The sequence below is a fragment of the Carcharodon carcharias genome, chromosome 22 (genome assembly GCF_017639515.1).
Source record: "Carcharodon carcharias isolate sCarCar2 chromosome 22, sCarCar2.pri, whole genome shotgun sequence".
Taxonomy (NCBI): Eukaryota; Metazoa; Chordata; class Chondrichthyes; order Lamniformes; family Lamnidae; genus Carcharodon; species Carcharodon carcharias.
In genome coordinates, this window is record NC_054488.1 from 8,774,595 (window position 1) to 8,837,651 (window position 63,057).

General features: G+C 44.1%; 1 protein-coding gene across 1 annotated transcript; it reads right to left on the minus strand.

Annotated features, from left to right (window-relative positions):
- Positions 1 to 27,328: 27,328 nt before the first annotated feature.
- LOC121293556 (E3 ubiquitin/ISG15 ligase TRIM25-like) lies at positions 27,329 to 60,198 on the minus strand. Its single transcript, XM_041216586.1, has 12 exons — positions 59,145 to 60,198; positions 54,070 to 54,165; positions 53,738 to 53,968; positions 52,706 to 52,877; positions 51,335 to 51,409; positions 46,888 to 46,992; positions 42,700 to 42,792; positions 41,279 to 41,389; positions 38,121 to 38,212; positions 35,072 to 35,159; positions 31,754 to 31,884; positions 27,329 to 29,551 (listed from the first exon to the last, which is right to left on the minus strand). The coding sequence occupies exons 1-12, from the start codon at positions 59,766 to 59,768 to the stop codon at positions 29,453 to 29,455; spliced, it is 1,917 nt and encodes a 638-aa protein (XP_041072520.1). The 5' UTR covers positions 59,769 to 60,198; the 3' UTR covers positions 27,329 to 29,452.
- Between the last annotated feature and the right edge of the window lie 2,859 nt (positions 60,199 to 63,057).

The following is a 63,057-nucleotide window of genomic DNA, read 5'->3' on the forward strand; positions in this document are numbered from 1 at the left end:
AAATTCTACAAACTGCTATAATGAGATTTGAACCCATGTCCCCAGAGCATTAGCCTGGGACTCAGGATTACCAGTCCAGTGATATTACCACTATGCCACCATCCTCCCTATAATGTTAGAGCATGCTTGGTGCTCAAAGGATCTCATGAATCAGCATTTTCAGGAAAACCGAGGACATGAATTAACAATTAGGAAAAGGTTGAATGACTAAGATATTTTTTAAAAACTTCACTGTAAGATATTCTCAGGATAAAATTCCAGCAGACTGGAAAACATCAGTCACTTTGCTGATTCTACAAATTCTTTTGGGATTTTTGCAGCCCTCCTGTGGATGGGAAGTGGCAATAAAAGATTTCTTTTGGATATAATTTTTTTGGGCAATCATTGTCCAAGAGAATTCAGGACTATAGTGTGTGTGAAATGTCCCACTAGTATAGTGGAGAAAGTTCCCCACATGTTGAGTTCTTGGACACATTGTTAGGGGGAGGTCCTTACATCTCACCTGCACATAGCTGACATCAGCGTGATTGTGAAAAAATATTCAATTACCTAACTTTTATTGTCTTCACTTCAATCACAAGTGAATATTTGTTCCCTTGCTGAAAGGCAGAGAAAGGTCTGCCTGAGCTTCATGAAAAATCTCTTGGATCCCACCTCTCATTGCCACTACCTCTTGCCACAATCACACAAAAGTAAATTTGTGATGGAATTAAGGGGAAAAGACACCACTCCGCAAATAATATATGGAACAAATAGACTATGAGACAGCCCAATCCCTACTATAGTATGTTAAAGATTGGAAATTTAGGGAACTCAACACAACAATATATGATCGGTGGACTTTAATACAAAATGCAGAGTGTGGAGTAGATCTTTCGTTTTTATTCTGTAAATTAAGGAGGCCTACTTTTGACAACAGATTGTAGTTATTCGTATACTGAGATGTTTGTAATTGTGAGATCCTCTTATTATTTTATACTTTATTTTATTTTAATGATTGTCTGCAACTATGTTATGAATTATGGTTCCTGTTTTATTTGAATTGTCATTGCAATTTGGCATCTGCCACAACAATGATTTTTTAATAAGTTAATTATAAATGGGCATATTTACATAGTAAAGAGATTTTAGCAAACATATACATTCGAATAGCTTGCATTGATTTTGCAGCGTTCCAAGCAAAATACTTAAAAAAGTACTTCATGCTTTTATTTCCAGGAGTGAATACATCTGTGTCCAGATCTAATTTCCTGTACATTATTTACCACATGGCTTTGGCTATCATTCTACTGGGATTTGATCCATTCCTAAAAGATTGGAACATTTCTCAAACATTCAGCAAGGCACCAGATCAGCTGATCAGTGAAATCTAACTCCAGACCAAGTGCATCTATATGTTAATGGTATTCTGATTAAGTTGAATAGGTGCTGGGGCCAGGAGCTTGCGGTGAGAGAGAGAGGGTACATCGGCTGTGGAGAGCGGCTGCACAGAGTTGAAACATCAGAGATGTTGGAACGGATGAACTCTCTGTTAGCTTGTTTGATTAGGTTTGGGCATTGGGGAATATTGAGGGAGGGCTATCCTTCGGCAGTGAAATGGATGGGGTGAGATCCATGAGACAGTTTATTGTGCATGGTCTGTGGAAGCTGGAATGGCCGCTTGTTGTCCCAAGCTTCCTGATATCATCAATCTAGGAGGTCCAAGTGGAATACCAGAAGCAAAGCTTTGCATGCTCTCACCTGGAACTCTGCCTCTGCTGCGCAGAAGTTCAAATACAAGGTTAGTCATTACTTGTGGAGCCCTAGCTACTGACATGAGCACTGGATCCATGCAAAGGCTTTACACTTGCTTTTGATATCCCACAACACATTCTCTGGCTCCCTGATGCTCTCAGTAACCACCAGGGTCAACTTTGCAGTTCCGATTCACTGCATTTAGTTTCCGTGTCACATAACCATTTACTAAAAATATATAAAATATGGTATGCGTCTCTTCAGAGGACAAATATCACATTTCTACAAATGGACATCTGGGGCTCATTCCTGGTTTTAGCATTGCTAAGAACACATATTATCCATTTAGAATAAGCTGAGCAATCTTCAGGCTCTAGTTGAATGCTTTTCCTCTTCAAGTCTCTCTACTGTGTTTTATGGTAATTCAGATCACTGCTGTGCCCTCAAATGGTTAGAAAACATTTTGTTATTGTTTAGGATGATAAATTTAAAACTTAAAACTGGTTGGGATGAGGTCAGGTCGGCTACTAAAATAATAATAATCTGAAATCCAAACCCAATCAGCCCACTTCGTGTTTACTGGAGGTGGGACAAGGGGTGGTACAGTCAACTCATGCCCAAGAGTCAGGTTAGCTATTTAAACATTTTTGTGAGGCTGGCGACATCTGATTCACCTTGCTCTGCAGGTTTAACGGTGGTCAGGTGGGTTTCCCAGGCCTTGGTAAGTCCAGCAGCTAAAAGGAGGAGAGGAGAGTTTCAGGGAGAAGGCAAGAACCCTTACATCGCTGCTTGTGGGCCAGGGGGAGCAGGAGTCCAGCCACCCCTCCCAAACCCCTCCCCAAGCTGCCTCTCCCATCAGACCTCACCACCCATATAAGCAGGGATAGGAGCCTTCCTGTCTCGGGGATCTGAACAGCCAGGGATCAATCAGGGATCAGTCCCTCCTACCCCAGGTTCTGAATGAGCAACCGACATACGTTCTCCTGTGGCCAACTCCAGAGCTCCCCCCTCTACTCGTCCAACTAGAAACCAAGCCTGTCAATCAGGTTGATTCTGGCATGTACAAAAAATGCTTGCTGTAGAGTTCAAATACTCCCCAGGTTTCCCATCTGAAACTCTACCCCCTCCCCACCATGAATATCTAAGGAATACTGTGAGTTCATCAACGTTGCATTAATATCACATGGGAGTGTTCAGAGCTGCCATCCTGGTGTCACACAATAAGGCCCTTGATTTTCACTGAGTCAGGTTGACTCAGGAGGCCTTTAAAAGTGGTGGGTGGGCCCCAATTCCAGGATTACCAACTCCACTCCTGGACTGTGCAATTGTTGGGATTGCCCATAAAGGGCATGGCCTGGTTCATGTCAAAGGCCCACATCCAGCACTCCTGACCTGGCCGGCCCCATTGTGGGTATACACATCTCCTATTCCTCCTCAATTTTCATGGGCCGGGTTTTTAAAGAATCATGGTTCACAAGTCAAAGGATTCGTGAACCCTCGTCTACATGAGGGAACCTTTTAAAAGGTAAGTTCAAAAGGTCCCCTTCATACCCACTATGCAAAACTCTGCCATTTCCACCCTCTCCCTATGACCCATCATGCCCCTATGCCAAGCTATGGCAGTTCCATGCCCATTGATCCACTGTTCACTTTCTAGAGGAAAATGGGACGTGTAAAACAAACGCTTGAAAAGAAGTCATTCATTGAGAACTTTTTTCTAAGTTTGAATGTGGTACAAGCTAATAATAGTGTCAATCATCCATGTGTTTTGAAATTTCAAAAACCACAAACTACAAACACTTTAAACCACTTAACTTATGTAAACAAACATTGTGAAATTGACCACAGAGATCATAGAGCCGGAGCTGACAATCAAACAATGTTTCCTCTAGGGAAACAAATGTTCTAGTATTCTAAAAGCTGTCTGAGCTCTCAGCCAAAAATACAAAATAAGGCTTGGCTGAGAGCCCAGACAGCTATGAGAATAATGAAACATCAGCTCCCCAGAGGAAACATGGTTTGATTGACAGCTCAGGCTCTCTGATCCCTGCAGTCAATTTCGCAATGTTTGACTTCCCACTTTACACCATGGGGTTCTAGAAAGTGTATAGTGGGTCAATAGATATGGAAGTGGCATAGCTTGGCATAGGGAGCATAAGGTGACATAGGGGATGGGTGGAAGGGCAGAACTTGCCATGGGGGCATGAGGAGAGATAGGGGGTGGGTAGAAGGGCAGAGTTTGGAATGGTGGCATGAGGGCACAAGGAGGTGGGTGGGGGAAATGAGTTGGCATGGATGGGGCATGGGGGTGTTTGGAGGTTGGAAGGGGTGTGAGGGTTGAGGGATGGAAGGCCTTTGTGTTTTTTTTTACACTGGGACAGAGCCCCACAGCACAAAATAGAACCTTTTAAATAGTTGCCTCAGCACCCAGCAGCCCCTGTGGCTGCCTCCAGACTTCCTCCTGGGTCACCTGACCCAGCTCCAGCCCGCACCTGCCACCCACCCCCCCCACTGCCACCCCACCACCCCCCCACCACCCAGCAATGAAGATCCTGCCTTTGCGTGCACTTTCTCCCTCAGAGGTGGACCAAGCCAGGAATTTTCCCAACTTCCCCTACCAACCTTGAGGATGAAAATCCAGACCGAAATCTGCATTAACATTGATGTTAGCAAAGAACGTCTCCTTCTGGGAAATGGAGAATTTAAATTGTGGATACCTTTGGGTTTCTGATTAGTTATCTTGGTTATCTAGGGGCTCTATTTTAACTCCGGGGGGGGGGGGGGGGAAGGTGGACAAAGGTTGCACGACAAACCAATCTGGCAGTGGTAGCTGGTGGATTTGGCCAATTTTAGCAGCTGGGCCTCAACCACGTGCTATAATAAAAGCAAAATACTACTGGAAATCTGAAATAAAAACAGAAAATGCTGAAAATACTCAGCAGGTCTGACAGCATCTCTGGACGGAGAAATAGAGTTAACATTTCAAGTCCAGTATGACTCTTCTTCGGAACTCACTAACATACTGCTCGCTGACTTCTAACCAAATCAGCCGGTAAGTTGGCAGGAAGTGTTTGCCCAGCTCTTACAATCAGGCAGCTGTAGGCACCATTGGGGACACAGTGGAATGGTCCCCAGCACAAGGTATGGGCACTGGAGGGGAATTGGAATCAGGAGATTGGCAGATGGATGGCAGGTGAAGTTGCAAGGTTTCCCTTGAGTCTCGGAGGTAACTCTTGGCCCACAAGGAAAATAAGAAAAGCAAATCAGCTTGACTCTTCTGACCCTGATTGTTGTAGTGTGCTGAAAATTGCATTGTGCACTTAGTCCACTTGAGTGTATCATACATACATGTACCAGCAGAGAGAGTCTGCTAGGAAGAGATAATAAATTAAAAAAAGGATACAAGTTTAGCAACTCGTGCAGTTGCAATTCTAAATGTCTCTGGATGTGTATAAATGTCTTTGTCTGAAGAACTTCACAATTATTGTTCCCTGATAGGTTTAGCCTTGTGAGGAAACCATCACTGCTCACCCCTCAGGTTAAAATGGCAGATGCACTTATGGCATCATATTTAAAAGGGGAGCCCAAAGGCTTGAGGTGGCTTCCTGCAGGTTAAAATTGCAATCGGCCAGATTGGGGAGGGAATGAGGGGGGGAAGTCCCTGCTCCATTTTAACTGCCCTTTCCCCCGCCCCCACCTGCTTTCTTGGAGTTGGAATTGACCCTTCACTTTTTATTGAGAGAAGATTTCAGTGAACAGGCATGATTCACTATATGCTGAAACTGTTAAAATTTGATTTTCTTTCTCCCCACTTTTTAGACATTCCTGCCTCTTAAGTCCTTCTTGTATTGCTACTATTGATGCATAAGAGTATATAATAGAAAGAATTTTACAATTAATCTGCCCTGGCAGATTTAGCTCTAGTGTTAACAAGCTATTGCTTAATCCTAATACATTTGTCCAATTTTATCTTTTTTTCATTCCTGGCGGTGAGGTCATTCCATTCCATTGTTGGTGCAATGAACCATCTTCGAAAACATTGCACAGACCCACTCCCAACACAAAATTAATCTCGTTAATTGCTCCAGGAAAATGTGCATACCATTTGGGTTTAACAAAGAGCCTCCACTCTCCACAGTACTTCTTGCTGTCAGCAGTGGAAAATTAGAAGCTGCCTATGAAATAAAGTATTATATGCATTTACTGATAAAGGAAGATGCTGGTCTCCCACCTCCTGCCATTGCACAGGTTCCATTAACTCCCCATCAAACACATCACTGGCACTTTAATCGACAATGGATGAGGGAGATGGAACAGTACCTTGAAGTCTGCAAGCTGTGGTTAGATTATCATTAATGCAGTGTACCCTGTTGAACCAGCTGAAGAATGAGTATTTCATATGTGTGAGCTTCAAACTCCCTGCCCAATCCAAAAAGTATGTTAAGCACAAAAAAAACTTGAAAATTATTTTGCCAGCAGTTGGATTTTTTCTTACAAATTATATTTTTTTTGTCGGGCCTGAGAATGCCTCTTGATTCTCTGTAATTTGTGATACTTCATTTAGTAAATAAGGCCATCTAGGTATGAGGGCTCTATAAGGTAAAGTCTCACTAGCCTGTACATTTATGTACGTGTGTATAAAAATTCCTATTAGGACCTCTTCTGAGGCTCCCTGTATTTCTTGGTTTCATTGGAGCAGGTGATGAGAGGAACCTCGACTGCTTCATGATATTCTTTCCTTCATCCATGCCACATTTTAGCTACAGTCGGCCAAAACCTGACAGATCCTGAGGAGAAAAAATGTCAGGACTGAAAACAAAGAAATTGCATTGTACTCAATATTGCAAAATGGTCATCCATTTTGGCAATATCTCTGACATATCCATTCTACAGGAATGCGCTCCTGTAAATCAACATGGTCACACCCAATAATTTCAAAACTGCGGAATATAAAAACTACTAAATCTTTAGAATTTCTTTTACAACTTATCCCTGAAGCAGTCTTCTTACCATTTTGTGCCAAGGCCCAACACAGGAAAAATGCAACAATTTTAGGGGCAGAATTAAAATTACACTTTGTTAATAGGATCCATGCTGGTAGGTGAAGCCGAAACCAAGACTTTTCTTCATTGAGAGAGTTTATTGACTTGTTCGGTCTCATAGTTCTCCTCCCACACAACCCAGTGTCCCAGCTATCCCCTATTTATCTGTGCTCAGAGACCATTAGTAACCATCACCTGTTTCTCTTAACCTTAACAATTTGATTAACAAACCTTAACAATGTAATTTGGCAAGATATTAACAGATGTCGCATGAGTATTTTTGGTATATGAAAATTATGTATTAGACTTGGGTTAAAAATATCTTACAATATTGTATTCTTATTATAATTTCTGGGTCTTCCTCCAATGAGCCCAATTGCTATTTATCAGACTGTCAAAAATGTTCCCTGGAGAAAATATTTGTTCAAATGCTTGTAGATTGATTTAACCATCGTCTTTTTAGAAATATTCAGTGTCTTTATAGTCTTCCCCTTCTGTGCAATCTGAAAATGTAAAATAATTTGACTCAATTTTAGCTTGACTAACACGGTTTGGCAGCATGCGACAGGCAGGGAGTGCATGCTGGGTAGACCAGGCAATTTCTGGCACCATGTGTCTCGGTAAAAAGGGGCATTGTTAGGCTTGTGATATATGACTCTCAATCATGGCACAAAATATTGAGAGTTTTGCATCACTGGGAATGTGAGCTTATTTAGGGAAACTGCAATTTGCTCTGAACACAAATAAAAAGACGTGGAAGAAAGCTCAAGCTGTAACAAGTCAAATAAATAAAATTTGAAGTACTGACTTTTTTACAACATAAGCCATTTGTATTTTTGGCAGTGTCAAATAGATTCTTTCCATGGTAGCATTTGTTAATTATTGAGACAGACATAAACCTGACAGATTTAGATAGGTCTCTGTGGTTATATAGAAATCTCCAATGCCATTTTGGTTAAAAATTCTTGGTTGCAGTTGTAATGAATGCAAGATCTATGTACAATTTGCAGTAATTTACTTACTGGTAACATGGTATATCTTATAGTTTATTGCAACAGTGGTTTTATCAAATAGGATTTATGTCCAACACACACAGACACACATACACACACATTGTTTGTTAGTACAGAACTTGAGTATTGCTGAAAAAAGAGACATGTTGCTGAAGCTTGCATGCATCGGGACAAATGAAAGAATGCCAAATTTCAAAGGGAACAACAATTTCTACTGCATGGGAAAAGGGGTGCTGATTGGTTGGCAAGTCAACTCTAATTGGCTGAGGTGTTGCCATGGAGAGTGTACCATGGAGCTATTGTCTCCAATGTTTCTGTTTAATTCCAAAAAGGTACAATGCCTGGAATCTTGTGTCTGTCCTGATGAGTGCATGATGAAAATCTTTGACGGCATTACTCTTTTTTCAGCAATATTCACAAATTATTAAAATTAAAATCAAATTTTTTAAAAATTGCTATATCTTGAAAACTCATTTAAATTGCTGCAACTGTGAATGGAGCTCTTTCCATTTCTTAGATTTCTTTCCCCATTTATCCTCAAGGTGCAATCTGCTTGCTGGATTAAAGCTCTATGAAGATTGTTTACTGTCTCAAACGTCATCCTAAAGAATCATTTCTAGTCTCTGGGAAGACTCACAATTCTAGCCTCAATTAATGCCCACCTATGTATATTTTCTAGTCAGGGGTCAATGGCTAATGAGCAGGAAGGGAATCTCTGGCTTCCCCTTCCTCATTCAGGGCTCTGAGGCCAATTTTAATGTCTCTGTCAATCTCCTGGACTGAGATTAGTTAACTCAACAAAACAAAAGGCAATCAAACTGAAGACCTTCCCCATAGACAAACACAGGAGCGAGAAAGGAGTAGAGGATTATGACAGATTTAGAAGGGAAAAGATGGCAAAAGGCTTGAGTGGGAAATAAACATTGACATGGACAGGTTGGACCAAATGATCTGTTTCTGTCCATATATCCTCTATGATCCTATGTGTGTATGTTTCAATTCTACACTAGGGGCCACATTCAATAGTTGAGCAAAGTCATGTCCAGTTCAGACTTTGGTGCTGACAAATGCTGCAAAAAGAATCTTAAAAATCTAAGATATCAATCCAGTCTGAAATGTTGCAAAGGAACCTGTCTGTGTTGAATTAAACCCCCCACTTGCTCTATGAACCTGTTTGTAGATACAGTATTGGGTGGGCTGAGTGTACCCTTCCAGCACTCCTTGTCTGTTGATAACAAGGTTACAACTTCACAGACACTTTCATTATGTCAGATTTCTCAGTGTGTATGGATCTCATCATCACAAAGTATAGGTGCCCCTTCCTAATGGAAAATATCAGTCTATTTTCTCTCATACTCTTATCTGCATTCCTGACATAATGAGCTTTAAACCTTTGATTCACTTACTTCAAACTGTTGTATCATTACTGTGCATTACCCCAACAGGGCGCAATTATTTCTCAGGAATCTATGGGGTAGATTCTTTGATGGCTTGATCATTAAGGCATTGTCTTATGGGAAACTGAGACATGAAGGCTCTATACCAACACTTTTCAGCCTAGGCAGTAACGGGGCACTACAATTGACCCCCTCACCACTGAGCCAGGGAGGTTGGGAAGAGGGAGTGGGTGAATGGGAAAGGGTAGAGAAGAGTTTGGAAAATCAGCTAGGTTTCCAACCCTGATTATAATCCATTGATGATTTTCTTGAATTAGACACTTCAGCAAGGTGAGAGCTGGGATGGGCTTGTTGAGGACACTCACTGTTACGCCCATGAAAAATGATCACAGTGAAGGCAATGGTGGAATGGTGGTAGATGTATATGGGACTGTATGTCCTAGATGGGGGTTGGGAGGCGGGGTGGTGGGGCGGTGGGGCGGTGGGGGGAGCATTTTTGTATGAACTGTCTTTACATAAAGTTCAGTCTGCTTCAAAATCAAGGGATTCTGAATTCAAGGCTGTGGTGGCAGCATTATTTTTTATCATATATTGATCAACCTCCTTTTCTTATTTAAACCATTAGTCTCTGCCAACTGTATTCATTCATTCCATAATTTTAAATATGAAAAACCTTTTATTTGGAAAAAAATAAAATGATTAACTCTCAGTTCACACCTACCAGTATCTATTATGCATTTGCCTTTTTTGTTCACACTGTTGTCAGCGATTTCGCATCTTTCTGATAAAAAAAATGTTCCCACCAATCAGTTCCCCCGCTTTTAACAGCAAACATGTCTATAATCTCAGCAAAATCACTTTCACATGGTACAGAAGAACTGGGCTATCATGTGAGAGTGTAGGTTCCATAATTACACATATCCAAAGCCTTTTGTCTACAAGGAGCAGTACAGTCATGCTCCCTGACAACATGTTACATTATTATGACAGTGGGTACCTTGATAAAGATATCGTCCACTTAGGTCAAATTGTACATTGGAGAGATCATTGGAGTACTAGGATCGTACAATACATCCTAACAAAGACATAGACATTTCCTATTTTAGGAAAAGAAACCTTCACATTAAATATGGCACTACTCCTTATTGCTCTTTTGTAATACTGCACCTCCTCCTCCTTCAGTCACCTTGGACCTCCATTGGATTGGTCCATGATTATGCATGGCAAAGTACCGCAGTGGTTTGCCATTGCCTTCTGCTATAAATACACAGTTCATTAATATAAAGTTGTTACATTGCCAATCCAATTAATAACAAACTGGGAGGTCTTGTGGCCCAGTGGGTAGCATCCCTGCTTCTGAGACAGAAGCTCTGGGTTTGAGTTTCCAGGGCCTGAGAGCCATGGAAGGTACCTTTGTGGCATGGACAAACAGGTTGATTGTCAACATGTAAATCTTCCAAAATAACACCCTCCCCACATTAAAACACAAACTCTTGCCACGGGCTCCATGGCAAGCATTCCCCTTGCTTTAAGGCACCGCTAAAGAGAGAGAAACATAAACCATAGCTGACCATATTAGGCTGGGATTTTGCATCCTGAACCACCTTAAATTAACAGAAAGTGTTTTAGAGGCTGCTCATCTGATCCAACCGGTTAGACCTGACTTTCAATCAAACTGTCAAAGACAAAAAATCTAGCTAGCAAACAGGTTCTGACTATTTGCTATGACATTATAAACAAATGGCAATATTTTCCATATCTATTGCTAGGGGCCACATCTCCTCTCTCAGGTGAACATAAAATAACATGTGGCACTACTTGAAGAAGAGCAGGGGAGTTATCCACATTGTACTGGCCAATATTTACCCCTCAAAAACAGCTTATCTTTTCATTATTACATTGACGTATGTGAGAAATTGGTGTGTACAAAATGGCTGCCATGTTTCCTACATTACTGCCGTGACAGCACCTCAAAACAAAAGTGTTTTATTGATTATAAAATGCTTTGGGACATCTTCACATTGTTGCATTCGTTTGTTGACACCGTACCCTCAGTGTGACCGATGGCATCGACTCGCTTCTTCTCTGGTTTTCTTCAAGCCTTCTTCAGTCCACATCTCAATGTTATCCACCCACCTGATTTTTCCTTTTTCTCTCCTGTTTTTATGCTCAATTTCTCCTTTAATTGTTACAGGAAAAGGCTGTTGGACCTTTGTTTCCAATGTGTGTACTTGGCTACCTTTCTCTCTCCAACTGTACTTTGCAACCCTTTTGATTCCTGGATTTCTGCTCTTGATCTAATCCACTCATTTGTCTACCAGTCCATCCAGCTGATTCAGCTTGTTTAAGGAACTGTATAAATGAAAATTCTTTCTTTCTTGCATGTTGCAGTGTAATCCTCGGGACAAACTGATACAAAAGAGCCATTTCCTTTTTAAAATTTTACTGATGCTGCTCAGTGGTTCAATGATGTGATGTGCTGTTGAGCCATACAACTGAGCAGTTCCCAGATTCATCCCTGGTCTGTGCTAAATGAATTGATTTCATTGGAGCTATAACCATATTGCTTATGCTGTCGCTCAATTTAGGCTAGTTCATTTGCCCTAATCCCAAGGAACCAAAATCCTTATCAACTCAAAACTGAGTTAAATAATAAAGGCTTCGCTATCTGGTTTGGGATCCAATTAACAATATAAGTCTATCCAATTGACAATATCCAATTGACAATATAACAATTCCTAGCTTTGTCATTCACTATTTGTATTCAATAATGCATTCTGCCCATTGTGTCTGTACCAACTCTTTGAAAGAGCTATCCAATTAGCTCCACTCTCCTACTCTTCCCCCAAACTCTGCTAATGGCATTTTTCAACCAAACCTGAGATTTGCATTCCAATCCTTCTCTCCCTCCCATTCCCATGTACTTCTACTTAACTTTTAGTTCAGCTGAGCTGGAATCCTGTCTAACCACAAATGTAATAAAAACAAAAATAAAAATAAAAAAACTGCAGATGCTGGAAATCCAAAACAAAAACAGAATTATCTGGAAAAACTCAGCAGGTCTGGCAGCATCGGCGGAGAAGAAAAGAGTTGACGTTTCCGGTCCTCATGACCCTTCGACCTTCCCCTCTCCGATGCTGAACGTTCAGTGCTCAGCTAAGGACTTAATTTCATACCCTTACGCCCTCACCTCAATGAATTTCGGACTCGGCATGATGCTGAACTCTTCTTCCGCCGTCTTCGTCTCCGGGCTCACTTCTTTGGGCAGGAGTCCTCTCCCAGTTCAACGGATCCTTTCATCCACCTCCAATATTCTCCCTCCACCTGGACCCCTCCCTCTGGATTCTTACCTTCTCTTGATCTTTTCATTGAGAACTGTCGGCGCGACATTAGTCGTCTCAATTTCTCTGCTCCTCTCACCCATTCTAATCTCGCTCTCTCTGAACTTACTGCACTCAGTTCGGTCAAAGGGTCATGAGGACTCAAAACGTCAACTCTTTTCTTCTACGCCGATGCTGCCAGACCTGCTGAGTTTTTCCAGGTAATTCTGTTTTTGTTTTAGCCACAAATGTTACCTACTTAACTTGGTGACTTTGTGGTTTCCAGGTCTGAGGAGGTGAAGTAGTTCAATTGAAGCCACTGCAAGTTACTGGATCATACTAGATATAACTATTGGAAAGACTGACGCATTGTTGAGATGATTATTATCATTTGTAACTTCAGTTCTGTGCCATTACACACACACTGGCTTTATTCAAGAGTCACTCCCAGTGCAGAAAACAGGTCATTTTTCATTGAACTTTTTCCGAAGGCTCTATTTTTGGCAAAAAGCATCATGCACATAAATTTTGCCTTGACCTCAATGACTTATAACTGTTAGTACCCAGTGGATATTGATAAAACACAATGGATTGCCAGAAAAAATACTCTGCCGAACAACCTTTAAAGTTAACCTAATTTTACATACAGTAAAATCTAGTCCACCCTTCTCCACGTTGCTTATGTTCAACATCTGTTTATGCGATCCAGAAGGTTCCTTCTTTCAGGCTTTTTATTTAATGCACAATTCCTGAAGCTTAAATTACAGCACAGAGTTACACAATCATTTCACTCTTTAGAAAGAAATCAGCCCAAACTTGAAATTACTAAACAATAACATTTATATAGTGCCTAACTCACAGGAGGGATATCAACAAAACTCAAAACTGAGCCATGCAAAGAGATATTCAGACAGGTAGCCATAAGCTTGGTGAAAGAGTAGCTTTTAAGCAGTGACTGCAAGAAAGAAAAAGAGGTAGACACACTGTGAGGATGGAATTCCAGAGCTTAGGGCTTAGACAGCCAGAAGACACAAACACCAAGGTGTGAAAAAGGACCAATTTGAAGGGGCGCGTAGGTCATGGAGGGCGAAAAGACTGGTGGAGGTTACAAAGATAGGGAAGGATGAAACCATGAGTGGGATATGAACACAGGAATGAGAAGGTTAAAATCGAGATGTTGCTGGAACCTGAAGCCATTGTAGATTAGTGAGAATGGGGTGGAAACGTGTCATTCTCACCACCCCACCCCCCCCAACCCTGACAGACACCTGATCATCCAAAACCGGATACGATGGGATTCACTTTCATGAGCACAGTGGCTAAACTAGAAGTAGCCGTTACAAAGAGGAGCTACAGTCAGGTACATAGTCAATCCTTTCCTCTGACTCCAGTCTCCTTTTCTATGGCGGACAATATTAATCACTCAGCTCCTGTACCTCTGGGTTCCCTATTTCTGCAGTCCTTTTCTATCTCTTCTACTTTTCATATTGATATTCTGCCTAATGTTTGAAGACTGTGCAAGGACCATCAAAGGCTCATTGGGTAAATCCATCATATGGCATGCCATGGATCTGTCTAGATTAAGGGGATCCTGAGTTGGCCCCTGTTCCCTGCTGAGTTTACTGGTCCCTTTGAGAATGTAACAATTACCCTCAGTACTGGCTGGCTAAATGGGCCAGGTGGAAACAAATAGGAAATCCACCAATGGCTTCTCCACATCATTATATAGACTCAACGTGTTCACTAATGTCCTTTAGGGAAGGAAATCTGCCATCCTTACCTGGTTTGGCCTACATGTGACTCCAGACCCATAGCAATGAGGTTGACTCTTAAATATGCCCCCTGAACAAGGGCAATTAGGGATAGGCAATAAATGCTGGCCCAGCCAGCGACGCCTGCATCCCATGTATAAAAAGAACCTCAATGGGAGCACAGCACCAGAATCTCCCAATAGATTACCTTGAAGCACTGTTTATGTTCACATAAGGAATATTAGGTGTAAATGAACTTGCGTTTATATAACACTTACGTCCCAAAGCATTTCTTCGGTGTAGTCACTGCTGTAATGTAGAAAACGCAGCAGCCAATTTGCACACAGCAAGATCCCACAAATAATGAGATAATGGTGATGTTGATTGAGGGTTAAATGTTAGCCAGAGCAACTATTCTTTTTCAGAATAATGTCATGGGATCTTCGGCATCCAGCTTAGAGGGCAGATAAGGCTTCAGTTTAATATCTCATCTGAAAGACACCACCTCCAATCGTACAGCACTCCCTCAGTGAAGCACTGGACTAATGAATGGAATTTTCTAGTCTCTAGAGCAGGCATGCACACACCATCTTCTGACTCGGAGGCTAGAGCAATGGCTGACATTGTGATGTTGGAGAGCTATTGGCACCCAATGTTATCCCAGCTTGAATCATTGCCTTCAGGGAAGGAGGGAACGGGAAGCAGCTGGGTTTTCCATTTTGACGGGAATCTACACACACTGGGAAATTTTATAGTAAGCCAGCTCCCCAGGACAATCAGAAAGCAGGTTTCAGCCTAATTCTCCAGTGAAACAGCTCTACAGAAAGTTCACAGTGCACCAGCTGCGATACCCACTATATTTGCAGTGCAGCTTTCCAATTTCGTACAATCTTTAGAAACATGTAGTACCGCTGGTCAGCAATGGAATATCATTGCAGCAATGTGTTTTGAACGATTTTCAATCCCCCTTTTATTAAGGCATAAAACCACCTGTTGGAATGTACATAACAGCCACTTCATTAAAGTGGAAACAAACTCACTCCACAATCTCTTCCATATTATACACAGATTATAGACTCTGTACTTTAAAGGATTTTATCCGGCGACCCTAAGAGATTGCAGCACACCCACCCCCCTGCTAGACTTGGAACACTCCGTCTGGTATTCCACTAAAGGATTAAGCAGTAAATCTGACTGATTTTCATAAATAAAATAACATTTAGCATGATACACTGCAGTCAGAACATAAAAGACACCTCAACAATTTATTGTGTAATAAATACATATCATAAAAAATGAGAATTGTTTGAGTGTTGTTGCTGCTGTTTTATTTATTGTCTCATTAAGTTCAGCTGCCTTTGATCCTAACATTGCTCTGTGGTCTTGTGCAAACCTGACATTCTTCGAACATCACTTAGCCGCATGAATGTGTTTAAATAAATCAAGGTGCCACCTGCTGGGCTGGAGCTGACTTTGGTTATCAATTCAATATGCTGTTTATGTTTATCATTCAAAGTTTAAAGAGGCAGAGGCAGAGCCAGCCTATGAGGGGACTTTCAACCAACAAACAGCGTACCCAGGCTGGCACTAGAAGCTGTGGTATGATTGTGTCCTGTAATTATTTACAGCAAAACTAATCAGTCTTCCCTAGAAACCTGACATCTGAGAGCACGGACAGAAAAAGCACATGTGCTGTTCTGAACAGCCTGAAAAAATATTTCCGATATTTTCCAAGCAATCGAAGGTGGCAACTTTTGGATTTGCCCCACATCAGTTAAGCTCTTTTCCGTTGGCCGCTCAGTTTGACACTAGCGATTAGCTGGCACATCTCAGTACCGTGTCCAAGAGGAAATTTGCTACTGGTCCTTCATGTGTTCCTTTCAGCAGCATAAGGCACACGATCGCCATTTGTTTAACATCAGCCTGGTTGAGTTGGCAGCACTGTTGCTTCTGATTCAGAAAAGGTAGAATCTCCACGGGACAGTTCATGTCAGAAGCAGTCACAATGTACTTTGTGGTAAATTCATGTATGCATTGGCATTGCCTTGCCTGACATATAATTCTTCCATTCAGCACCCAGCCGTTCTGCTCACCTTGAATAAGAAAAGTATAGAGTGCAGGTGCTCTGAGTATGTAGTGTTGAATGCAACAGCAGGAGGTTACTCTCAACAATGTGCATTCCACACAAATATAGGACTATAAATAAATTGGGAGCAATAATATTGTACATACCACTTTGGCTGGCTTTTGTATCAAGTAACTGCAGGACAATTAAACCAACAGGCTCAAGGTTTAATACCTTAAAGTTGATTTCAAGTTTGCTATCGCTTGGCACTTTTTTTTTCAAAACATTTCAAACTGGGTACATGCAGCATGCATCCTGATTAATCAGGATTGACAGAGCAACACACATTCTGAAGTCAGTCTCGAGTTAGTTCTACATCTCAAACAAACCATTCAAATTAACTTCCTAATGGGTTACTTCTTCATCAAATGTTCCAGGCTATGAGGCCAACCGTTTTTAAGTTTGCCTATAATCTGATGACCTACAATTTGAAATCGGAGTCACATGCCTCCAAAGCGATGTTAGGAGTGCTCAAGGTAGCAAAGTCCTTTTGGGGAAGGGTGACAAAACAGAAGGCTTCACAAGATTGGAGCCAATTACAAAGCCAGCCAAGACCTGGGACTCCATTAAACTCAAACCCAACATGCACTTTGATACGGTTTACATCTCTGGAGTTCAGCCCTTTCATTACCACTGCTAATCACTACCATTATGCTTCTTATGTTCTTTTGTGCAGTTGTGTCACATCTGGCAATAAGGGAGTTGCAATGCAACATGGTGCAAGACAGGGAAATGAACGGGGTCAGCTTCCACGGACAGCGAGGGGCTTTAATCAAACATCATTTATTTTGTTTTAAACGTCTGCACATGGTAGATGCAGTCGAACGGAGGTACGAATAAACCAGATCGCTGCCTTAACTGGTGCTTGTGCTCCCAAACAATGCAGAGCCCATCTCCTTTTCCCTCACTGCTACTAAAGTCAAGAAAACCGGATTTTAACCATTATCCTAACTTCCGTAAATGCGCTCGTGACAATCTGGAAAGGTAACTTAATGACAGCACAGCACTGATTTGCAGCAAAAGAAAAATCTGCTGGTGCGAGAGAACAGCTGTCAGCTTAAACTGCAGCTAATCCTGGAGTGCTGGCTGAGTGATGACTGCATTAGTCTAGTGAGTACACATGGAGCAACTGTGCCACCTGCAGTATAAAGCTGTGCAAGACACTGGACAAGCCTAAACACAGGGAAAAGCAATAGACCGAACAGTGGGAAAAAGAAAAACTGAAACACAAACAGAAAGGCTAGAGATAAGCAGCAAATCTGCAAAAGCTAACAGGAAAAAACCCTGTTAACATTCCCTATGGGCCTTATCTCCTTCTCCTTAGGCGGTCCCTCGGGACCAAGGATGATTTGCTTCCTCTCCGGTTCGATGTGTGATCTGCCGACTTTGCCTCTGTGGGGTGGGTGGTGCTGGAAGGGTCAGGTAGGCGGTTGTTCGGAAGCTTATGCGCTCCGATGCCGTGACTTGGCCTCTGCACACTCCCCACAAAGTCTCTCGGTGCCTACAGTTCCTTTCTGAATGTGTCTTCACTTTACCAGCCCTCCCGCCTCCCAGCCTGTCTCCAGTGAGCTGGTAAAATCCAGTCAGCATTCTCTGCCTTTTTTGGTAAAGCATTCATGTTCTCGTAACCTTCCACGTGAGAAAACAAATTCTTCGAAGTTGTCCTTCATTTACCAGTGGTAATGATCTGTGCAAAAATACTCAGCGCACTCAAATCCTTCAGAGTGACTTTCCGGTTTGGTTTCACCATCTTGGGCAACCGGTCCATGGAAATAGAAAGTTGGCTGGGGGTGGGGGGGTGATGGGTAGGTGGGAGGGAGGCGGTGGGGGACATCGACAAGCTTCTCAACTCCTCATACCCTCAAGTGGCCATGAAAAGTACAACTGGAAAAGTTCTCTGAAAGAATCATAGGCCCGAAAAATTGTTGCAAATATATTGGCTAGTTCACAGCATCCATGTGTGTAAAAACAAAAAATCCCTTGTGCTTTGTGGCAATTATAAGGTAAATGCCAATCGGTGCAAATCACCACAAATTACATGCTATCAGCGTCCCCACTGGAATTCATTGAGTGTCAAGAAATTGCTAAATTGGCATCATAATTAAGAATTAATTATACTGAGGCCATTTACGATGGGTTTTTCATATCGTCAGGACTGTGCTGATGATGTGATTTATGGTCCTGACATAAAATTCAGCCTTGGAGGCACAGAAAAGGAACAATAAAACTGCAGGGTATCACTCCTGCAGGTAGTAAATTGTTCCTGGAGGTTTACATTTTTTTCCCCCTTAATTCGTCCTTCCTCCTGTTTAATTTCTACCGATCTCTCAATCTTTCTCTTCATGCTTCTCTTTCTGTGGCTAATGTGATGCTAATTCACCCTGTTTCTTCTCTGCCGCTGTTTCTTTACCTGTCTATATATTTCACTGGTTGGGGGGACAGACTATTGGACCTGACATTCACAAGGTACCAGATACCACATTATCAGTTCACCCTTCCGCCACTTTAAGGCACAAAAATAATATGATCCAAAAGGTTAGGGTAAAAGAATCTAACTCGTGGCACTCGCCACTCCAGCAAATGCTGGGCCAATGATGAAGAGATTTTATTTTAGTTAATCAACAGCTCAGTGGTTTGTGGTGGGGCAGGAGGCTCCAAATTCTCTGCTCTTCTCCCCAGCTACTATGTTAACTTCATCGTTTTCAAGTGCAAGGGCTTTGTAAACAAGCGCAGAAAACTCTCAACAGCGGTCCTGATCCCAACAATCAGCAAGACAGCCCCTGGTGTAAAGAAAAAAAATCTAATTGCAAAATGAGCTCATCGCATTCAGACTCAACTCTGTCTCACTGAAGTATTTTTTTTTAATGATGGAAGGGGGAATATAAGATAAGGAGGGGGTGTGTACAATCCAGAATCTTTGGATTAGAGCCATCTCTGGGTGGTCAGTTTGCAGCCATCAGTTGATGTTACTGCTTTTAGCAGCTTTTAGGTTTGTACCTTACGGCTTAAAAAAATATTCAACTTTTTCTTTATTCTCTATGAATAGATGAAACTTTTTTAAAATATCAAAATCCGAAAACAAGAACACATTAAGGTATAATGAAACCAGAAAACAAGTAACTTGTGGGTTCTGTTCTTTCATTTGAATGGTCAAACCAAGCTGGGAAGTCAGCCTGAAGGATTTCAGTCTGTTATGTATTAACGCACAGACTAATACCATCTGACTTGGCAAAAAGAAGTTTTGTTATATAATATTTGGTTTAAAATAAAATATATTGAGCCATGTGCAATTGAAACTTAAAGAGCATTGATGTTTAATTCAATATAAATAATGGGCCTAGTGCGAGCATCTTGCCAGATTTAAACAAGGCTATAAACTGACACTTTCGGCTCAGCCTGTCTGCTTGTACTATGATTTATACCATGAGTGGTTGTGACATATGTTAGTACTTATCCTGAATAAATCATTCCAGGGAGTGGCCAGTGTTCACTGAGCTGCTAATAATACTGGGATTCTACCATCTACAACCTGCCAAGTATTTACTATATTTCTTCAAATTTTTCAATGATTTTTTTATGAACATAAGAAATAGGAGCAGGAGTAGGCCATACAGCCTCTGGAGCCTGCTCCGCCATTCAATAACATCCTTGCTGAGCTCCTATGTCAACTCCATTTTTCCACACTATCTCCATAACCTTTGATTGCCTCAGCGCCTAAAAATCTATCATACAAACATACATACAAATTAGGAGCAGGAGTAGGCCATTTGGTCCCTCAAGCCTGCTCCACCATTCAATAAGATCATGGCTGATCTGATTGGAACCTCCACTCCATATTCCTGCCTACCCCCGATAACCTTTCACCCCCTTGCTTATCAAGAATCTATTTAGCTCCACCTTAAAAATATTCAAAAGACTCTGCTTCCTCTGCCTTTTTGAGGAAAAGAGTTCCAAAGACTCACCACCCTCTGAGAGAAAATATCTCTCAGAAATCTCCGGAGCACTACACGTAAAATGATATTGGTCAGTCACTCTTCTTTCACGGGTAGATGCAGTTTGCACCCAGCAATGACTGACCAGTTCAAGTGTTGGTTGAAGGAGAAATGTTGACAAAGTTCCCTGATCTTTTCTTAAATCGCGTCACAGGACCTATCCGAATGAAGCCACAGTTTAACATCTCCTCCAGAGGATGGAAAAGGAAGAGTCAGTGCACAGGATGGCATACAAATATGAAGACCTGTGTGTGAGGGTGCAGGTAGATATAAACAATGCTGCAATAATGAAACTGCTTGGTATATACCCCAAGATTTGGTGGAAAATGACTGCATGTCACAGTGATTCCAATCTTCGGTTACTTACACTCCCCAAAGCCGTCCCTTTATATCATTGATTTGATGGGATCAAGTTAGTTATAGACTAAGGCACAGACAGAGACTAGCACAATAGTAGAAGCAACTGTTTCTCACCTGTCATAAAGGAATGTGCAAAGATTTGAGCCCCTATGTGCCATGGCCCCACAATAATATGAAACTTCAGTAAGGATTGACTAGCTGTTTCTTAATTTTTGTGCCATTTTAATAGACAAATGAAAAAAAACACATCAAATTGAAATGAGAATTCTTAATTCAGGTAGAACACTACAGTACAAAGCACCAATAGCAACATGCCATAGATAAATTTGTATTCGGTTTACTTATGACTACAGATGTTTGGTGTTTATAAAGACACTTACCTTTTACATTGAAATCCAAAATGGTGCTCAATCCCGCTCACTAAATACCTGGAAAAGAAGTGTCTCATTGCACAGCCAGCTGTATGTAATGTTCAGTTGTTCTGTGTTTGATTATGTGAGTCTGTTTATAATTGATGCTCAATGTGCTTGACTAGTTAAGCCTGGATGTGGACTGAGAGAAAAGTGAATAAACTGCAGAAAGAGCTAGAAGCATGGAGCAGACATTTTATAGCACAATGAATAAAACCTGTTACACACATAGAAACTAATAATACCTAGGCACAGATCCAAGATATAAAATGTACAGCACTGTATAAAGCTGTATAAGATGGTGAAGTGAGTAAACTAAACTTCCAAATACACCAAGGAAACAGGGGACTTAGCTTCAACATTGGAACAGTCAAAATGTAGGAAAAATCTGCAAGTATTTCCCTACGGAGAGGATGATCAAGAGCTACTAAAAATTGCTGGAAGGTTTGTTGAGGTTAAGACACTGGACTCATTAAAAGGGGGCAATGGATGCTGTAACGGGAACTTTGCTAATCTCAAAGGATGCGATCAAATGGGCTTAAGGGCCATTTTCATCCCAATCTATTTTGTGACTTAATTAGCAGTATAAAAACCAAACAGCATGTCTGAAAACAAAGCAGCTTTAGATAAGTAGTACAATGACACAAGCAGTTAGAGCAGTATTGTGCGTATCCTGTGATGTAACAGCAATTATTCAGCAGGAAGAAACCAGATAGAAATGTCAATAAACCAACTCACTATTTTGCACTAACCTTCTCCTCTTTCCTTTATCCTTTTTATACCACGTCACTACTTGACCAATGTGCACCTAAATGGTAGGCAACCTAAGTACCTCACCTTCTAACGTTCACCTCCTCCTTATGAAAGGAGGGTCGAGCTCCAGTTTTACCTTTAAGTGTTCCGAGGCTGGGACAGTCAATTCATCAACACGTCGATTCACTCTGCAGTTCAGCACCGTGTAGCCAAACAATGTTTGTGCCTCTCTGTTCCATCACCCGACTCCCCACCCTCTTCCTCAGCTCATCTGCTGCTCAAACCCTCATCCACTGGACTTGACAATTCCAATGTACTCCTGTCTGGACTCCCACATTCCACTCTTTATAAACTCAAGTTCATCTTAAAGTCTTCTGCCTGTATCCTAACTTGCAGCAAATCCCGTCTGTGCATCACCCTTATGCTCGCTGACATATATTGACTCTCTGTCCTACAATATCTCAACTTTACAATTCCCATCCATGCTTTCAAATGACGTTCGTTGGCATTACCATTGCTGAAACCCCCAGCCACCAACATCCTGGGGGGAGGGGGGGGTGGTGCCATCATTCACCAGAAACTCAATTGGACCAGCCAAATAGATATAGCTGTGGCTACAAGGACAGGTCAGAAGCTGGATATTCTCTGGTGAATGGTTCACCTCATGACCTCCCCCGCAAAACCTTCTACAACGCACAAGACAGGAGTGGGATGAAATACTCTCCACTTGCCTGGATGGGTGCAGATGCACCAACACTCAAAAAGCCTCAACGCCATTCATGTCAAATCAGCCCACACAGACTAGTGCAAAATCCACCATCTTACCCATTCCCTCTATCACTGGCATGTTGTGACTGCAGAATGAACTATCTACAGGATCGGCAATAAATTCCAACTTTGCCAGGGATGCCCATATCCTGAGACTGAAAGCAAAACATTCTCCCTCAATAATGAAGTCTCTGTGTCAAAGACAGAGAATAAGAAAAAACTCCGATTCAAATACAGACTTTATTTGAAAATAAATCACAAATCATGTAAACACACCAAGAAGGCATTGGATACAAATAGATAACTTACAATAAAACACACAGCTTGTTACAAATATTTTCCACATCTCTGTTATGGTTCAACATGGCTGCTGAGGTCTCCATTTACCTGAAAAATTTGGTCAAATATTTTAATCAAGAATAATTCATTAAAATACCAGCGAGGAATGTCCTTCAAACGAGCAAAAACATTCACATCATACACCGGGCTTTTTCTAAAAAATATAACCTGGTCAAATTTTTTGTAAACATAATAAACAGTGACACATTATTCAGAGTTTGACAGGCCTAGCGCAGTACGATAAAAAATTTGTCAAATCAATAATCAAGGCCCACATCCTGCTTACAGTGAAAATCTATGGCAAATCCAACCTGTGTATCTCAAAGTCACAAGGCTAAGTTCGATTCCATGACAAGACTCCATGGGTTTTATACACAGACGCACGATATTCAAACAAAAGAACTGCAGAGGTCAGGCTGAATTAGACTAACAAGGTACATGATGGAAGGCAAGTTCCAAATGGAAGTAGGCAACTTTGCAATAAAAGGAAACCGGAAAGGGAACAAGGTTGCTCTCATTTGCACTGGCACCAATGTTCTGGAGCTTTACATGCCTGACTTCAGAAGGTTATATCTAGGCCAGGGTTAATCAACCTCCAAAATCATACATAATCACAGTGTTACATTTTACAAAGTTCATTCCGCACGTCTGCATCACTGCGCAATGTCTAAACACGGCAGATGGATGGTAGCTCAAGATGGTGCCCATTTTCAAAAAGTATGAAATATCCGGCTGAGGCAATTGTCTTATTTCGACATCGTGTAAAATGAAGAAATCAATTATCAGGAATGTACACACTAATGAAAAAACAACTAACAATTCAGAAAGGGGAGATCCAAATAACATCCTTGGGTTTTTTGTTAAGGAACTGGCATCTCAAATGGTCAGTGGAAATCCTACATAATGTGGTGCACCCAAAAAAAAGGTGATTATTCTTTAATCTTCAAGTGTTGGACTTTCAGCATCAAACCTGAGAATGGGTAAGAAATCAGTCAAAGGATTGGAGTCAGTTAGTGGAGTTACGTTACAGACAGTGAAGTGTCCAGAAAGAAAAAAAAAACACTTCAGACCAGTACTCTCTTTCCCAGTCTTTATTGTTTTTACCTTCCAGGTGTTCACCACTCTTTCTGGTGAGCATTTGTAAACTTGGGAGTCCGAAACTCAGTACAACCTGGATGAATTTGCAGACAATACCAGACTGAGGGAGCAGCTCAAAAAAATTACACGATGAATTTTGTAACGCTGGCAGCTGAAGTTTAATATGAAAAAGTACCGCGGAGAGGAAGAAAAATATTTGAGTAATGTCCCGGGCGCGGTGTCAAAAGAACTGAAGATAAAGTCAAAAGCCATTTTGGGGTTTTTGGGAGACAAAACCTCATGCTGCACATTAGCATGCCGCAAAGCACAGAGGTCCCCGAGCTACAGGACAGAGTTTTTTTAGTTCCTGAGGGTGCCCAGCATGGAAACAGGTGGGCATGAAAATTTGCACCATCAGCCAGCGTGCCAGCAACCTTCCACCGCTAGGCCATGGGGTGCGCAGGTGGGGTTGCGTCAGGGTCACCCACCTTCAGGCAGCAGGCAGCCAACTAAAGAGGTTAAAAGGTCACTTAAGACTTATTGGCAGAGGCTACCTAGAATTTTCCCACTGGCCTCCTGGCATCTCTCCTCCCACAACCCCCGAAGCATCGGGGACTAAGCCAACTGGCTGGAGATGTCCTTCCAGTAGCAGACTGGGGGACCAATGCTCCAGGTGGGCTTTGAAGTCCTCCCCGCCTGACTGGGCTCAGATTTCCCCTCTATAAGGGCGGCTCAGCCACGCGGTATTTTTTTTTTAATTAAAATTTTACAAATTTGGAGAGGGTATCTCCACCTTGAGGAGCCCTCCCTCCTTCCCTCCCTCCCTCTCTCACACCTGAGAAGACATCCTGCAGCTTCTTCTATGCTGGAGCACTTCCTATTGGGCCTGCAGCTTCGAAAGCCTGCACACTATCTAGCATTGGAAGGCGAGCTGACTCTCCGGCCACTAATTACCCAACTCAGGGAAAATCACTGCCCAGTGATTGTTCATGCAATGCTGTGAACTCCACTGACCCACTGAATACCAGGGCCACATCCCAAAAGTCAAAATCCTGCCCATCGAGTCAAATTTGTATAATCACATTGTATACTGTTTTATATAGTCAGAACCCATTGAGTACTATGGCCAATTCTGGTTACCAGGACACACTTGACTTCAAACCCAGCAGGTCAAGACAAAAATTGAGTAATTGTGGTCATTCAACGATTTATATAATTCCTATTTTACTGGCCGCAGATTTGAGAGGCCAAATGCCCAGGTTCACTGGCAAAGAGCGGCCAGTTTGATTGACGCAGAAGCAGTCAAGACAACACAAAGGCAGTGCAGGGATCAGGGGAGGAGGAAGAAGAGTTAGAGTCGAGTGTCATCAATATACACGTAGAAGCTGACACAATGTCCGTGTGGATGATGTCACCAAGGGGCAGCACAGAGTTGAGAAAGAGGACCCGGAGAAGATCCTTGGGGGGATTCCAAAGGTAATTGTGGGGGGGGGCGGAGGGTTGCAGGAAGAGAAGCCATTGCAGGATTTTATCCGGCGGTGACTGGATGGGTAAGATTCCATCCAAATAAGGGCAACGCCATTGAGCTGAACAACAGAGGAGAGGAGCTGGAGAAGGAGGATATGGTCGATCAAGAGGGATGAGGAGGAAATCTGCCCCCATCTTCAAAAAGGGTATCATCTGTGACATTAATTTGGGCCTTTTCATTGCTGGTGGGCTGGCAAGAACCTGATCAGAGAAAATAAAACATGGGAGCTGCAAGAAGGATGGCGTCAATTTTAAAGGTAGTTCAAGGAATTTGGAGGAAAGGGGGATTCAAAATAGGATGGCAGTTTATAGGGGAGGGGGTGTTGGTTTATGAACAAAGGTTACATAGTGTCTAAGGAAAGGAAACCATTCATAATGTCAGCCAGCAAGGGAAGTTGAGTGGTTGATGTTTGTTCTTTATTCTTTCATGGGAGGTGGGCCTTGCTAACAAAGCCAGCAATTGTTGCCCATCCCAAATTGGACTGAGGGTAGTTAAGAGTTTACCACATTGCTGTGGATCTGGAGTGAACCAGAGAGGTTTTTAACAACAATCGGTAATAGTTTCATGGTTACCATTACTAAGACTGGCCTTATATACCAGGTTTATTAACTGAATTTAAATTCTACCAGGTGCCATGGTGGGATTTGAACCCCTGTCCCCGGAGTATTATCCTGGGTTTTCAGATTAGTAATCCAGCGATAATACCATTCTGCCACTATGTTAACCACCCCCCCCACCACACCACCGCCCCCCCCCCGCCCCCCCCCACAAATTTTAGTAGGACCATGGGAGGTGGGTCTTAAGGACAACGTGATCTCAGAGCATGCAAGATCAGGGCCAGAGTAACAAGAGCTTGTGAGAGGTTGGCTTGATGGGCAAGTGGATGAGTGTGTAGTAGCAGAAGGAAATGAACAAATGGTCTCAATCTAAATAACAAAGAAGTCCACAAGCTCCAAGTACATGCAAAAGGGGTCAGAGATAGGTGGCTTGCAGTGTTCAATGGTTTGATTGTTCTGCATTTGACTATGTGAGTCAGTTTACAATTGATATTCACTCTGCTTGATTTGAGTCCACACCCAGACTTAACCAGAGATAAGTAAACAAAACTCTAGAAAGAGTTGGAAGCCAGAGCTGAAGCATGGAGTAAACATTTTAAAGCACTGTAAGATCTGTTATAGAAACTTGTGATATCTCTACATAGCTCAGAGATATAAAATATACAACATGGGTGAAGGAAGCAATTGACACTAGGCCGATGAATAGGGGCTGGGTTTATCCCTCGCTCAGCAGAATGATCCCTGGAGTAGTGGGCATTTTTAACAAAGAAGGATGAGACCCATTAACACTTGATGTGGTAAAGTCAGTTCTGGTGATCGGTGAGTGAAACATAGAAACATTGAAAACAGGAGCAAGAGTAGCTCAATCGGCCCTTTGAGCTTGCTCCACCATTCAACATGATCATAGCTGATCCTCTATCTCAATGCCATACTCCCGCACTCTCCCCATACCCCTTGAGTTCAGAAATCTACCTATTTCCTTCTTAAATGTATTCTTCAGAGACTTGGCCTCCACAGACTTCTGTGGTAGAGAAGTCCACAGGTTCACCACCCTGGGAGTGAAGAAGTTTCTCCTCATCCCAGTGCTAAATGGCCTACCCCATATCCTGAGACTGTGACCCCTTGTTCCAGACCCCCCAGCCGGAGGAAACATCATCCCTGCACCCAGTCTGTCCATCCCTGTCTGAATTTTATACGTTTCAATGAGATCTCCTCTCATTCTTCTAAACTCCAGTGAATACAGGCCTAGTCGGCCCAATTTCTCCTCATACGACAATCCTGCCATTGTAGAAGTGGCCCAGATAAGCCCACGTCTGCAAAGGAAGCAAAGCGGGGCCATTATGGGGAAGTGATCAGCAAGGGAGAGAGGAACAACTTCACTGGGGACAACGATGTTAGGGTCGACAAGAGGGAATACTGTGGCAAATGAGAGCCCAAAAACTAGACAGCAGCTGACAGTGCCATTGTAGAAACTAGTGGAGAATGTTTTATCAATCAGCAGTCTAAACACACAACATTTCATATCTGGCAGTGCAATCTTGTCTGGCCATGGGATATGGGAACAAGGTGCAGTTCAGTCAACATTCACCTATGTAAATCCTGCAAAGACTCTATTCTGCTCAAACACTTCTCTGAAAGTTATTCATCTTATCTCAAGTTCTGCAAGTTTTCAAAAGATCACAGCTGACTGGTTTGGTGAACCAGCTTCAAATTCCTGCATTTTAATATCTCACTTTTTCTGCTTGTTTCTGCAGGTAATGATTTGTGAATACTTTTGTTTAACAATCTTGCTCGTTTTAAAAGCGTTTCCAACAGTATTGCTGATAATATCCACTTTCTCAAAGGACACAACAACAAAGGACTTGACCACACGAGGTCATCTTTCAATTTCGAGGGAGTGAGGATTTGCCTGTAGGACTGTTTGCACTAGACATGAGAAAGAGTTAACGGAGTGAGCGCCAATTGTAACAATGGACTTTGCAGGTAAGCTCCCTGAAATCACTGAAGAAGCAATTGAGGGACGTTGTGACGTGTGAAGGACCAAATGGGCCTTCTAAACAACTTGAGCTAAGATGAGCTGATTGGCCTTCGTCATCTCTAATTCATTTCATATCAAAACTGATTTTTAGTCCCTTGGCAAATTTTCATTGGTCTATAGTAACCTCTATCTAGGTGGTCACATGGCCCTTTTGGACATCGATGCATGAACGGATTTCAAGAGTAGCATCAAACCCACATCGGCTTGGGACTTGGCAAGTCTGCATCGTTTCGACAGCTTGCTGTCAGAATTGAAGCCGGAAAGGCTGTGAGATATTATCATCAAATTGCTTGGGCGTGTTGTTTTCAAATCCCTCCATTTTCAATTCAACAGGTGGTACTTGGACTGGACAGGGATTGTACAGGGAGCTTCTTTGGAGCTCACTCCAACAACTCCCCACCCCGACCAGAACATACCCAGCGAGGCAGGTGGCTCTCCGTTGTCTCTCTCTCTCTCGCCACGTAAGCTGCCAGCGGAACTGTGACCAGCAGTGGTTACAGGTGAAGCCCCCAAGCCGAGCTGAAGCTCTTGACACAGATTGCTGGTTTGGAAACTTGCCAGGTTCTCAGGCTAAGATGTATGTTCCCAGAAGGTAAAAAATATATTTCACAGTATAAGGCAGATGGCTTACAGCATTTTAAATTGTACTTATAAAATGTACTGTGTAAGTGGAGAGTGATGCTGTCTCTGCCAAAAGGTTAAAGTAAAAAAAAATTGTATATGCCTGTTTTTTAAAAAATATATATTTTTACACACATCTATTAAAAACTCCTATTTTTCAAGGTGAATTCCTTAAAGTGAAGGATGTCAGTACTGGGGAATTTAAGAGATATCAGTTTCTCACATTCACTACCAGCACTCCCAGCTTTAGTGCAGCCTAGGCTAGATGAAGAGGTAAAACCCCCTTTCTCTGCTTCAACTATACACCTTTAATCATAGACTCAGACAAACATCCCCCCTAATACCGTGTGACAACTCTATGCCCAGCTACCCTCCTGGCTTCTCCAAGTGATGATTGGGAATTCAGTGCTAACCCCAGTGCTAGATTGTGGACAGTTTTGTTTGGTGGACACCTGACCAACTTCCAACTTCACCAAAAGACCCTGCGAGTTGTCAGATTTCTGCCTGTGCTAGATTGAAAACTTGGGAGATGAAAGAGCAGTGCGTTAATCCCGCTCTGCAGTCAAGACCTTCCTGCAAACTAATTGCACAGCAGCTTCTTGGTGAAAACTGCCTGCTCGCTGCTTCTCATTTCTTCTGTTTACAGGTAGCCGCAACCAGATTTGTTCTCTGGAGGAAATCTTTCTGAGCCTGATGCCTCTGCAAAACCACCACAGCTTCATCAACCTAGGCAGAACCACAGAGCAGAAAGATGGTGAGCATATCAGGAGGAGCACTGAGCATAATGGAGTTAATACAATTGACATCCTTAACGGGATTATTAAATAATTCATCAGATTAAGCAGAGCACTGCAAATGATTTATGTTAATAATGTGGATTCTTAATTCATTTAGCATCAGTAACAGGGGTCATCATTCCAGAAACAAGATAAAGAATTACATTTAAATATAACCTGCAGCGAGCCTGGTTGTGATCCCTTCATTGACAAGTACAATGACCAAACCATGAATCAATAGAAGCCACTGGAAATAAGTTACGATCGATTGGTGTCAAGCTGGTGAGAGGGGGAAGACGACGATGGGAAGGTAGCTGGTGTTAATCTATAAACAGTCAAATTCCATCATACAAATTACGGACATCCAGTACTGGATAAGCAGAAATTTCCTCCAACTAAATATTGGAAAGACCAAAGTCATTTTCTTCAGGCCCAGCCGCAAACTCCACTCTCTTGTCACTGAGCCCATCTCTTTCTCTGGCTGAGGCTGAGGCTGAACTAGACTTGGCGCAGCTTCGATGTTGTCTCTGACCCCAAGGGAAGGTTTTGATCACATGTCTGTGCCAACACCAAGCCTATTTCCACCTCTGTGCCATCACCTGACTCCCTACCCCCTTCCTCTGCTCATCTGCTGCTGATACCCTCATCCATGCCTTGGCTACCACTGGACTTGACAATTCCGATGTATTCCTGTCTGGACTCCCACATTCCACTCTTTATAAACTCAAGTTCATTTTAAAGTTCATTCTGCCTGTATCCTAACTTGCAGCAAATCCCGTTCGTGCATCACCCTTATGCTCGCTGACATATAATGACTCCCTGTCCTGCAATATCTCAACTTTACAATTCCCAAACATGCTTTCAAATCTCTCCTTGGCCTCACCCCTCCCTATCCCTGGAGCCTCCTCCTGCCTGACAACCACCCTAGATCTCTGCACCCCATCCAATTTTGGCCTCTTGCGCGTCCCCGATTTTAATCGCTTAAGCGAGAACGTGGTATAGTGGCAATGTCTCTGGACTACTAGCCCAGAGGCTCTGGGGACATGGGCTCAAATTCCACCCTTAAACTCAATTACTATATATCTGGAATATAAATCGAGTCTCAATAATGGTGACCATGACAACAATCATCAACTGTTGTGAAAAACCATCTGGTTCACCAATGTCCTTTAGGGAAGGAAGTCTGCCATCCTTACCTGGTCTGGCTTCCATGTGACCCCAGACCCACGGCATTGTGGTTGACTCTTAACTGCTCTGAAGTGGCCTAGCAAGCCACTCGGTTCAAGGGCAACAAAAGCTGACCTTGCCAGCGATGCCCAAATCCTGGTGAATGAATAAAGCAAATGGCGGCCGTGCCTTCAGCTGCTGAGGGCCAAAGGTCTGGAATTTCTTCTTTAAACCTCTCCTTCCTCCTTCAGAGCACTGCTTGAAACCGAGCTCTTTGACCAAGCTTTTGGTGATCTGCCCTAATATCCTCTTACGGGGAATGGTGTCCAATCTTGTTTGATGACGCTGCTGTGAAGCTCTCTGGGACATTTTACTACGCTAAAGGCGCTCTATCAATGCAAGTTGGTGTTGAGGGGAGGGTTTGTTAGTAGATTAGCTGCATGTCAAACATTGAACTGGCCTGTGAATTTATTTCAACCGTTTTCGATTTTAAATTCGAAAATGAAGATCGCCATTTTGGAATCAGGTAAACAACGTTGAAAACAAACACTCCATTGGTTAGTAAACTAACCACGTTCTTTCCCACCTCCAACTCAAATATCCCTTTGCTTTGTAATACATTAATTCCTATAGATACAGGAGCATTATTTTAAAATATGCAAACCTGATTATTTCATATGGCATTACTCAAGGTATCATGGTAATAAAATAATTAACAATTATTTATAAATGTATTTATTTAAAATAAGAACCTTATTTTAATATTAGCACTCCCAACTGCAGCTTATTCATATGGATCCAAAATCCTACCCAACCCATCCACTCTAAATTAACACACGAGATTCCAACCCATCCACTCTAAATTAACACATGAGATTCCAACCCGTCCACTCTAAATTAACACACGAGATTCCAACCCATCCACTCTAAATTAACACATGAGATTCCAACCCATCCACTCTAAATTGCACCATTTCAAGGTTACCTTTGAGTGAAGAGAATCCGAGCACTCCAAATACTGTAGTAATTCCGAGTTATCCAACTCCAGCAGCATTCCAGTGATTTTTCCCGCCAAGGAAGGATGTAGAATTTGTACTAATGGGAAAAGTCGTTCCCCTGTAAGTATGTTGACAGGACAGAAGGTGAATCTTAGTAAATATTAATGAAACGCCTGTAGCAAAACCAAAAATATGTAAGGATTTTTTTTTCATGTTTCTTTGGAACTTTCAAAAGGTTCTTTGACGGGGTTTGGGCGTTGTTGGCTGGGCCAGCATTTGTTGACCATCCTTGAGCTGCCTCCTTGAACCGCTGCAGTCCATGTGGCGTAGGTACACCCACGTTGCTGTTAGGAATGAAGGGAGTTCCAGGATTTTGACCCAGTGACAGTGAAGGAACAATGTTGTCGTTCCAAGTCAGGATGGAGTGTGACTTGGAGGGGAACCTCGCAGGTGGTGGTGTTCCATATGTCCGTTACACTTGTCCTTCTGGATGGTAGAGGTCGTGGATCTGGAAGGTGCTGTCGAAGGAGCCTTGGTGAGTTGCTGCAGTGCATCTTGTAGATGGTACACACTGCTGCCACTGTACGTCAGTGGTGGAGGGAGTGAATGTTTAAGGTGGTGGATGGGGTGCTGATCAAGTGGGTTGCTTGGTCCTCGATGGTGTCAAGCTTCTTGAGTGTTGTTGGAGCTGCACTCATCCAGACAAACAGAGTATTCCATCACACTTGTGCCTTGTAGATGATAGACAGGCACTGCGGAGTCAGGAGATGTGTTACTCGCTGCAGAATTCCGAGCTTCTGATCTACTCTTGCAGCCACAGTATTTGTATGGTTGTTCCAGTGTAGTTTCTGGTCAATGATAAAGGATTTGGCTAGTGGGGGAATTCATCGATGGTAATGCCATTGAACATCAAGGGGAGATGGTTAGATTCTCTCTTGTTGGAGATGGTCATTACCTGGCACTTGTGTGGTACAAATATTGGTTGCCACTAAACAGCCCGAGCCTGAATGTTGTCCAGATCTTGCTACATATGGACAGGGGTTGCTTCAGTATATGAAGAGTTGCGAATGGTGCTAACATTGTACAATCATCAGTGGACACCCCCCTTCTGATGGAGGGGAGGTTACTGATGAAGCAACTGAAGATGGTTGGGCCTAGGACACTACCCTGAGGAACTCCTGCAGCGATGTCCTGGGACTGAGATGACTGACCCCCAACAGCCACAACCATTCTTTTAGTGCGAGATACAACTCCAATCAATGAAGAATTTTTCCCCTGATTCCCATTGACTTCAAATTTTGTGAGGGTTCCTTGATGCCACACTCAGTCAAATGCTGTCTTGATGTAAAGGGCAGTCGCTCTCACCTGACCTCTGGAATCAGCCCTTTTGTCTATGCTTGAACCAAGGCTGTAATGAGGTCCTGGGCCAAGTGGCTCTCGCAGAATTCAAACTGAACGTCAGTGAGCAGGTCATTGCTGTGTAAGTGCAGCTTGACAGCACTGTCGACAACCCTTTCCATCACTTTGCTGACGATCGAAAGTAGGCTGATTGGTGCTAATTGACCGAGTTGGATTTGTCCTGTTTTTTTGTGGACAAGACATACCTGAGCAATTTTCAAAATTGTCAGATAGATGCTAATGTTGTATCTGTACTGGAACAGCGTGGCTAGTTCTGGAAGCCAAGTCTTCAGTACTATTGCTGGAATATTATGAGGGCCCATAGTCTTTGCAGTATCCAGTGCCTTCAGCCATTACTTGGTACCACATGGACTGAATCGAATTGACTGAAGACTGGCATCTGTGATGGTAGGGACCTCAGGAAGAGGCTGAGATGGATCATCCACTCGGCACCTCTGGCTGAAGATAGTTACAAATGCTTTGACCTTGTCATTTGCACTGATGTGCAGGGCTCCTTCATCATTGAGGATGGGGATATTTGTGGATATTTGTGAACTTCCTCCAGTTAGCTGTTTAATTGTCCACCACCACTCACTACTGGATGTGGCAGGACTGCAGAGCTTAGATATGATCTGTTGGTTGTGGGATCACTTAACTCTGGAGAAGTGAATTCACAAACCTCCAGATCAGGCGACAGAGGGTAAGGAGGTTAGGAGTACAGTACTTGGCAACTAGCTTTAGAAAAAAATTGAAAACTGCAGTTAACTTTCCTTCCTCACATTATACTCCATATACTTAATAGCTTGACTCCATTCCCCAGCCAGTAGCATCTACAATAATCAGACCACTGGGGTAATCTCACTAACACACTTGAACAAAGTATTCAATCTGTCAGAATATCTTCCCATTCCATCCGATAGTGATTCCCAGTTGCTCCACATCCTTTGTGTGATGGTCCACACAGGTGAGAGAACCAAGAGTTTTGGAATGGAAACCTTTTGTGGAGCGAAGTTTGATTAAGAGGTAGGACTGAATCCATTCTTTGTGCAAGAGTCGACCAACCATTTGTTGAACAGGAAATGGTGAATTAATCGGTATCTATTCTAGTCAATTGTTGTATTCAACATAGAGGATTCAAAATTTAAAATGAACAAAATCCCCTCCCTCCTCTTGATGCTCTGATTGGGATTCTTGTCTTCATTATCAGGATCCAATCTGGGTGAATGAAGACTGAGAAAAAGTTCAGACTGATGTTATGTCTCAGGCTACTGAGCAGATTGATACTGAATGAGATGAACTTCCGTTGTCATATTCATGCCATCACCAAGACCACATATTTCCACCTCCAAAACATTGCTTAACTTCGCTCGCGTCTCAGCTCATCTGCTGCTGAAACCCTCACTCCTGCATTCGTTACCTGTAGACTTGACTATTCTAACACATTCCTGGCTGGTGTCCCCAACTGTCAGTCGCCGTAAACTTGAAGTCAAAAAACGTAGAAATATAGAAAATAGGAGCAGAAGTGGGTCATTCAGCCCTTCGAGCCTGCCCTGCCACTCAGTACCAAAATACGGCGGCCCCTGTCTTAACTCGTAGCAAGTCCTGTTTCCCCAACAATCCTGTGCTCATTGACCTACACTGGCTCAGTCATGCAACATCTTAATTTTGAAATTTTCATCCTTGTTTTCAAATCCTTCCATTTCTCTGTAATCTCCTCTAATGCCACAGCCTCCCCAAGATATATTCCTCTAATTCTGGCCTCTTTGTGTATTCCCAATTATAATTGGTCCATCATTGGTGGCTTAAGGTGCCAAGGCTCAATGCTCCAGAATACCCTCCCTACACCTCTCCAATTCACTTTCCTCCTTTAAGACACTTCTTAAAACCTACCTCTAAATTTTACATACCCAGTAGTTGCTTCTGCTCCTGGAAGGGGAGTGCCGAAAGCACTGTGGCTGTGAGAGGCTCCTGCTCCTTAATTGAAGTAGTAGAAACCTGCAGTGAAAAAACAGTAAGAGAATTAGTGGAACATTAATTAGGTTATGTATTCACTGGCTGGACATGCTCCCTGCTGCATTTTGCCCCTAAAAAGATGGTGGCCACACATGCTCCCTGCTGCATTTTGCCCCTATAAAGATGGTGGCCGCACATGCTCCCTACTGAATTTTGCCCCTATAAAGATGGCGGCCGCACATGCTCCCTGCTGCATTTTGCCCCTATAAAGATGGCGGCCGCACATGCTCCCTGCTGCATTTTGCTCCTATAAAGATGGCAGCCGCACATGCCCCCTGCTGCATTTTGCCCCTATAAAGATGGCGGCCGCACATGCCCTCTGCTGCACTTTGCCACTGTAAAGATGGTGGCTGTGCCATGCTTCTCTGGGGTATTCAAAACTTATGGCTGACAGCAGGAGTGCGGCTGCACAAATAACTTTAGAAATACAGGTCAAATTCAATCCCGGGGAGAAACACGATGGGACACGGGACAATGAGCGAAATTACGGGACGATCCCATAACAAAATAGGACAGTTGGTCACCCAACCAGGGGAGTGCCGAAAGCACTGTGGCTGTGAGAGGCTCCTGCTCCTTAATTGAAGTAGTAGAAGGCTGCAGTGAAAAAACAGTAAGAGAATTAGTGGAACATTAATTAGATTATGTATTCACTGGCTGGACATGCTCCCTGCTGCATTTTGCCCCTAAATCCACCACCAGCATCCTTCCTACAGCAAATGGCCTTTGCCAGCATCTTCTGGGAAAAGCATTTGAAAACCATTTTTAAAAAAATGATTAGTACATGTGATTTGAGCTGAACGAGAACTTGTCAAAGTTTCTCCCATGTGATAGAATGTATGAAAATTCTTGTGTCCGTACCCACTTTCTGTCTACAATGTCTTACTTCTCGTTGTCACATTTTGTCACCCGCAGTGTCCACGCCTAAGTTCCTGTGCACATTTCTAACATCATTCCCCATAAACTGGTCATGTGAACTACACCCAGTGGTGGTGCTGTGGAGCCTCAGTTTGTTTTCTCGGCCTGCTCTTCAGGCTGTCTGCTTTTAACTAACGTGCCCTCTCCGTTCCCCAACCTGCTATACCATTTGCTATTTTAAATACAAATACCACGAAAGTAATTGTATAAAAATAAAGGGAAAAATGTATCAATTGAAAATAGTGATTAAATTACATCTGTGAATCCTGGTTCGACCATTGCTTGTCCAGCATCCCTTAAGACCATAATAAAAACAGAAAATGCTGGTAAAACTCATCAGCACCGGCAGCACCTGTGGAGAGAGAAACAGAGTTAATGCTACGAGTCCGTAAGACTCAGAAGACAAACTCTGTTTTTCTCTCTCCACAGACGCTGTCAGACCTGCTGAGCTTTTCCAGCATTTTCTGTTTTTGTTTCAGATTTCCAGCATCTGCGGTATTTTGATTTTGGCCCGCAGACTATATCTGATCCTGACAGGAGATCGATCAGCCATTGAGAGGCCAAAGGGAACCTTGGGCCCCCACAGGAGGTGAGGAAGGAGGTGGGGCTGACCTGAGAATTTCGCGGGTTGTGTCAGGCCTGACGCCTGATGCCTTCCCGCTTCCACTGGAAGTAAGTTCCGGGCGAGAAGGCCCAGCCCCCACCCCTCCACCTCCACTGGAATCCCTTAAGTGGCCAATTAATGGCCACTCAAGGACCTCTTCCAGCTCCACTGCCTTTTTCCCAGCTCCAGGCAGGCCTGCCGACATGTGACCTGCACATCTGGTAAAACTCCGTGGGCTGCATATCAGCTGGGGGTATGTTCAAGGGAGGAGGGGTGGTCTCTTGACCCTGCACTAATCTCTGCATGATCGAGGGCATGGACATAGGGGCAGGGAGGTGGCTGCAGACAGGCAACCCACTGCCCTTGCTGCTGATGCCCCCATGGCCACCCTGTCCATGTGATGCCCACTCTGCAAAATACCTCCCCCCCTCCATTCACCTCAACAGCAATTACCTTTTCCTGGGTCGCTCCATGATCCTGGGTCTCCAGAGGGTGTTGGAGTGCTATACCGGCAGCAGCCACAGCCTCCTCCGTGGCGCTGCTGAGTGCAAGAGCCGCCGGCCTCTGATTAGCCGACAACTCTTGCCGGGTGGGAAGTCGCCTTCCAGGGTCCTCAGTCTGGAGGAAGGCCCACCACCGTCTCCCTACCCGCCTGATGGGCAGAAGATACGCTGGGCCTTCCTCCTCAGAGTCAGCATGGATGTCTCGCCATCTTTTCAAGTAGCGAACGAAACGCCTGCTGAGAATGGAAGATTCCGCCCAGTGTTCTTTTAAAGGCTATCCCATTGCCGACATACCTAGATGTTATTTGTCTAATCCCAAAAGTTTTAGATTGTAGACCAATATAAAATAAAACATCAACTGTCAGATGTGATTCTGCGATTGGGAAGCACTTGCTGAACAATCCTGTGTGTGCTAATAGCTACACTGACAATGAATTTAAAATAATCAGTCAAACTCCTAATGTGGCTCATTTATGCTTGCTAGAAGTGATATACATTCATAGACAGGGACCCATTCTCTGCAAACAAAAGGAATATGTTCATCAATCTTTGTGCCTTTTTTGAGTCACCCAGGAGCGTGGGGAGCCTATTGTTTCCCCATTGCTTTCTCCATGGCAACATCACAACAGAGTTGACTTGCAACCCAATCAGCACCCTTTTCTCCTGCAATATAAACTGTTGCGATCGTTTGAAATTTGGCATTCTTGCATTTGTCCTGAGGCAACATGTCTCTCTTTTCAGCAATATTCAAGATCCTTATGAAACAAAGCCCCTCGGCAGCAACAGTCACGAGTTGAATGTGCTGAAACTGTCCCTATGTTAAGATGTGTAACTGAAAATGTCTCATTGGACCAAATGGAGTGCAGCAAAACAAATTAAACCTAGTCATACCAAAGGCGATCGCAAAGAAACTGTTCATACCTGGCACCTGCTCCGAGTTGGCAGAGGTATTGTTGGCAGGACAAGAGGAGCTCTACAAGGAGCAATGGTGTAACGGCTACTCATTACCATGCCTGAAATACAAGAATGATGTTTCACGTCTTGAGAGTTTGCTATAAAATATCGTTCAAAATCTATCACATTTCTCTTTTCATGGGTCTTGAGAATCCTAAGTGTTCAGGCTGCTTCCTCTGTTACAAATTGTACTACCAAGCATGGGAAGTAGTTAGTTCAAGCATCAAGAATGTTTTTAGGAATCCAATTAATTTACTAAATATTAGTTATCCCTACACAATGTCTCTTAACGTGCTTTCTTTCTTGGGTACTGAGAACTACTATCCTGGGGTGACCAATCTTTAGAAAACAGTTATGTATTCAATCAAAAAGTTAACTTCAGTCAAAGTTAATTTTCTTAAACCCTGGGAAATGTGTACGAATAATCACTTATACAGGAGTACCACAATGGCATGCTATCAACAACAATTTGCATTTAGATAGCCTTTTTAACGTAGTAAGACTTCCTAATGCGCCTCCCAGGAGTGTAATCAGATTAAATTTGATACCAAGTCAGAGAGATATTAGGACAGGTGTCAAAAGCTTCAGCAAAGAGATATTAAGGAGCATCGTAAAGGCAGAGAGAGAGAGTGACACACAGGATAACACATTGGTATAGAATCATAGCATGATACAGTATAAAAGGAGGCCATTCAGCCCAGTTAGTCCCATTCCCTACCCTTTTCTCATAGCCCTGCAAATGTTTTCCTAAGTATTAGTAATTCAATTCCCTTGTGGAAGTTATTATTAAATCTGCTTCTATCACCTTTCAGGCAGTGCATTCCCGATCTTAACACAACGCTGATAAAAACATTTCTCACCTTGCCTCTTGTTCATTTGCCAATGATCTTAAATTGTGTTCTCTGGTTACTGACCCTTCTGCCACTGGAAATGGTTTCTCCTCACTTACTCTAGCAAAACCCTTCACGATTTTGAACTCCTCTATTCAATGACCCTTTATGTTAATGGGACATATAAGATTCTGAAGGGGCTTGACAGGGCAGATGCTGACAGGACATTCCCCTTTGTGGGAGAAACTAGAGGCACAGTTTAAAAATAAGGGGTATCCCATTTAAGGTGGAGATGAGAAGGATTTTTTTCTCTCAGAGGGTTGTGAATCTTTGGAACTCTCTTCTCCAGACAGAATGGTGGAGGCCGGGTTAATGCATATTTTTAAGGCAGAGGCAAATAGATTCTTGACTAACAAGGGGGTCAAAGGCTATCTGAGGTGGGTGGGAATGTGGAATTGAGGCCACATTCAGGTCGGCCATGATCTTATTGAATAGCAGATCAGGTTCGAGGGGCCGAATGGCCTATTCCTGCTTGTATTGCTTACAATCATATTAAATTCTCTGCCCTAGAGAGGAAATTCCAAAGCTTAGGGCCCAAGCAGCTGAAGGCACTGCTGTCAATACTGAAGTGAAGCGAAGTGGAGTTATTTCAGGGGGTCAGAATTGGGAGAGTGGAGGTGGGGGACAGCTCAGGGGTTGTGCTGGAGGGGATTAGACAAACAGAGGGGTAAGGTCATAGCTAACAACAAAGGGAAATGCTGCTCAAGGACAACAAACATTTATCGCTTCCGCTAAATATAGGAATAAACACAATACAAAGACATTAAGTTGACAATTTAATGGGCTGTAACTTCCGAGTCCCTCAGCATCGGATTTGGGGGGGGTGGGTGTTATCTCAAAGATGCGCTGGGGAATCCCTCTGGGAAGTTCCCAGGTAAGGGTTTGCATGGTAATTGCCCAGAAGTTTACACTTCCTCTGGAAAATTGCAGTGTGCTGGGAACCATCCGAAAATGGGGTTTAAATCACAAACTTTGGATGGTTCTGCAGGGATTATACCAATAGTTAACCAGAAAAAATTAGAATTAAAACCTTTCTAACTTCTGGGTAACAATTGTAAAGATCCAGACAACCCCACGGGACTCCCCCAGCTCCCACAACATCCACCTCCCTGAACCCTGAACCCCCAGCAATCCCCAACCCATACCCCCTGACCTCTGACTCCCACGACCCAGCCCCCACTCCAGATCCTCCAACCCCCAATCGCCTATCCCCAAACCCCTGACCTCCAATCCCCCCACACCCCTGACCTGATTCCCCCACACCCTCCCCACCCACCCCCACCAACCTCCGGCCCCCTCAACCCCCACTCCCCAAACCCACATCCCCCAACTTCCCCAACACCCACCCCACAACCTCTGAACCCTCTGACCTCCGACACCCCCCCATCACTCGACCTCCGATCCTCCCATCCCCTAACCCCTGACCTCCGACACCGCCCCCGCCTCCCCCAACCGGACCTCCCACCGACCCCAAACCCCCCTACTTCCCAGACCTCCGCCACCACCCCTCCTCTCCCGGCCTCCGATCCACTCATCCCCCCAACCTCCGACATCCACCAGCAGCCCCCCAGGACCTCCAACCTACAACACCAACCCCGACCTCCGATCCCCCTACTCCCCACCCCCCGAAGTTCTGACACCCCCCTCGACCCCGAACCAAAACCTCCCTGGAACTCCAACACCCGTGACCTCTGATCTCCCACCCCCTGCCTCTGACCTCCTCAACCCCCAACCCACATTCCCCAACCTCCAACCCTCTGACCTCCGACGCGCTCCCATCCTCCAACCTGCGATCCCCCCATTCCCCACCACCCCTACATCTCAAGTCCCACTCCAGAGACTTGCCCACATAATCCAGGCTCACGTTCCAGTGTAGTCCTGCGAAAGTGCTGCACTGTCAAACGTGCCATTTTTTCAGCAAACTGAGGCCTTAGCTGCCCTCTCTGGTCTAGATCTCAAGACGCTATTTTGAAACAAGGTGGACAAGTCCCCCACATGGTCCTGGCCGATATTAATTCTTCAAATAACATCACCATAAAAAAAAATGCAACGTTGGTGGGATCTTGCTGTGCACAAACTGGCCGTCGCATTTCCCATGTAACAACAGTAACTACACCTTGGATATATTTCCTTGGATGCAAAGCATCCTGAGGTTGTAAAAGGCATTACTTAAATGCAAGTCTTTCTTTGGAGTGTTTCTGGTGCTTCACTCTCACAGAATGTTTCCATCCTTACCCCTCTGCTGGTTGCCTGGGACTCCCCTATGACCTTGAGCACTGGCTACTGAGGTCGACGACGGCCAAGTCATGACCCTGTGGACATCATTTGGCAAAGACTGGAAAGAAGCTAAAAGACAAAAACCAAATCCTTTTTTTTTAAACCAAAGTCATGTTTCGATATTTTTGAATGTTCGCCACTAACAGCATTTGGAGGAAAAAAAGTAGTTATATTTACACCCTGGCTTTCTAAATCATGTACATTTAATTAAGAGTAGGCATAGCGATGACTCAAATGATGGAAAACTCAGCCATGATGGTGCTTTTCACAAAGACTGTAGACCAGACCACCCCCCACCATCCCCCCTACCCCTTCAAGCTTGTGCCAAAACAATAGTGTACATATGGCCTTTTGCTGGCTTTTGCCTGCTTTTGTTATGCATGAGGTTTCCTTGATATATATGCCATTTCAGCTAATCCTCTGCCAAAATCCTTCGCTGCTCATTCACGTGGCTTCCCATGCCTCACCCAAAAGACCAGAGAATCAGAACAGTTACACCCAGGTTATAAGTTTGCCTAGGCCACTTTAAGCAGAGCAGGACTCAAACTCCTGTTTCTGCTTCTTAATGGAGATGTTTTTAAAGCAGTGTTTCCCTTGATCGCATTCCATTTGAAAAACACATACCGCATCAATTAGGAACAACACGATGAATTATGCCAAACGCATTATTAAATAATATACCATAATATAAGGAAAATACACATCTCTCTGCACCGTGTAGTCATACCTCAATGTTTCTCTTCACTACTTCAACTGTAAGCGCATTTGTACAGTAATATCAGGCAAACAGCTCACAGCGGACAGCAGGGAAACAAATTATATTGTAAAAAAGAATGTTTTATTTGATTTTTAATTTTTCGATATCAAGAAAGCCATTGGTATTAGAATATATTATGACACTTATTGGAGTCGGCATAAAGAAATGGTGTTAGTAGATTCATGATTTAAAGCAATTTGGTAATAAGTCTTTCCCTGACATTGCTGCTTTCACTTTCCAGCACATTTTATGCCCATCAAGCTGCTGCTAAAAGACCAGTTTAACATTTTCCATTTTGCACACCAGCCATCATGTCAGATGTCTCACTGCCAATCGGACTGCCAATCTAAGGCTGAAATAGAAGCAGTTGGTGCTTCAAATCCACGCCCACTAGGGATTGAAACGAGACAGCCGAAACACATTCCGCGCAAGATTCTCCTGAGCATAACGGGCTCTCTCTTCATCAGGTTGGAATGGATTTGAACCCAGTTCCCAGAGCTGAAAGGCTAATGTCTCACGGGCGGCACAACCCAGCGTCCACTCCCCCGGCCGTTTGCACTGTAACCTTGGCGTTGAGTACACGCACTTAATGTCGAACACTAATAACTGCAGGGCTCCTTACCATTTATCTGAGGAGTTACCATCGTCCAAAGACCTGGAGATGGTATTAAAGGTTGTTGGTGGGCACCAGGGTTTGACACGGACTGGAAATCAGCTGAAACATTAAAATAAAACGTTCTTCCTTAAAACCACTAAACGCACAAAGTTTAGGAAAAAAAATTCATAAGATGCAGTTTAAAATCCAATAAATTCATGAGGTATTTACATAACTGGCAAATTCTCACAGCCAGAAGTGCAATTAAATGTGGAAATTTGGAAGTTGTTGTCAGAGATACCCCATCCCTCCACAGGGCGAGGTGGTATTGTCACTGGACTAGTATTCCAGATGGGTAATAAGTGCTGGCCTAGCCAGTGACCCCCACGTCCCATGAATAAATTAAAAAAGAGGATGCACTATGGCAATAGACCCATATAGACTCAGCACCGATATGAATGCAATGGCATAATACTGCCTATTAGTTCCTCACTAAAGCCACCAGAAAAAAAGGGGAGCTGGTGCATTCAGGAGTATGAGAGGTTTTAATGGCGGAATAAGTGACAATGACCCCTCTGACCCTGAAAAATTAATTTTACAATTGTGGAGTCTCATTCTCAGAAGATTTTTTTTTAAATAATAGTTTTGCTTGTTCTGTCTATCTCTTTCAATCCTATTAATCCCATCTATATTTCCTAATCTTTATTTTGCTTTCTATGCATGACTTAAATCTAAATTATATTTCCTGCTTCACACATCCTGATTTAGATTCTTCATGTTTCGTGTGCAGAATTGGATGAAGAGGCGTTTCTTCGCCTGTTCATAGATGCCCTGTAGAGGGATCCACACTGGATCAGAAATCGGATTGGACCAAGTCTGTGCTCTAAGGACCACAAAGATTTTGTGGGCAGCTTCAGTGAAGTGACAGCAAGTGCCATTCCTTCACTGCCAAATACAAAATCTAGGCCATTTTCATGAAATACTTGCCATGGTCATCTCACAAAAATATAGCATTATCTTGCTTTTGCAACTTTTCAGTGGTTGCTCTTTAGTGGCATTACAAATAAGGAGTGAAGGCCGTGTGCAGTCTTCAGTTGAAAGGGGGTAGATTGAAGTAGCTCATGCAGACAGAATTCAAGCACCAGTTTAAACCCACTGATTCTGTCCTTGTTTTTATTTACCATGACAAAATTTATGGTGACTTGGAAAGTAGAGTTGGTGAAATTCAACAGACCAAGAAGGTAGGCAACACAAAACTAAGGTCCTGCAGTGCCACCACTAGTGGGAGGGTATAATTATAACGTGACAAGTTTACATAAGTAGTTTCCACTATAACTACGAGTAGTAGAATTCAATGACACAGAATGCATGGAGACACAATTTTTTTGGGATATACATTCAATTGCTAGATTATATCCAGCCAGAATTAGGTTATTGCATGATATAACTGAATAAATACTTCACAATGTTCATGGACAACATTACTTTGCATATTAACTTTCCCATTAAAATCTGAATATCTGGTCATGGGATATGAATCTATTGCAGAGAAGAGTGAGAGTTATTGTGCTAATTGTTATTTATATATTACTTTTCTATCTATGAATGTTGACATCTGCTGAACCTCCTCCTTATTCTACTAGATGGACCAAGGGTACATATGATATTGAGGGGGGTGGGGTAAGGGGGGTGGGGTGTGGAGAGGGTGGGTGTGGAGAGGGTGGGTGTGGAGGGTGGAGTGGGGAGCGGGTCATAACACATGGCTAAATTCTAGAGAGTAAAGATAAACGAAAGCAAAATTAAAGAACTAAAAATAACAGATGTACAATAATGAAGTTAGAGAATTGAAGAAAGATACATAAATCCTGCAAACTAAGGACTTAAGTGGAAGATAAAAGCCAAATATTGCGGATGCTGGAAATTTGAAATAATAACAGAAAATGCTGTAAAAACCCAGCAGGTCTGGAAGCATTTGTGAGGAGAGAACCAGAGTTAACGTTTCCAGTCCAATATGACTCTCCTTCAGAACTCTCCGAAGAAGAGTTATATTGGATTTGAAACGTTAATTCTGTCTCTCCCTCCACAGATGTTAGCAGGCCCACTGAGTTTTTCCAGCACCTTCTGTTCTTACTTACATGGATGATGTAATAAACCTGAGAAATTATTAAGCTAGGTGAGAGCATGGATAAAGTAAACTTGGATATATGAGAGCACTTCAATGCAGAGTTACTTGTTTAGGTAAAGCAAGCTTCACATCTCACAAAACTTAGAGTTAAAACTTTTAAATCAGAAGCACCAAGCAGTGTGAAGAGTCATTCTAACATTTACTTTTTTCATTTGTTCATGGGATGCAAGCATCACTGTCAAGGTGAACAATTGTTACCCATCTCTAATTGCCCTCGGGTCTGGAGTCTGGAGTCACATGTCGGTCAGATCAGGTAAGGATGGCAGATTTCCTTCACTAAAGGACATTAGTGACCCGTTTGGTATTTTCAGCAATCAGTGATAGCCTCATGGTCACCATGACTGAGACTAGCTTTCAAATCCAGATTTTCTTTTCAATTAATTAAATTTTATTAATTAAATTAAAATTCCATCAGTTGCCGTGGTAGAATTTGAACCCACGTACCCAGAGCAGTAAAAGCAAAATACTGCAGATGCTGGAAATATGAAATAATAACAGAAAATGCTGGAAGAGGAACGTTTGACAACTCTGGGTCTATACTTGATGGAGTTTAGAAGGATGAGGGGGGATCTGATTGAAACTTACAGAATACTGAAAGGCCTGGATAGAGTGGACGCGGGGAAGAAGTTTCCATTATTAGGAGAGACTAGGACCCGAGGGCACAGCCTCAGAGTAAAGGGAAGACCTTTTAGAACAGAGATGAGGAGAAACTTCTTTAGCCAGAGAGTGGTGAATCTATGGAATTCATTGCCACAGAAGGCTGTGGAGGCCAGGTCATTGAGTGTATTTAAGACCGAGATAGATAGGTTCTTGATTGGTAAAGGGATCAAAGGTTATGGGGAGAAGGTGGGAGAATGGGGTTGAGAAACTTATCAGCCATGATTGAATGGCAGAGCAGACTTGATGGGCCGAATGGCCTAATTTCTGCTCCTATGTCTGATGATCTTATAAAAGCTCAGCAGGTCTGACAGCATCTGTGGAGAGAGAAGCAGACTTAACGTTTTGAGTCCGCACGACTGGTCTGAAGAAGAGTCATATGGACTCGAAACATTAACTCTGTTTCTCTCTCCACAGATGCTGTCAGACCTGCTGAGTTTTTCCAGCATTTTCTGTTTTTGCTTCCCGGAGCATTAACCTGAACCTCTAACCCAGTGACATTACCGCTACCCCACCGTCTCCCCTTTATGTACAATAATTTCTAACTTAATGTTGTAGTTGTATTCCTGAATAGCTCTTTAAGCGAAACAACATTAAGCAGATCAGATTTTCCCATCACAATCTACAGCTGTAGTTAGGTACTTTAGGACCTTTATCATCAGAATAAAAATGTTAAACCACTATAAATTGAAAGTACTGTACATTCCTACTACATTCATGAACCAAATAATTTTTAAAATAAATTAAAATATAAAAGAAATACATTATAAATGTAAATAAATATTTAAAAAATTACACTCATCAGCCACGTGGTGTCAGTCGCCAGGCTCCATCTAGTGGCAGATGTTGGTCAGTGCGCGGAGCAGCTGAAGTTGTCCTGGGACTTTGGTGCTTCCTGAGAGCAGGAACGGGAGTGAGGGGGAAGGGGAACAAGCTGAAGCAACCCTGGCATTGGCAACAGACTTTAAAAGGTGAGAACAGAGGGTGGGGGGATGGGAGCCAGGGGAAGAGGGACTTCAGGACTGAGGGCGGGAGCAGAGGGGAAGAGAAGCCAGCTGAAGAAGTCATCAGCGGTGGGAACGGACACTGGGACTTGGACTACAGCACTGTACAAAAGCCGGGGGAAAGAGGAGCAACAGAAGAGGCCGCCTGTGGTGGACAGCGCAGCGGAAAAGGGCAGAAAATACCACGCGCGCATGTGGGATGTGCAAACCACAGAACAGGAAGTCTGTGACAAACAATGTTATCATGAACATCACAACATTAAACGCCTATACGTGACAGAGAAACAAGGTTGACTGAGTCAATGTTTAATGGGGGACGTATTGTAGTGATATTCAGCATCATACATCCAATTATTATATATTCCTTACCAGTTATCGGAGAAGCTGGGATTGGCCAAAAGCCCCGAGGGAGTGATGGTACTAAAGGGTGAGAAGCGCTGCAAAGACTAATAGATGATACGGGCTGGAAATCAACTGGAACAGAAAACAAGTTAAATGTGAAGCTGCCACATCGTTTTTGTTAACACACACCAAGTATCACAAATATTTACTTTTCTACTAAAAGTTACATTCAGGGCATCTCGCAAAACTGGACATGCTCCCTTCGTTGAACAGGCTCAAGATTCTCATGAACTGAAACTTAACCTTATTCTTGCTGGGATTTATGTGTAGGAAGTCTCTGCACCCACCTTATAGCCTTTTACCACCACCTCATAAATGGAAATCGTATCAGATATGCACTGTATACAAGAGCAGTTTGAATGAATGAGACCGTTCGGTCTGAATTCATTCAATTAGTAAATCTCTACAGCATCTAATGATATCTTACATGATTCAAAAGTTTTGTCTCCATGATTCCATCCAAAAGTCTGTTCTAGGTTTTGACTTTTCTTAGTATGAAGGACTTACAGGTATCAGTCTTAAATTTACCAATAGAACCTGTGCTCTTCATGTCCTCCTCCTACAATTTAATTTAATGAAACATTCTGGTTTTACCTTACCGTACCAAAAACTATCCTGTGTACCTCTCCAAGATCTGGTGACTCTTTCCCAGTCTCAGGGCAATGGGAATGGGTGGCAACATCCAACAAAAGACAGTTCTCCACGACCGTCCCCACTCCGGGTATTGCTCTCGCAGCTTTTGTGGAGGCTTTGTTTCAGACAGAGGCCTCCTTTTCAATATGCTAACGGAGGAGCCACAACACCATTCTGAGATACCAGATGGTCTCACTCATGCTCTGCCCCATGGGTATGAAGTGTAGAGCAGCCTAAACAGTGGATCACAGGAACACGAGAATTAGGAGCCCCTTGGATCCTCGAGCTGGCTTCACCATTCAATAAGATTATGGCTGACCTAACTGTGGCCTCAACTCCACATTCCTGTCTTTCCCCCTGTAACCCTTAACTCCCCTTCTCGATCAAAAATTTGTCTAAATCGAGCTTGAATTTTTCAATGAACCAGCCTCCACTGCTCTCTGGGGAAGAGAATTCCAAACACTAATGACCCTCGGGGAAAAAAAAATGTCCACATCTCAGTCTTAAATGGGAGACCCCAAATTTTTAAACTGTGTCCCCTAGTTCTAGACTCCCCCCCACTAGGGGAAACACCTCACTGCAGGCCACTCAAGGAAAGCTAAGTAAAATCATCTTTAAAAAAGACATTTTATTGGGCTAGAAGGAACACAAGTTTTGATGCCTCCCTCAGATTCTTCTGATTTCCTCCCTTTAACTCATTAGTTCCAGCTCAGCTCTATAGAGGAGCTGCCAAATTTCCCACTCACCCCGATTGTCTCTACAAGCATCTCCTCCCACAGCAGGAAGGCTATTTTTCTGCAGTCCTTATGCTCAAAACCTCTCCTATTCCCCTTACGCCTCTGTGAATTATCTTGGGACATCTTTCCAAGCTAAAGCTCCTATATTAAAAAGTCAAGTTGTTGTTGAAGGCTGACACCTCAATACAGTATTGAGGGAGTGCTACACTGTCAGAATTGCCGGCTTGCTGGCGTTAGAGCAGACACGTCTGCACTATATCAGGGGGACGTCCTGGATAATATTTATCCCTCAACAACCATCACAAAAGTAAATTATCTGGTCAATATCACATTATAGTTTGTGGGAGCTTGCTATGCACAAACTGGCTGCTGTTTCCTACATGACAATAGTAATTACACTTCAAAAGTACTCCATTGGCTGTAAAGCGCTTCGAGATGTTCTGAGGTTGTGAAAGACACTAAATAAATGCAAGTCTCTCTTTCTCGTTGTTTAAAACAGGAATCAGACTTGTACCCCTTTTCTGCAGCGCTTGAACATTACTCTCATTTCCTGGCAACCAGAACCGGGCCTAATATTCAAGATGCAGCCTGGCCAGAACATTGTATTTTGACCCCAATAGGTGGTAAAACATCACATCAAACTTATAGACCACATATTTCAAACTAAGTTGCAAATCAGTTATTATAAAGAAGAAATACGTGCTAAAGCAAGTTAAATCAGCAGATAGAGTGACTAAAACAGCACATAACACTCTTAAATCCTTTAACTGTTTTCTGAGAGTGAAAAATAAAGCATTCAAGATGCTTCTTTTCCTTTTTCAAATCTTTTTCATGTGAGTAGCAAGTTCTGTCTTGTCACAGGCACATGGAAACGCATTTATGAGCACTCCAAACTGGTGTGCAGATATAGCTGGTCTCCACAAGCTCTTGGACGTCAGCACCAAGAATTTGCTCCTCACCTTCCTTCGAGGAAGCCCCAAGCCCTTTCACGACAGGCAGCTAAGGGAGTTTATAATCAATGGTGTTTGCAGGCAAAGAGACCATGGCTTGCTGCCCCTTTCTCATCTGCTCAATTCTCAATCAATAACTCGCACATGACCAGATAGCATCAGCCTTGCCGGGGAAGCTTTTTAACCCCCCAAATTCGATTTTGAATCTTTCAAATCTGGTCATTGTGAATTTCAACGTGCACAACTGGTCAACCAGCAAGAGTCACGCAAATATCTGCCATTTTAATCCAGTTTCATGAATGTGAATGTTGAGTGTTGCTGAAAAAAGACCTTTTGTTGAAGCTTTTTGTCTTGCACTCATCAGGACCATCACAAGAAAAACACCAATGTCAGGGGAACAATAACTTTTATACTGAATGAGAAGAGTGCTGATTGGCTGGCAAGTCGACTCTGATTGGTAGAGGCTGCTACGATTATTCTTATTATCATTAGTCAGCAACACTCAAGTTCCATTCTACCAAATGACTAAATGTGTATGTTATAAAATAGTAGAGAAAAAACACTGCATTTCTGTATCACCTTATCACATCCATGCAAGTTCCAAAGGATGGATTTAAAGTGCAGTCAGGGGAAGCTAGGTAAGTACATGAGGGAGAAAGGATTAAAAGGATATGTTGATAGGATTAGAACCATAGAAAAGTCACGGTGCAGAAATAGGCCAGTCAGCCCAGTCAAAAAGAGAAAAAAGAAACTAGCCGCTCATTTCAATCCCTCTTTCCAGCAGGTTACAGCACTTCTGATACAGATCCAGGTAGCTTTTAAATGAATTAAACGTCTCAGCTTCAACCACCAATTCAGGCAGTGAATTCCAGACATCCACCACCCACTGGATGAAAAATTTTCCTCCTGTCCCCTCTAATCCTTCTACCAATCACCTTAAATCTTTGCCCCCTGGTAATTGACCCCTCAGCTAGGGGAAACAAGTCCTTCCTGTCTACCCTATCTAGGCCCTTCATAATTTTGTCCACCTCAATTAGGTAATCCCTTAGCCTCTTCTGTCCTAAGGAACACAACCGTAGCCTATCCAATCCCTCCTCATAACTGCAATTTTCAAGCCCTGGCAACATTCTCGTAAATCTCCTCTGCATTCTCTCCAGAGCAATTATGTCCTTCCTGTAATGTAGTGACCAGAACTGTATACAAAGTTCCAGCTGTGCCCAACCAGCGTTTTATACAGTTCCAACATTACATCCCTGCTTTTGTATTCTGTACCTCATCCAATAAAGGAAAGCATTCCATATGCTTTCTTTATCACCTTATCCACCTGTCCTGCCACCTTCAGGGACCTGTAGACATGTACTCCAAGACCTCTCACTTCCTCAACCCCTCTCAATATCCTCCCGTTTATTGAGTATCCCCTTGCTTTGTTTGCCCTCCCCAAATGCATTACCTCACGCTTTTCCGAATTAAATTCCATTTGCTACTTCTCCGCCCACTCTACCAAACCATTGATATCATTCTGAAGTCGACAGCTATCCTCTTCACTATCAACTACATGGCCAATTTTTGCGTCATCTGCAAATCTCCCGATCATGCCTCTGACGTTTTTTTAGATGAAGTAGGATGGGAGCAGGTGAGAATGCAGCATTAGCATCAGCAATGTCCATCTGGACAGAATGGCCTGTTTCTGGGCTGTACAATGCTATCTTCATCTATGTGACGTTGGCAAAAACTGCAACCAATTTGCGGCAGGTCCCACAAACAGCAAATCTGCTCCAGACATTGTTGGTTTCAGGAGGAGCATTGCACAGGATATCAGGAGAATTCCGACCTCGTCATCAAATAGAGCCATGGGATCTTTTACACCTGAGCGGCCACACGGCCTTCAGTTTCAATACCAATGAAACGATGACACTTCCCCAAAAATAAAAACAAGACGACACTCCCTCAGTACAGCACCAACGTGTCAACCCAATGTTAAAGTCTTAGCTCGGGGTTCGAAGTGACAAGGATGACTCAGTGGCAGCAGTACTAGTAACTGAGCCAAGCTGACAAATATTTTTGATTGTAATTGCGAGTCAAAAGAAACCTTACTCTTTTGCTGAGATGCTGCAGATGTTGAACTGCATGGCTGATGTAATTTGGGATGTTGACTATTAGCCAAGGGGCCTGAAATACAGCAGAGAAAAATATTTTATTCAAATAATGGTGAAACAACCTTGAAGTAAGCCAAATAGTAAGAAAAAAAAATATCTCTTGTTAAACCCAGAAGCAAAGGGCAGGCTTTTCCGATTGCTATGAATTAGCTATAAGTTATAACTGATATCAGGTCTCTCAAACCTTGACAATGTCCATTTTCACAAATTGCCATAGTGTTCATCAAAAAGAAATTGAGGGCGGAATACAAAGTACAAAATGTTTTGTGAAATAGGGTTAGCATCAGATCAACAAAAGAATACACAGTAACCTATACCAACGCATGTAAAATGGTTACTTGGCACCGTTCAGTGATGAATTTACATAGACCTTTGGTTTGCACAGATTAAACACAGCTTGCCAAAGCTAAAAGATGTTGCACTTTTCAGCATTAAAATATTCACAGCACAAAACTATTAATTTATCATTTCACTTTTCCCACTTTCTGGATGTATTACAAACTTCGAATTGGCAGTTTAAAGTCATGAGTATCTCATCTGTTAGACACGGATAATATAGAGCAAGAGGATTGTAGTAATTGTAGCTTTAAGGAACGTAGTGACTGTAGATTTAAGACTTATTGTGTTGTATAGTATCAGGTGACACTGTGAACCAATCAGCTCCAAGCATGGGGAACGTTAGAGTGGGAGTTCTTCTTCTAGTTGTGGAGCTTGATGGAAGCATGTAACTGCTGCTGCAGCCTGTAAATAAAATTTGATGTTTCTAATGAGAAACCTGCCTGGAAAATCAAGTCCATAACAAAGATCCTAACCTTTGCTGAGTCAACCGATGTCAGGCAAAGCTGCAGGGAAAGAGAAAGAGGGAAAAGGATTAAAATTGAACTCAGAAGCCCCGGGTAAAGGAATGGGAGCTAAATAGGAATCCTTCAACAAAACGGTGTGTGTGTTTTGTTTTTATTTGTTTTTTGGGATGTGAGCATCGCTGGTAAGGTCAGTATTTATTGCCTATCGCTAGTTGCCCTTGAGAAGGTGGTGGTGAGTCACTGCAGTCCACGTTATGCAAGTACACACACAGCACTGTTAGGGAGGGTGCAAAAGAATGTATCTGTGCATGGCGCCACTGGAAATAAGATTGGGCTTGACTGTAATGCCTTTCATAATCGCACAGCCTACCAGCATTCAGAAACTATCCTCAGGTATGAAGGATTTCCACTTACACCAGCCGGCAACTGAAACCAGTGAGAGGCAACACCTTCAGAACAGGGGAAAACAGGGAGAAAAACTGGAATAAAAACAAGATAATACAAACCATTTTCTTTGATAGCGGGTAGCTTCTCTGTGTGGGCCTCGTGCAGCTGCTGCATAATATTTTTAGTCATCTTGACAACGACGCTCTTCAAACTGGAGAGCTGCTTATCAAAGTCCGTGTCCAACGTGGGTAATACCTGATCTGTCTCCGTCTCCTCCAGGGCATGAAACTCCTACGAGGCAGAATAGTGCCACAGTGATCTCCCTCAGCAAGGCTGACCCTCATATAAAACACTGTGCTCACAGCGCCAAAACCAAGAAACCACCTGATGCTTCCTTTACATCGCTGAAACTCTGCTGCTTCCAGAGGTCACGTGCATCACTAAGGTGAGTGATTCCCCTCCCCAGATCCTCCCTGTCCGTAACATAAACAGAAAGTGGACTTTCCATCGATGGGTGAACGTGGACACAAGCTCAGGACACCTGCAACGGCAGCAAAAGCAGCCTTTGCTCTTGAAAGCCTGGACATTTTCTGTAGGCATCTGTGTCTTTTCAATTAGAGAGGAGCTCTGGACAACGGTGGAAGGGTATTTTCAGGTAAGTTTGGCATTTGGAACAATCAGGTCCAGGGTCCACCAGCAAGCAGCGCCACTTGCTACAGCCGGAACTCAGACTTCACTTCAACAAGATGCACTGCGCCCAAGCTGACTGACACTGTGCAGCGTGCCATTGCTCCAGCTACAGTGTGTGAACAAGGCAAGACTCCTTAAACAAATAAAATGCTGCGGATGCTGGAAATCTGAAATAAAAACAGCAGGTACTAGAAAGGCTCAGCCGATCTGGCAGCATCTGTCGAGAGAGAAACTGAGGTAACGTTTCAGGCTGATGGCTTTTCATCAGAACTGGAAATGTTAGAGATATAATAATTTAACTTAATTGAGTTCTCCGGTCTTCGAACGGGCGATGGAATTCCTCAATTCAAACACGAAGCCTAAACTCCCCAAGTAACATTCCTGACCACTGGACCACATTAACCTCAAGTGTTGCAAACATGCAAACGTGGAAAAAACTTGGGTCAAAAGCTTGGCCTTACCTTTAAGAGCTGGATATCGTCAGATTTCAACAGCCGGTCTATCTCATCGCTCTTGCTGGTCACTCCGCTGCACTTCTGCTTCAGCCAGCTCTGAATGCTCTCAGCTTGGGCCAAGGCAACAGCCTCCTCACTCTCGATGACGTTTGTTGCAACACTCTGCGATTCTTTAATACAGTCGATCAGGTCACCAAAGTGCTTATCGATGTCAGACCTCACCTGCAATGCTGTTTTCTAGATGACGAAAGGGAAGGTTTACAGATTCAAACAGAACTGAAACAAGGAGCAGGGAAACTGTTAGGATTATTTCCAAAGAGGATGGAAATGGTACTCACTTTGATAGAAGTGACATTCTCTTTGAGTTTATTAATTGCTGTATTAATTTCTTCAATCTGACTTTGCCTTCTTACTTTTTCTTCCTGAAGAAATTTCTTTATAGGGTGCACAACATACACAAAAACAGCGTTTAAAATGTTTACTCAATCTTATGTTAAAATAACAGGATCTCAGTTACCCGCTTAAATCACAACAGACTTATTGACAAGAGGTTGCGTTCACCCGCCACGTTTTTCATCTTATGTGGAGCACGTTCAGTTCAAGTCGAGTGTTAATGCAGAGTCAAGGACTCGGAGCTGGAGTGTAGCAAGACTCACTGCTGCAGAATGCCTCACTCACTCCGCTTCCCTATTGTGCCAGACTCCAGATTTAAAAGTTAAAGGATTTGCATTTAGATAGCATCTTTCTCGAGCTCTGGAGCAATGTTCCCTCTAAGCATCAAGTCCCAAAGGTCCCTGCACAGGCCGTACAAGTCAGACCCAAGTTACCATAAACGGGCGGCCGCAAAAAAAAACAATTAAAGAGGCTGCACCCTTAAATAAGTCACCCGTGCACCCGGAAAAAAAATTCAGAGGGAACATTGATCAGGACAAAAGCACTTTACAGACAAGAAGGTAGCTTAGAAGTGTGGTCATCGTTGTAACGCAGGAAGGCAGTAACTGCAATTTTGATGCAAATTTGACGTGAACTCCCTTTGCAACAAAGGGCAATAGTTCACCGAAGAAGCTTGAAGGCCAACCTGTAGTAGTAAAGCTATATGGAGCCGGTGTGAAATGGTACCTTTTATAAACACCATTTACATCACGACACAAAGATAGCACACGTTTAAAACTGAGGTTAAAAACTACAGCATCAGACACAATTATAAATGAGACTCAGTTAACTCACAGAGGAAAGGCTTGTGGTTGATGCTACCGTTGATGCAAAGAGGTTTCAAAGTCTACATATACTAGCCTCCTGTGGTATACTTTTAACATCAGTGAAGAGACATTCAAACAGCCCCTCACGTGTTAAAATTTTAAACAGGAATTCAGAAACCATCGCCACTGGCCAAAATTAACTGTGGCTCAGCAACTTTCCTGACCTGGATTTTAACACAACCACCCCCAGCGGATCATCCACTCCAACCAGATCACTCCAGCTTCATTGAATTTAGAATTAAAAGCTAGTCTCAGTAATGGTGATCAGGAAACCACTGGCTGTTGTGAAAACCCATCTGTTTCACTAACGTCCTTTGGGGAAGGAAATCTGCTGTTCTTATCTGGTCTGGCCTACATGTGACTGCAGACCCACAGCAATGTGGTTGACTCTTAGCCGCCCCTCTTAAATGGCCAAGCAAGCCACTCAGTTCAAGGGCAATTAGGGATGGGCAACAAATGCTGGCCTTGTCAGTGACGCCCACATCCCATATATTTAAAAAAAAACACTCTGGGGGATTAATAAGGAAAATCCAACTCAAACTCTTTCTCACATCCTGTACCACTGACGAAAATACCCATGACTTCATCCATTTTTGTGTCTGGTGAGGAGACGAGCAACAGGGGCTGTGTGTGCCAGTCCCAGCGACGGTACATTGGGTGGGATTTTACGGTCCCGCCGAAGTCGATGGGACTTTCTGAACGGCGCTTTCGGCCTGGCCCCCCCCCACCATGATGGGGCCATAAAATTCCACTCAATGTGCATGAAAAGGCAGGTGTGTAGGGCTCCGAACTCACGTCGCGCTGTCACTGAAGGAATCGTCCGGCCGCCCCAACAGGGTGATTACTAGGAAGAGAAGCGTCACCCGTTTCTGGACCCTGCTCTAAAACACACACACACACACACGCCCTGTTCAGTTTGCATTCGCTGCAAACTGGGTTAAAACTGCGCTTCAGAAACGAACGGCACAAGGAACAACATAACTGAACCTGGAAAGCCAGGCCAATGTCCAACGCGTCAATCTTTATCATTTAGGCCAGTTCTTGGCCAGCTCTCTACCCAGCAGCTTTCAGTGGAAACTTTGAATGAGACGATCGCCTTGCTGTTTGTGGGATCTTGCTGTGCGGCTGCCTCACCTCAGCAGTGGCTATACTTCTCTGGGTGTAAAGCACTTTGCTGAGGTCGTGAAGTGTGCTATATAAATTGCACGTTTTAAATCGATCTACCTAAGCTGCCGTCTCTGATGGGCAAGGTCAGGGTTAAATGGTGCTCCAAGGGACGTTATCAGACTATTGGTTCTGCGCTGGTCAGCTCATTACTTATGCATCTGTCAGCAGCACAGCAAATCTCACGGTGCGAACAAGCAGGAAATCATCATCCTTGGTGTCACCTCACACAGTCAAAGGTCCAGGCGCCAGATTTAAAGGGCACCCAGACAGCCTTCCCTCACTTCCCCCCCCCCCCCCCTTCACCCCCTCGGTCTGCTTCCCAGGTCCAGCCTCCGATCCACCCTGCTTGTGCTACCAGCGCCCGATAATGAGTCAAGTTGCGAGCGGTCCCCAAGAACCTGAAAGCAGCATGTAATCGCCACGAGGTCACGGAAGGTGTCAAGCTTGCCAGGTGCACGCCACTTACGTACAGTCTTGTAAAGGTGAACGTTCCAATTTCCTCGCTGGCAGGAAACTTAACTCAGCAGGGGGTGGGGGGGGGGGGTATCTTAATTCCGGCGAGGTGGCCTTTCAATGAGAATGCTTGAGATCCTAATGCACACAAATGGGGTTCCCGATATTGTCCAGCCTTTTTAGTCCCGAGAATTAAAATCCAACGTTTCATCCCGCCGTCGGGAAACTGAATTTTGACCAACCCCGTCAAATTAAGATCCCCCGCCCGCCATGCTTGCCGCTGCTGGTGAGACCGGAAGATTCCGCCCTTTGTATCCTCCTCACAGCTTGCTTTCCTACCTATCTTCATATCCTAGGCAAATCTGGCTCCAATACACTCAATCCCTTCATCTAAGTCATGAATACAGATTGTAAATTGTTCACCCCCTTATCCGATAATGATCTGTCAACCTCTGAAAGTCAACCCCACCCCCCCCCCCCCCACCCCCTGCTCCCACCTCTCTGACAACCCCCTCCACATGCCACCCATCCCATCCCACCCTCCTGTGTCCAGGGATCCAGCAACAATCCCTGGCGAAGTCCTTAGAGGATTACCGGCTGCAACCACTGCACCCAGTGGCACTGCCAACAATGGAGATCTACTGGCCTCTGATAGGCCGAAAGCTCTCCGTGAGAGGGATTTCCACCACTGAGGTCCTAAATACCCTTGGACACCCGACTCTGGTCATTTAAGTGGCTGCAGGCACTTAATTTGTTCAGGCCTTCCCCAAGGTAGCGAAACAGAGCTCCTACCGGTCCTCCAACCAGTCAATGAGACCCCCTGTCACCCACAGTAACCTCTGACTTCAAACCTGAATGGGCCAAAGTATAATTCTCAGATTGTAACCCTTTGTTCCCGATTGCTTCACCGGAGGAAATAGCTTCTCTGTGTCTGCACTGCTGAATCATTTTATCATCGAGTCTGAAGCATTTAGCCTAGATCATTTAGACACAATCTGTTGAGTGTGGCATTTGGTATCAGTCGGAGAGATCAGCAGTGCACAGTGCGATCCCATGTCATTTCTTGTGCTTTCCTTAAGCATTCATTGTTCACCCTGCAGTCTGCCGCCCCAGAATATTTGGTGCCCTAGGTCAGGATCCAACTCTTGGGCCCTACGGCCTTATGTAAGAAGTAGGTCCCTCTCATGTTGGTCACCAGGAAAAAATGTGTGGAGGCTGCTCGTACTATTAACATTATTGTTATCATTCACAAGGTTCCAGGTGCAGAGCTCCGCTGCAACGCTGGAGCAAGAAAATCAAGGCTGACACTCCATCCAGTGCGGTACTGAGGGTGTGCTGCACTGTCAGAGGTGCCATCTTCGGATGAGATATTAAACCAAGGCCCTATCTGCCCTCTCAGGTGAATGTAAAAAACCCCAGGGCACAGGGGAGATATCCCTGGTGTCCTGGTAAATATTTATCCCTCCATCAACATCACACAAAAAAAAAGGATGACTTTGTCATTATTACATTGCTGTTGGTGGGGGTCCGCAGGGCACACATTGGCTGCTGTGTTTCCCACATACAGCAGTGACTTCACTCCAAAAGTACTTCATTGGCTGTAACGTGCTTTGAGACATACAGTGCTTGTGAAAGGCGCTATATAAATGCAAGTCTTCATGTCGCCTTACCCAAAAGGTGAGACGTTAGCTCCTTCAAAACCAACCCACTTTCACGGCGTTAAAATCAGACCATAGAACCATGGAAAAGTTACAGCACAGAAGGAGGCCATTCAGCCTATCTTGTCCATGCCAGCCCAAGGACACCCAGGTGCCTTTTCTAATCCCACCTTCCTGCACCCGGCCCATAGCCCTGCAGCTTACAGCACTTCAGGTGCAGATAGATCCAGGTACTTGTTAAAAAGAGTTTAGAGTTTCTGTCTCTACCACCAACTTGGGCAGCGAATTCCAGACATCCACTACCCTCTGCGTAAAAAAGTTCTTCCTCATGTCCCCCCTACACCTCCTGCCACTTATCTTGAATCTATGTCCCCTGGTTCTAGAATTCTCCACCAAGGGAAAAAAATATTATCCTGTCAAAGACCCAAAGATTGATCAACGGGCTCTTGCTCCCCTTTAAATGAGGCACTTGATGATGCCTTCTGCAAAGTGCCTTGGAGCATTTTACTACGTTAAAGGCTTTGGGACATACAGCGCCCGTGAAAGGCGCTATATAAATGCAAGTCTTGACGTCGCCTTATCCAAAAGGTGAGACGTTAGCTCCTCCGAAACCAAACCGCTTCCATGGAGTTAGAATCAGACCATAGAGAACCATAGAAAAGTCACAGCACAGAATTAGAGATTGAAGTTGTCGTTGTGGAGAGTGGGGGGGGGTGGGTGGGGGGGGTGTGTGTGCTTTGTGGCCAGAATTTATTGCCCATCCCTAACTGACCTTGAGAAGGTGGTGGTGAGCTGCCTTCCTGAACCTCTGCAGTCCCTGTGCTTTGTGTGTGTGTGTGTGTCTCTCTCTCTCTGTCTCTCTGTTAAAGCATTTACCTTTTTCTCGGTGCTCTCCTCTTCCAGGGCGATGACCTCGTGGTCACGATGGACATGCAGGATGCACAAGCCGCAGATGCACATCTGGTCGGTCCGGCAGAAGAACTCCAGCAGTTTGCCGTGAGCTGGACATCTCTTGCCGCCCAGACCCAGACCCAGACCCCTGACCGGCTCGGTCAGCTGGTGGTCGCGGAGGGTCACCTCCTCGAGGTGGGGCCGGAGGTGGGCTTGGCAGAAGGTGGCCAGGCAGGACAAGCAGGACTTGGCCGCCTTTGCCCCGCGGCCGATGGGGCAGGAATCGCACGGGATGTCCGCGCCGCTGACGCTGCTGATGCCACCGCCGTTGATGCTGACGCTGCTGAGCCGGGCAGCCTGCGCCTGCCCCATCCGATTGAACTCGTCCACGATCCCGCACAGGACGATGTTTTTCCGCAGAGAGGGTCGGGGGAGGAAGGTGGCCCTGCACTGCGGGCAGGCCGCCAGCGGGTTCTGGTCCCAGTTCTTCTGGATGCAGTCCAGGCAGAAGGTGTGCCCGCAGGGGAGCTGGACCGGCTGGCTGAAGACCTCCAGGCAGATGGAGCAGGAGAGCTGCTGCTCCAGGGATAACAGATCGGCCGCAGCCATGGGCAAACACCCCACACACACACCCCACACACACACACACACACCCACACACACCCCACACACACACACACAAACACACCCACACACACACCCACACACACACACACACACCCCCCCACACACACAAACACACACACACACACCCCACACACACACACACCCCACACACACACACACACACACCCACCGAGCTTGATCCAAACACTCGAGCTCAGTGCCAGCAGCTGCAGCTGGGGCTGAAAGCTGAGTCTGGTCTCCACCCCATCCTTCAGCACTAGCTGGAACCGAAACCACTTGCTCAATCTTCACAAACAATGAACAAAACACCCAGCTCTCTCTCTCTCACTCTCTCTGTCTCTCTCTCTCTCTGTCTGTCTGACTCGCTCTCTCTGTCTGTCTGACTCTCTCTCTCTATCTCTCTCACTCTCTGTCTCACTCTCTCTGTCTCTCTCTCTCTCTGGCTCTCTCTGACTCTCTCTCTCACTCTCTTCCTCTTTCCCTACCAGGTTAAAGGCTGCAGCTACCGTGTAACAGGAAAGACCAAACACAGCTCATTTCAAAATGCAATCTCTCCACTAGCAGCTGAACCTGTGCCAAAGACCTATCCACAAGTTTGTTTTTAAAATCACTATCACTGGCCCTCTCACCCAGCTCTTCTTGTCCCAACCCCCACCCACCAACCCCCCACCCCTCTTAAACCAGCTTATATTTCACCCCTTTTCTATTTTTACTTAGTTATGTTGAAGGGTCATGAGGACTTGAAACGTCAACTCTTTTCTTCTCCGCCGATGCTGCCAGACCTGCTGAGTTTTTCCAGGTATTTTTATTTTTGTTTTGTTTTTAAAATATCACCTTTTTGCCTTCAGATAAAACCTCACCAGCGTTCAAGTTAGAATGTGCGTGCTGATCCTTTGGTTTGCAAACAGCTCCAATAAAGTTTGTGTTAGAATTGTGCAAAGAGGATCTGCTCTTTGTGGCTTCCTTCCTATCTGTAACTGGTGCTAATGCGTATTTATCATGAACCACACTGACCAAGGCACCACTTGTTAAAAGACCATAAGACATAGGAACAGAAATTAGGCCATTCGGCCCATCGAGTCTGCTCTGCCATTCGATCATGGCTGATAAGGTTCTCAACCCCATTCTCCCCCCTTCTCCCCAGCTACTGCCTTTTTTGCCAATTCGAAAACCACAGCAGACAAAACCCGAAATAATAATGACTTTAATATTGAGTTCAGGCTGTAAAGCACCAGAATGTGGGGTGAAAGTAGGCATCTGTTTTAAAAAGTGGATTTTGGTGTCATGTTTAGATTTTATAAATGTTCAGATCATCCTTTCAAAAACTGGTCTGCTGAGTTATTTGTATGTTTCACTTAAAATGGTTTCATTAATTAAAAGATTTTGGCTAGGAATTTATTCCCTCCCTTGGAGTGAGAATGATGCATGCGGGGGGGTGGGGGGGGGTTATATTTGAAAATGCTAACACCCTGCTCCAACCTGCTGTGTTCCCACCCATCAGCTGCATTGGCAATCCACCCAGTAAGGCAGACAGGGACTGCTTAATGTTCAAAAGCCATCGTCACCACGTGACACAGCATTAATTTCAAGTTGGGGAGTCTCACACTCCCTGTCTGCAGCTCAGCTACAGAACCCCAGTGCAATGGAACTGACTGCTGAGAAGCTGCCTGTGTAATTTAAAGAAATTTGCTTCAATTTGAACTTAACTCTTTGAGTGCCAAGAGCAGCAGGTACATCCCCCTCAAGGACTCTTTGGGAAGGATCTTGTGCCCAACCTCGTGGCAGGTTTCGGTGGGGGGGGGGGTGCATTTAAGGAGGCAGGAGAGGGGGTAGCAGGTGGTGACCCTGCCACTTTCCTGCCTCCATCCCAGTTAAGTCCACCATGGGCAGCCACCCCACCCCACAGCCAATTGAGGCCCTTAAGTGAGCAATTAATGTCAACTTAAGGGCCTTATCCCCCACCCCACCCCCCCCCCCCAATCTGGTATTCACCCAGCAGTAGGTGGGGTTGCCCTGCAGGGAACATAACAAGCAAACCCATTTGAGGCTGCCTGGGGGCTTCCTGGGAGGGGTCCATTGTTCTAAGACACTCAGTGCCTGATTGAAGGACCCGGCATCAGGAAGTGGGGTGGCTGCTGAGAGCCAACCATCTGCCCTCGCTGCCAAAACCCCTCCCCCAGGACCCCCACCCTGCAACAAACAACCCCCCACCCCACCCCACCCCACGTACCTCTGGCCTGGATTCCAACGACAAGCCTAGGCCTTGGGCGGGTGTCATACCAGCAGCAACCACCAGCTCCCTGGCGGCGCCAACATTCAATAAAGCCGCCGGCCTCTGATTGGATCGAATTTTATGCCACCCTGAGAATTTAACAGGAGGCGCACAGGGACTCCATGCCCTCAGAAACCCCTCCATTAAAAGATGGGGGCTTTCAGGTGGCATCTCTGACTTTCAAAGGAAAAGTTGACCTGTTTTCCGTTGATGCGCAGCCTTGAACCGAGGAGAGAGAGCGAGAGAAGCAAAAGTTTGGTTAAGCAAGAGGTGCAGCTCTGAGGAGCTGAGGGACCAAAAATGAGATCAACCCATCCTAGGCAACCAGCCGATAAAGGGTGTGAGTCATAAAGGTGGGGACCATATTGAGATGTCTGTAATGTTCATTGATTGTGTTGAAGCACCTCGTGATCTATGTGGAAAAGCTGAATATGATTGCACCTTTCGTGATGGCCAATTTGAAATGTCTTGTAACGTTCTTTCAGATATTTTATGAATAATGTATATTTTTCCGAAAAGGAAAAGGTGGGAATCATCCAGCCACAGGTGCTGGAGGAAGTGAGAACAGAAAGAGAACCCCATGGGGCAGAGCTGCTATCGAGCAGGCAATGGGACTGCTGACGGCGCAATACCATCACCTACCTGGACCCCTCCAGGGGGGAGCTCTGCATTCTGATCCATCGAGGCTCTTGCAGATCGTCGTTGTCTGCTGCGTCTTGCGCAACTTGGTGCAGTAAAGCGGCGAGGCCCAGAGGACGCGGAGGAGGCACAAGCCTCATCGGGTGAGCAAGACGGAGAAGAGGAGGTTGGACGGGTCGGAGGAGCGCTGCATCATCTGCCTGCAGCAGAGGTCGGAGAGGTGGAAGTACACCTGAGGGAGGCCGGTGACAATTGGATTCTCAGATGCTGCCAGAATCCATCGCTGTCACGAGGTCCCGTCAGTGGCACACGGGACAGGAGAACATGGAAAACAGCCCAAATTCAGTTTCCCGCTGAGGG

What these genes read in the sequence shown, in the direction of transcription:
- LOC121293556 (XM_041216586.1), bottom strand. Translation starts at nt 59,768, where the DNA reads ATGGCTGCGGCCGATCTGTTATCCCTGGAGCAGCAGCTCTCCTGCTCC. An exon ending in ACGATATCCAGCTCTTAAAG is followed by an intron (nt 52,878 to 53,737) that starts GTAAGGCCAAGC and finishes TCTGCCTCGTAG; the next exon opens with GAGTTTCATGCCCTGGAGGA. An exon ending in ACCCGCTATCAAAGAAAATG is followed by an intron (nt 51,410 to 52,705) that starts GTTTGTATTATC and finishes GCTGTATTTCAG; the next exon opens with GCCCCTTGGCTAATAGTCAA.